We start from the raw sequence: 72,089 nt of genomic DNA, 5'->3' as shown, positions 1-72,089 counted from the left end.
ATTTATAATACCCCCCCATACACCACTATAACTCACCCATACACCACTCTGGCTCCTCCCACTCCCATACACCACTCTGGCTCCTCCCCCTCCCATACACCACTCTGGCTCCTCCCCCCTCCCATACACCACTCTGGCTCCTCCCCTCCCATACACCACTCTGGCTCCTCCCCCCTCCCATACACCACTCTGCCTCCTCCCCCTCCCATACTCCACTCTGCCTCCTCCCCCCTCCCATACTCCACTCTGCCTCCTCCCCCCTCCCATACTCCACTCTGCCTCCTCCCCCTCCCATACTCCACTCTGCCTCCTCCCCCTCCCATACTCCACTCTGCCTCCTCCCCCCTCCCATACTCCACTCTGCCTCCTCCCATACATCACTTTGCCTCCTCCCCCTCCCATATACCACTTTGCCTCCTCCCATACTCCACTCTGGCTCCTCCCCTTCCCATACACCACTCTGCCTCCTCCCCCTCCCATACATCACTCTGCCTCCTCCCCCTCCCATACATCACTTTGGCTCCTCCCCCTCCCATACATCACTTTGCCTCCTCCCCCCTCCCATACTCCACTCTGCCTCCTCCCCCCTCCCATACTCCACTCTGCCTCCTCTCCCCTCCCATACTCCACTCTGGCTCCTGTCAGCCACGGAGGTTCACAAGACACCAGGGAGCCGGGTAGAGAGGCAGAGTGGTGTATGGGAGGGGGAGGAGCCAGAGTGGTGTATGGGAGGGTGACTCCCATACACCCCTCTGACTCCTCCCCCCTCCCATACACCGCTCTGCCTCTCTACCCGGCTCCGTTACTGACAGGCACTTTCACTGCAGCTTCATAGAAGCCTCAGCGTAAGTGAAGGGCAGTAACGGAGGCTGTCTGTGTGATGCAGACCCCCACCGGCTGACAGAGAGGGGGGAGAGAGGGGGAGAGAGACGGAAGTGAGAGACCGGCCGACAGTGAGGGGAATCCAGGTCCCCTGCAGTGTTGCGGGGGATCTGGATTCTAGTGTTATAATCCGATCTCTGTTTGAGGTAGGATTATAATTTTTATAATCGATAAAAATCGATTCGATTAATCGATAATGAAAATCGTTGACAACGATTTTCATTATCGATTATTAGCGATTTTATCGATTAGTTGTTTCAGCCCTAGTTTGATTTCAGTCAAGTGAGTCTCCGATGTCTAGACCTTGATGGTCACTGGAAAATCTTACTCCCCTGAAGCAGTGTGCTTTAAAATTGCACCAAACTGATACCAAGGATCCCTTATCCATGCTTCCCTCTCAATTCCAAATTTTGTGTGCTACAATGTCTCAAGAACAATGAAACATGAACGGCAGGGCTGAGATCTAAAAATCCTACACATCTCTTAGTCTCCTTTAGGAAACCTCATCTGTTTCCTCGACAACTTTGGCCGATGGATTTGTTGGTTCATGCAACTTGTTAGCAGTTTTCAGGGCCCACTCTTCCAGAGGAGCTATGGCAACTATGGGGTTCCTAGCAGGAGGCCACCTTTCCAACAAATCCACCTTTAAAACCTTCTATTTCTGTCCATCGCCTCACATCGCTTTGACTGTGCTTTAGATACCCTTTTCACCGATAAGTGGTGTCACAGGCTAGGAAAATTTCACAATTAATGTCTCTAATTATAATTCATTGTCATTTTAAATGTTAAGATTAAGAATTTTTACAATGCTGGTTTATTTCTTAAATCCCATTATGAAAATATATATTATCAAAAGACCCTAAACAAGTTCTACAATATTTTATAACACACCTTTCGAATTGCATTCGGTATAATGAAATCTGTTATATCCAATAATGTAATATAGTCCCAGATGAATGATGGGGATCAGTTATTGTAAAACAAGCAAAATAAATGTATCACAAATAAAGTGTAAACAAGGTTGGGGGTGTCGGGCACCTACCCTGACACTGCAGCGGGTCTCCTGGGGTGCCCGTCGTGGGGAGCAGGGAGGCATGGCGGCACTGATGTCGCAGAGGGGGGCGGGGCCTTCCACCGGGCAGTCTTTTGACCTCCTGCTCACAGCAGGGTGGAGGGTGTGCTTAGAGGAGGGGGTTTACATTTTTTGAGCCTATGATCATGTCTAACCATTGTTTGCCATACTTCAGCCCCCTTTCTTGACTAAGGGAGGGCCGAAATCTGAACCTCAACTAAACAGAACCTGTCTTGCAAAGTGAAGTAGGCTAAAAGGTCAAAAAAGCAGCACATGCCACAATTTAAAGAAATTCAAGAACAGATGAGAAACAAAGTCATTGACACTTATCAATGGCACAAAGCCATTTTTTAGAGCCTGGGACTCCCGCAAACTAGGATGAGAGCCATTATCTACAAATGGAGAAAACAGTGGTGGCTGGCCAACCAAAATTCCTCTAAGAGCACATTGACAACTTATATAAGAAGTCACAAAAGAAACCAGCCTAACATGCAAAGAACTACAGGCCTTGTTTGCCTCAATTAAGGACAGCGTTTATGATTCCAGAATAAGAAAGGACTGTGCAAAAATGGAATCCATGGGAGAGTTTCAAGGTGAAAACCACTGTTGACTGGTGAACACCAAGGCTTGTCTCACATTTGCTATAAAACATCTTGATGACCCCAAGACATTTGAGATAATTTTCTGTGGACTGGTGAGTCAAAAGTGTAAGTTTTTGGAAGACAAGGTCTTGTTACATCTGGTGTAAAGCTAACACAACATTCCACAATAAGAATACCACAGTCAAACACAGTGGTGGTAGTGTGATGGTCGGGCTGCTTTGCTGCTTCAGAACTGGGCAACTTGCTATAATTGATGGAAACATGAATTCTGCTCTCTATCATCGCTTTGTGATGTATAACTCATGGGAAGTTGGGCTTTAAAGCAGGACAATGATCCCAAGCACACAAGAAAGTCTACATCTGAATAGCACAAAATAAAGGTATTAAAGTAACCTAGTCAAAGTCCTGTCTTGAATCTGATATAGATGCTGTGGCCACACCTTAAAAAGGTCTGGCCATAGCATCTATAAAAATGAGGCTGAATTAAAACAATTCTCCCAATAAGGGCTGCATTGTGTGTCATTGTCTTTGCTGACATTAAATTAGCTTGGTGATCTGAAAGATTTAAGTGTGACAAATACACCAAAGTAGATTAAATTGAGAAGGGGCAAATACAAATACACAATTATACAAAAAATGGCATCTGAAGAAAAGTCTGATATAGGTGTTCCATGGCACCAAGCTCAATGTCTTCATGAAACCATTGATCACTGGTTAAGCATATTGTCCCATTTGTTGCTTTAATATTAATATGTGGTAAGCTTGGATAAAAATCAATTAAATACAATTATTAATAAATTTACCACTAGAAATCTACAAAACAATTAATTTCCCATTCACACATAACATGTTGTGGGGCCCTATTGCCCATACTCTCTTGTGTTGTAGGGTTGTTAAGTTACCACCTCTTGTCCTTGATTTTTAATGTTCTATTCCTATACATTTTGACTTTTAATAAACAATTAAATTAATAATTAATTTGGCATTTATAATAGACTTAGTTAATGTATATATTGTGTATTACATAAACTACATTTAATTGACTGGTATAATAATTTGGTTTATAAATTTTTATTCATCTTAATTTATTTATGTAATTGATTTAATAATTTAATCTATTAAATGATTAATATAAAGGATATTATTCCAGTATATTTCTCTAATATCTACATTATATAAATATGTCATCTACTTAGTTGTCATTTGCTATAGCATGTTGTCCATTTACAGTAACATTGTTGATTACTAATATAATGCCGTCTGAACTTGGAAAGAGTCTAATAATTGTTTTTATTATATATAGAAACTATTTGTGTCTTAATTGTGCCAGCAATTGGTTTAGCGTCCAACTACCACACCTTTGTATGATTCTTTTGATAATTTATGTGGTTATTGGATACTATCAGAATTGGTTGAAGAGGTTTTGATTGGTCTATTTTGGTTTTAAAATGATGGTAGAGGCTGTGGGTGATTGTCTATGATTAAGGCGTTCAGGCACAGTGCATGAGACCTTTACCTCTATTTATGCTGTATTTTATGGATTTTTACGAAGACCAGCAAAGATTGTATTTTTACACTTAACAGGACTTTGAATATTTTCGACATGACTGTCAAGTGAATGCTCTATTCTTTCTGCTCGCTTTTTATGTTATATTCAAGTCCTATGGATGCAATCTGGGTGCTGGGCAAGTCCTGTGGGTGCAATCTAGGTAATGAGCAATTTCTATGTGTGCAATCTAGGTGCCAGGGCTGGCCTTTGAGATGTGTAACCTGTGATTGATGCAATCAGTTAAGGGTTTCCTTAGTCTATACCTTCAATTTTTAATGTATACCTTTAATGCTGAGTTTACATGTAATCTTCAGTTGATTCACACCAGCAAGGCTGGGTTTGTGTGTCATTCAGTTGATCTATACCTGCAATGCTATAAATGTGTTCCATTTATCCATTTCCTTTTATTTACTCTGCAGGGTTTATATGTGTTATTTGGTTGATCTGTACCTGCAAACCCGTGTTTCCACATGCTGTTTATTTGATCTATACCTGAATTACATGGGGGAGAAAAAGAGATGTGTAGCACAATGAAGGAGGGGATGAAGGGACTCTGGGGGTCCATCAGAGAGAGGTTGTGTCAAAGTTCTCTTGAAACAATTTCAGGTTTACATTTGCACAAGTATTCAGTGCACACATGCTATTGTAACAGGAGAAATAGCTGTACAACATAAGATCTCTGTGGACGCCAACTACTAGAAATATTGCTTCTGTTTTCACCAAATACCACAAGCTTACTTGCCATGTCAAGGGAGGTGAGAAAAAACAGTGTTACTTAGCTAACATAAATCGGCCAAACCTCAAGACTAAGTAAACTTATGTAATAATAAAGACATAGCGACTATAAACATCTCAAAAACCTCTCTACAGAACATTGTTATTATGTAGCTGTTACAGGGTCACCGTACCCAAGGCTGGGTCCCCCTGTTTGAGGTCTGAGGAATCACCAGTCAGTCCCTCATACGGATAGCACTCAGCTATCCACGGATCATCCAGACCACCATTCGTAGCAAACCAAGAAGAACTCTCTTTATTACAAACACACAGAACTTTATACAATCTCCATGCAATGTGTACCGAACCCAACCCCCAATCCCATCAGCCACATCCCATCACAAATCCCATCAGTATACAGGGGATGTATCAGGTGAGGGGATTACAGAATACAATGGGTTCCCCCACCTGTGTTATCCCCCCTGTAGTGCGGGGGCCGTCTGGGCAGACAGGGCTGTGCTGGCTGATTAAGAGCCCCAGCCAGATTATAGGATCGTCTCTTTGAAGGCTGGGGCTGAATCCACATCAGTCTCTGGGCCGGTTACACAATAAACACAATATAATATATTACCGGGTCACAGTATACAGAACCGGACACAAAAGTGCTCCGTGACCCGGCTAAACTTCATATGACGCATGAGCCAGCTAGCCTGGCCCTGTCACAGATCTCCCCCTTGACCAACGGTCCGGCAGACCAGGCAGATCCACACGGGTCTGCTGCAGGCTGTCCGAGTGGACAAAGTTCAAAAGTGCAGGCCTTAGTTCATGGCCCCCTTTGTCAGAATCATCCATTGAAGGTGGGCCAGGGCCCTGGTTGCCCAAAAGGATAGTCAGTAGTCCTCTGTGAATTGGAGGACGGTCCCAGCTCAGCCGGGGGCACATGGCTATCCCCCTCACCGGGGTAACAGGGGCACGTGGGGACTCTTGCTCCCTAGTCTTGGGAACTGAGTCTGGGGCAGCTGCCAGGCCAGGGTGGTTGCATGGAAGGAAAACCCTGCTGATCGGGCCGGGGGCACTCGGGGAACCAGGGAAACACGTAGAGGTAGTAAGCGAGGCCTCTACCGGGACACTGGAGTGACCTAGGGGACACTCTGGGACAGGAACAGGTGCCCTTACAGGGTTATTGGGCGAGCTAAGCAGCTCTGCGGGGTACTCAGGGGACCCAGGGGAATACTCCGGGGCAGGGACAGGTGCCAATACTGGACCACCGGGAGGGTTAAGCAGACCCTCGATCTTCCTCTCTGGGACAGGTGCCTCTGCCTGGGCACGGAGAGAGTCAGAGGAACACTCTGGGACAGTGACCTGGGCTTCTAGGAGGACACTTGGGGAACCAGGGATCACTTCGGAGAACACAGGGATAGGAACCAGGGCCTGCGCCAGGCTACTGAGAGGACCCAGGGAACTCGGCAGCCCCTCTGGCGTCCTCGCTAGGTTAGGGAACGGTGCCTCTACTGGGTCACCGGGGACTTCATAGGGAACCTCTGGGGCAGTGACCCGGGCTTCTTCCAGGACACTCAGGAAATCAGGGGGACAATCTGGGGCACTGGCTTCTACGGGCGTAGCTAGGGGTTTGGTGAGGGGGATTGTGCCACTTACTCGGGAGGTGGGGACAGTCATCTCTTCTGCCGGGGTAGAGCAGCCAGGGTTGTTGGTGAGGACTTGGGTCGGAGCTTTTGGCTTCCTCCTCCGCTTCTTCTTGCTGGCGAGGACCTCGGTTCTTCTCGCCAGGGCAGGGGCAGCGGCTACTCCGCTGAAGTGAAGAGGACCTCGGTCCCACTCCTGCAAGTTGTAGTACCATGCTCCCAGTCTCCTTGTAACTCCTGAAGCTCCACTCTCCGCAGCAATTCTTTATAGTCCCTCTCGAGCTGCCATTCCTCTTGGACCAGGCAATCCATAACAGCCTCCAGCTCGGGGGGAATAGCATAAACCAGGACTTCTGCACGGTTGTCCCAGATTGTATCCCTGCGGTACTGGCAGGGGCTTCCGAAGGACGAGTCAAATTGGAAGGCATCATATATCAGTCCTGGGTCGACGGGGCAATACAGCATCAGAGGGTCGCTGTGGTCTTCACCTGCTAACTGCTGGGAGAATCCCTGGTAGCGGCTCTGGAGGTCGAGCTCTGCATATATGAGACCCCTCAATTCTTCTTCCCACTCCGGCAACGGGTTCTCCCCCAGGAGTGGAACTCGTAGATCCCACATTGTCCAGTACTGTGCCCAGTATGATTCGAAGTGGGGATGGAAGAAATCATCCCTCCAGTCTGCAGGCGCAGACTCTAACTGCCATTGCTGGTGTTCCAGCTCACACACCTCGGCTGTAACCCGGTCTGTCTCATCCTCTGGTTCTCGGAAGGGTTGGATATCCTGATATGATATTTTGGGGGTTTGTTCCCCTAGTCTGGGAGATATAGACCCACTCTGGCTCAGTTCCTGGTGACACATTTTAATCACCGCCGTCACTTGCTCCGATGTAGCCCCTCCTGGGTACAGGGATAAGTGCCATAGAATGTTCTTTTGTAGAGCACTCAGTCCGAGGCTCTCCTCTGGGGCATCCTGGTGCCGGTCCATCTCTCTGCAGTCCGCAATCAGAGTAGCCTTTCCTTTGCTACAAACCTCCAGGAGCTCTCTTGGTGTCTCTCGTCTGCAATCCCAGTTGGTGGTTTGGATTTCACCCAAGTCGTGGGATTCATCCCACCGCTGCCACCAATGTTACAGGGTCACCGTACCCAAGGCTGGGTCCCCCTGTTTGAGGTCTGAGGAATCACCAGTCAGTCCCTCATACGGATAGCACTCAGCTATCCACGGATCATCCAGACCACCATTCGTAGCAAACCAAGAAGAACTCTCTTTATTACAAACACACAGAACTTTATACAATCTCCATGCAATGTGTACCGAACCCAACCCCCAATCCCATCAGCCACATCCCATCACAAATCCCATCAGTATACAGGTGATGTATCAGGTGAGGGGATTACAGAATACAATGGGTTCCCCCACCTGTGTTATCCCCCCTGTAGTGCGGGGGCCGTCTGGGCAGACAGGGCTGTGCTGGCTGATTAAGAGCCCCAGCCAGATTATAGGATCGTCTCTTTGAAGGCTGGGGCTGAATCCACATCAGTCTCTGGGCCGGTTACACAATAAACACAATATAATATATTACCGGGTCACAGTATACAGAACCGGACACAAAAGTGCTCCGTGACCCGGCTAAACTTCATATGACGCATGAGCCAGCTAGCCTGGCCCTGTCACAGTAGCGCAAGAAGTTTTGGCAGCACTGTATGTCAGATTAACATGACATAACAAGTAGTAACTCACATAACAATAATAAGACTAATAAAAACAAAATGGGAGGAGGGCCTTCCTGAAAGAAGCTTACAATCAAGAAGAAGGTTGGGGGCGTATTGCACATTAGGTGAAAGTGCAAACCTTGGAGGCAGATTAGCCACAAAATTGAATTCCAGTGTAAACATTGTTTAAATAACCGATATTACTAGATTTATCTACAGACTGACAACAGCAGGCAGGTATAGAGGAGGACACTCAACAGCAAAATGAGACTAGGATAGATAAGGCAGTGTAAAGTGGTAGGTGGCGGGGGAACTGATTAGTTGGTAGGCTTCTTGGAAGAAGTGGGCCTTAAGAGATTAACAGAAGAGGGGAGAGTCTGACAAGCTAGGGTAAAGCCAGGGGGGGTGGGCAATTGACCCCCAGGCCTGTCCAAAATTGCTTACAAAGGTCTGGTCCGACCTGGAATGTGAGTTATGGATATGGTTGAGTTTAGAGCAGATAACAGTAGGTGTGTACTTAGAGGTAACTTATTCAATGTAGGGGAACCAGAATAAACATCTTTGTAAGTGAGAGTCAGCATATTCAAATTTTAGATTAAATACTGTAGTGCACAGACAGCCTGTGAAGAGATTGATAGAGGGAAGAGGTGTAGTAGATAAATGTTTTTTTAAAAGTTAAGCCTGGCTTGGTCACGTCGCGCCTTCCTGATAAACCATATTATTTTCGTTTGTGGGAACATGATTTAAACCAAGTCTTCTCTCTGGAGGAATGGGATTCTATGGTCCTTCTGACGCAGAGGGGCTCTATTTCCAGTAAGACGCAGGAAACTGCTTTCAAATTATTCTCCAGGTGGTACAAGCTGCCTGTGGACCTGCACCGCTTTTTCCCTCAAGCCTCACCCATGTGCTGGAGGTGTGACCTGGCCCCGGGCACATACCTCCACATATGGTGGGAATGTTCGCTGATCCGGCCTTTCTGGGACAGGGTGGAGGAAGTCACCAGGGAAGTGTGCGATCCTGACATTCGACTCACCCCTGCGCTGGTTCTGCTTCAACACACTGCGCAATCTTTTGGTTCATACAAACGTTCGCTCTCCTTTCACCTCATTAATGCGGCCAGATCCGTTATTCCCAGATATTGGCGCTCGGCTCGCCCACCTCCTATAGAGGCTTGGGTTCGACAAGTTGTGTACACTTGCAACATGGAGGATCTGGTGTCCACAGCCAAGGGCCGGGGTTACAACAATGAATTAAAGTGGCTCCTCTGGAACCAATTTCTCTTGTCCCCCCGTTTCACCACTATCCTACGTTGCCAACCCCCATCTCTTCCCTGATCTGTGATCTGGGAGTCGTCCACATGCTCCAGGTCACGTGTCCTCCATGGTCCTCTTCGTCCCCTTTCTCAACTCATACCTGTCTTGGTACTTTTGTTCTATTCGCCCTACCAGGACTTACCTTGGTGTCATTTCCCTGTATCGCCGAGCCGCCCGCCGGGGGGGAGGGCGTCCTGCCATGATCCTTGCATGTTTCTTTTTCTCCTGTACCGCCTTCCCTCCTCCCCTCCCCTCCCCTTATTTTGTTCTCCCTCTCCCTCCTTTTGTTACTCTGGTTCTCATGCCCCCGCTTCCAGGGCACTTACTTTGGATTACATTGTGGGGTTACCTTCCCTTGCTCACTATGCATTCCGATCTGAATATTGTAGTTGTTTGAGGGACCTTACTCCACCTCGAACGGTTTTTAGCCTGGGGGTATTGTTCTATTACCGTGATGTTCTATGGTTATCTGCTCAGCTCTCATTTAGACCCTCTGGTCCGCTACAATGGCTGATATCCATTTACTGTACTGTTGTGTATTCTGCTCTCACCAATGTTCTGCACTTACTTTGCCACTTTTGTGGCTCATATGCCATGTACCGAGGTCCTTATGTGCGTTTTCATTGTACCTTTGTCTAATATCTTGCTGTATCATTGCGGATGTATGTCATTGTACTGTTATAAATAAATGAGACTTGAAAAAAAAAAAAGAAAATATTATACAGTAAATTGCCAAATAAACTATATAAAGAAAAAAAAAAAAAAGTTAAGCCTGGCAATAACATACTTGATTGACTTGAAGCAAGAGTGGTATGTCAAGGACAAGCTAATTTGGATATGATATAGTCAGGAAAGGAGATGATAAGGGCATGAGCAAGTGCTTTCTTTAAAGGTTTGGAATCAATTAAATTAGCCTGGCAAAAATAAAACGTGAGATTAGGGATGGATGGTAGGTTAGAGTAGAGTCCAGAAGGGTTTATGATGGCATGCTTGAAAAAGGGTTCAGTGGAGAGACTGAATGTGTCAGTTTGGGTTTGTACAAGAGTGGATGAGAGTGACCGGGTATGATTATTTATTTATAAAGTTTCACCAGGAAGAATATGTTGCGAGTTGGGAAGAATATAAACTTCCTCTGAAGTAACTAGAGAGGACTGGGTTACGGTAAAGGTGGCGGGAAAGATGTGGGTATGTGAAAAACCAGAGTCACTGTAAGGGTGAGTGAAGAATGCAAAGATTTAATAGTTAATTGCGCAATGCAAAAAAAATGTTACTCCTAGCACTCAAAGGCACTGCAGTGGGTGCTATTGGACAAATCTGTCCCCTTAAACAAATAATCTAAAAATACAAAAATGAGCCAACAGCACTGGCAAGGGCCTCCGAAGGATTGCGGATGCCATCGTGCAGCCCGTGGAGGTTGCTTCTGCACCGGAACCTGTTATCTTACACCGGCATTCACAAATGCTCCATTATCTGACCCAGGATTATGGTATGAATGTTTGGAGGTATAGAAGTGTTAAGAAGGATTGTGATTTATCTGATGACTTAGAAATATTTATTTTCTACAAGTATTGAAGAAGGATTTCTGTGAGGCTGAGGTGTAGATCCTTCTGATTTTCCTATATTCACATTAAGAGGCTGATATATTTATATTTTTGGGCACGTTTTATGTGTTTCTTTTGTTGCTAAATACCTTGCAACTGTTACTATAGTTACTATACCATCACTGACAGTGTACTTGTGCATACTCTATACTATTTTTTTTCATTATTTTGCTGTTTTCTTTGTGTCTGGGTATTTTGTATTTATATATGGAGATGGATGTAGGATGAACTATCTTGATGTTTATATAACGGATCTATTATTATACTATACTTGCATTTCACTAAAAAAGACAACCACTTCCTAGTATTTTGGCGAGTGCTCTTAACCGCATACGTTTTTTTGATGTAAACTGTCAATTTTTGTCTTTACTATTGCGCTATCGAGGGCTTTTATAGCTTAGTAAAGTATTTAATATTAAATTACTTAAAAAGGCACTTAAGTAAACGTGCCAGCAGTAGGCTCGTAGCCATATAGTATGGGAATATTCCATTGGATAGAAAATCATATTGACGAAAGAATAATGTGACAGAATAACGACGTAATTCTCTCAGCCCGAGGCTTTGACGTTCAGCACAAAAACTTTGCTAGAACAGAGCACAACACCAACAGACATTAAGGATCAGGTGACCGTAACACGCCGTCCACTCGCGCATGCGCATTGCCTAGCTTCGCATGCCCGTGATGTATTTTTTTTTCTTCCTGTAGACAGGAACCCTGGAGCATGCGCACTGTCCCGGCAGGAACTCACGCTTGGTCCCCTTAGTGCTACGCACCCCCCAACCCGTGGATAGGTTGTGACACCGGCTTCCATGTCCCCGGCTGCGAGCTCGGGTTCTCCAGTGTGGTTCGGCCGGTGATGGTGAGAAACCGAGTGCAGCGGCTGCTGACTGCAATCAATAGGAAGACGATGAAGCTGTTTATTGCACTCGCTCTGATCGCCTATGTAGCCTGTGAGTGCCAACTTGCCCATTCATTCCCTTTTGCGAGGTTTCTGGCGTGTGGTGTTGGGGCGGGTGTCTGTGTGGTGCCTGTCGCTACAAGACTGGTAGTTTGTTGCTATCGCAGTACCACACGCTGTGCTTCCTGCTAACCACAGCTTGGTTGCTGTTTATGTCTCCATCGCCACATCCTAGCATGGCACACTCCTTGGTACTTGTAAGCAGCACAGTCACCGTCGCACTTTACGGCGATGTGGTGTGTTTTTGCCATGTTGTTACCACAGGTGCCATACATAACGTGCATAAGCTAAGAGCCGGGAGCACAGCGGGTTAAATTATATATTGGGACCCTTCATTAATCTGTAATAACGGGTTGCGTTGCAGTGCATGGCAGCAAGGCCTGCATTGTTGGTAGGTGCCATGAAGGCATCACGTAAGTGTGTAAGCAGTTTCCAAGTCGTGCGTAAGGAGCTGAGACTGTGCCTGGATTTACGCACAGAAGGAGTGTATCCCTTTAACTGTATAGGGCCCGCGCGCTCTCCTGCTCTACGCAAACTTATGACGTGCTGGAGCGGTGCACAAAGCATCCCTTTTCTTCACAGAGCCCGCAAGCATAACCTCCCCGTGTAACCTGAGTTTAAAGCACTGCTCTTGTTCAAACTGTAGGACTCTATAGAAACCTTACATTAACTTCCAACATGTTTAGTGCAAAACAGGGACATGTTATTGGAACTTTTTTTTTTTTTACTTAAAAAAAAAAAACAACTGTCATTACTTCTCTCTCTCTCCCTCTCCCCTCTCACTCTCTCTCTCCCCTCTCACTCTCCCCTCTCACCCCTCTCTTTTCCAAATATTTAAAATTGTGGGAACAGAGCATGTCTTGTGAAGGACATTAAACACAGGCTGCTATATGCAGTAATACTGATAGTGTGATCTCTTTTTTTGTGTGTGTTTGGTGCGTAATCTACCAGATATGCTGTATACATAGGTGAAAAACATTTATAGGGAACCAGTCATTCTGAAACTAATTGTGATGCCCTCCAGGACCTGAGTGGTCCTTTCTACAGATATAGTAAGAGCGTTTGTTACTTGGACACTCATCTTACTCAATGGATCCAATCAATACTTTAATGGCTATTTAGCAGCTGGGAATACACGTGAAGGAACAGCTCTGATCGTGATTGTAACTATATAGCTTTGACCAAGATTAGTGATACTGTGATTAAACCATATTGGTAAAGTCATTTAACTTTTATATCAGGGGATCGGTTTGGAAAGTTGATAGATCCTTGAGTAGCCACCTCTCATCTTTTCATTTGCAGGCATTAAAAGATAAATTGTCTATTTTTTTATGTTGCCTTAATTAAGGATGGTAGATTGTCAGTTCCTGTTGAACATAATATCCTATAGCAAGATCCCTACTAGCTAATAATAATAATAATTTAAAAAAAGTTTACTTTTTGTTTGAATCCATAAAACAAGCTTGCACGCCTATAAAGTATATATTAAATGTAATGTAGTAAAAAAAAAAAAAAAAAGCGTGGTACATACTATCAAAATCAAGACATGATGATAATCATCAAAGCATGGATGTGCAATAAGCTAGAGACCAACGTGCTTTGTGATAAAATCCTTTTATGAGGGGAATTTGTGGTCCAGCTTTATTTTACTGATATTGACTAGTATTCGGCTTAATTGGAACCCCCCTTCCCCTGCTTGTTTTGTTTGCAACCATGTCTTCTGTGTGTTTGGTTGTTTTTTGGGGCTGGGTTCTGAAGTGGCATGTAAACATTTGTGATAATAATAATAAATGAAACCCAGCTATGCTCTGTATAGATAAAAAAAAAAAATCCTTATAAAGCCTTGGAAATGCTGACATGCTATCTAGTTTTCCCCTATTTAAATGGTTTCAGACACATCGGGGCATGTTGCAATGCTCTTGGTAATAGAAGTGTATTTGCCGCTAATAAACCCAAAGTTGGAGCTGCGTCAATGTGTCACTTTTCCATTTCGGCTATCAGAATGTTCTCTAAATGAAACATCAGACTCCTCAGAATGACTTGGGCTGTCTGCTTTCTAAACCGGAGTGGACTACTTATATCTAGAATATGTGCTTTCTCTTGTCCTTAACTTATGTTAAGAAATTAAGCATCATTGTTGCATGGCAACAGACACGTGAAACACGAAGCTGTGGGTTTGTGACTTAACCTTGTTTCTGTCGCTTTACTTTGTTAAAGGGAGGGGCTTCACATTCAGTCTTCAGAATTAGATAAAAACCTATTAAATTATTTTTATTTTTTAAAAAATTTTGCCATTAGTGACTTTGGCTGCGATAGTTGTCTAACACTACCAAATTTTTTGGTTCGCTGAAAGTGCAAAAACAAAGGCTTAAAAAAACAATTATATCTTCAATTGCTTGGATGAAATTATTTGTAAACCTGATCCCCCCCCCCCAAAAAAATGTAGAAACTAAATGTTTCCAGTGGGAACTGGTTTGGAAATACTGCCCACTGTTTAGAGTAAGCAAACATTAATAGCGGTGGACGCTGAATCTGTATAGTGTGTGTGTGTAGTGTGCATAAAACCACAGGCGTGATGGATTCCAGCCATATGATTGGTTTGTTATTTGGTAAAAATCTTTTGAACGTTTTGCTATCCTGTGCTCCCTTTCCTGGTTAAAACAACTTAAAAAATAGTTTGAAAACTTTTAGGAAGCTATTTCTGCCTCATGATTACCCATTCTAGGAAATCATCTTTTTGACAGGGTGCGTCTGCACCTATAGAAAGGTTTGTTGGGTTCTATTTGCATCAAAGTGGCTTTATAAGGAACTCTAAATTGTTGCACCTTCTCATGATGTTTGTACCACGCTTACTATGAGAAATGTTCTTTACGCGTAACTGAAATCACGGTGGTCATTCAAATCCTTCCGTCTTGAGTATATTTTCTATTAATAATTTTATAAAATGTGAAGTAGTTATATTGAAAGATGTATGTACGTATGTTTCAAAAATATATATACAAGCAGGCAAAACTTAATTAGTCCCTTGACATCTGAACCATGTTTAACAAAGCAGTCTATTGCATTTATTTTAAAAATAAATTAAACAAAAAGAAAAATGTAACTATTCTATTTATAAACTTATACAAATGAAAAATACACTTTCTTAACCCCATCAGAAGGTAATATTTTTGTAGAGTTCTCCCTTTAATGAGACATGATACTATTTTATCTCCTACTCTTAAATGCTCAAAACATAATATATGTCTTTAGGTTGTGCTTTAATGTATTTTTTTTTTCTTCTCAGCTGTTTGGGGGAACTTTGTTAATATGAGGTAAGCATTTTTTGATGTATATTACCAGTTTATCCGTATCTAGTAAAATGTTTTGTGTACATTAGCACACTTCAAAAAAACACACACACACACACACATAGTGTGTGTGAATTGCTATAAACATATGTAATAGTTGCTCCTGGGGCTTCAATGGACAGTCATGTCCCATGTTTTGGAGTTGCTAAGACATATACAGTGTTGTGAAAAGGCATATGCCTCTCCCTGATTTCTTCTAATTGTACATATTTGTAACATTTTAATGTTTCAGATCATCCAACTAATTTGAATATACATAAAACAGAAGAAACACAAAATGCAGTTTTTAAATGATCATTTAATTTATTGAAGGTAAAGAGTTTTAATCAAAATCTATATCACTCATGTGAAAAAGTAATTGTCCCTCTATACCTAATAACTGGCTATGATTGTTTTACATTGCTGCGTAGGGATTTTGGTCCATTCTACTTGGCAGAATTGTTTTAATTCAGCCTCATTGGAGGACTTCCGAAAACTGCCTTTTTAAGATCATTCTATTGGATTCAAAACAGGGCTTTGATTAGGCCACCTTAAAACCTTCATTATGTTTCTTTTAAGTCATTCGAAGATGGACTTCTTTGTGTGCTTTGGATCATTGTCTTGCTGCATAACCTGACCGCGCTTGAGCTTTAGGTTGCAAACCGATGGCCGGACATTCTCCTTCAGGATTTTCTGGTAGAGAGCAGCATTCATGGTTGCATGGATTATGGCAAGTTGCCCAGGTCCTGAAGCAGCAAGACAGCCCCAGAACATCACACTACCTCCAGCGTGTTTCACTGTTGGTATGATCTTATTGTGGAATGCTGTTAGTTTTTATGCCAGGTGTAAAAAGAGCCATGTCTTCCAAAAAGTCCACTTTTTACTTATCGGTTCACAGAATATTATCCCTTAAAGTCTTGGGGGTCATCAAGATGTTTTTTGACTAGTTTCAGTGGTCTTCGCCTTGCAACACTCCCTTGGATGCTATTTTTGCACAGTCTCTTTCTTATTATGTTTTCATGAACACTGACCTTAACTGAGGCAAGCGAGGCCTGCTGTTCTTTACATGGGTTTTTTGTGACCATTTGGAGGAATTTTGGTAGGACGGACACTTCTGGGAAGGTTTATCGCTTTCCCAGGTTTTCTTCATTTGTAGATAATGGCTCTCAATATGATTTGCCGTCCCAGAGCCTTAGAAATGGGTAATATTAAAATAAATTTGGTTGGCAACATTTTAGTGTGACAAATATGCAAAAATAGAAGACTTTCACAGCACTGTATACATTGGATCTGTATAATGCATCCTACCTATAATGTTGTACATCTGACATGTAGTGATATAGGAAATGTGCTTTTACTTACATTACTTTTCCAGATCAAGGCTTACTCAGCATATTAGTGACAATCTTATTTAGTAATTTCTCTTTCTAATTTATACTGACCTGTAGAGATTATGCATATCTTTATATTATCTGGATGTCTTTTATATGTCTACAGAAATTTGAGGTCTGGCCATTTAATAGTATGTTAAAAATAAAAAAAAAAGGGTTTCTAAAAGAAATTCAGGTTTTTATTAATAAGTTTAATAAGGATGACATCTATACTATACTCAAAAAAATTATAAAAACAAAACACTAAATCCACATTTTAAAATACTCTGGATAGTTTCAACATATGGCATGTAATTCAATAATTCTGCTTCTTGTTCATAATGTAGGGACATCACCTTGCAATTAGCTACTTTCTATTCCTAGATGGTGTACATGCACAGTTAATCCTCGCTTACATGGCTACAAATTGTACACTATGAATATGACACATACAGCTGTATCAGAATTGCTGAACATTTACAGTTGGGAGCATGTAAGAAGTAGTTCAAATAAATCATTCAAATGCTTTGTGATACCAAAATAAGAGAAACATTATTTCTTTGTAATTATGAGAGCTGGGCAAATAAAATTAATCTCATCTCCAAAAATTGACTGCAAGTGTCATACTTGTTACCGCATTTAAATCAGCTAACATAAGTCACGAGACTTTGTGTTGTGATGTTAGTGGAAAGAGACTGGCGGTTCGTGCTCATCATCACTTCTGCAGGAATTAACTTGAAAGCTGGCAAAAGTTTTTGGGTAACTATGTGAGTAACGCAGTATGTCATTGCATTTTGAAACACCAAATTAACTGCAAAACACTCGCTTACCTTCAAAGTAAAATACACTGTTCAATATAATTACCGTATTTGCTCGATTATAAGACGACCCTGATTATAAGACGACGCCCCAAAATCTGAATATTAATTTATGAAAAAAAGCCTGAATATAAGACGACCCTATAGGAAAAAAGTTTTACCAGTAAATGTTAATTCATGTAAACTATGTGAACTATTGTTTGTTAATAAAAGCTATGATTGAGAAAAATATTTTATTTCCTTTTTTTCAACCTGCCCCCCCCAGTTATGCACATCTGCCCCCTGGCTTGCCACTCTGCCCCAGAAATGCCTTATACCCCCTTTATGCCACTGTGCCCCATGAGATGCCTTTTAACCCTCTAAATGCCACTGTGCCCCATGATATGCCTTTTGACCCATTATGTGCCACTCTGCCTCCAGAATTGCCTTATACCCCTATATGCCACTCTGGCATTTAGGGGGTTAAAAGGCATATTATGGGGCAGGGTGGCATATAGGGAGGTATAAGGCATTTCAGGAGGCAGAGTGGCGTATAGAGGGTTAAAAGGCATTTCTGGAGGCAGAGTGGCATTAAGGGGGTTAAAAGGCATTTCACAGAGCACTCTGCCTCCAGAAATGCCTTATGCCCCCTATTTAAGACTCCCTCCCCCTCCCTCCACCAAACTTACTGGTGCTTCAGAGTCCACAGTGATTAGTCCGGGCAGCGTGTAGAACTCTACGCGATTTGCGTACACAAATTCTGCTTGAGCGGAAGTTGCCTACGCAAATCGCGTGCAGCTCTACACGCTGCCTGGACTAAGCACCTGGGACTCAGAAGCACCGGTAAGTTGAGGGGGGGCATAAGACAGGAGGATCCAGGTCCCCTGCATCTGAGTCCCCAGTGCTTCGTCCTGGCAGCGTTTAGAGCTGTCCGCTGCAGCGGAAGTTGTCGACGCGAATCGCGTAGAGCTCTACTCGCTGCCCGGACTAAGCACCGGGGACTCAGAAGCGCCGGTAAGTTGGGGGAAGGGGGGGAGACGGGAGGATCCAGGTCCCCTGCATCGCTGCGGGGGATCTGGATCTTAGTCTCATAGTCAGACCTATTTGAGGCCTGTTTATAAGACGACCCTGATTTTAAGACGAAGGGTATTTTTCAGAACATTTGCTCTGGAAAAAACCTTGTCTTATAATCGAGCAAATACGGTACTAGTGTCACGCCATAGAGGCGATTTTACTAATGTTTTGCCCTTATGTCCTTAAGCCGATTTGTCTTGCATTATACTGCAATTAGTCCTTTAGGTTTTAAGTATATACCATGCATTGTTGCAAATGGCAGGTTAAGTAAGGTTGTAATATATTTGTCCCAACCCGTATTTAGTCTGGGACAATTTTTATGTTAGTTTTTCTTGAACTGCAGCTGAATAGTCAGTCAAGGTGAAAAGTCTTAAGTTGCTTCATTATCGATTAGTTGAATTGATTTTTATCGATTATAAAATGAGGGTTTTTTCAAAGCAAACGCTCTGAAAACTACCCCTCATTATATAATCCGTTTAGTCTGACTCACAGCAGCAGCTCCTACTTACCAGTCCCTCCCTGTAATCACTGTGACAACTGGCCCCGCCCCTTCCTTCTCCCAGAAGGCCAGAACCACATGGCTGTGACACTCATCTAACTAAGTATAAAATTAATATTTGGGGAGGTGGGGGTTAATTTAGGGGCAGTTATGGTTAATGGGATGTTTTGGGGCATCTGTGGTTAATGGGGTGTTTGGGGTTAATTTGAGGCAGTTGTGGTTAATGGGGTGTTGAGGGTTAATTTAGGGGATGCTGTGGTTAATGTGGTGTTTAGGGTTAATTTAGGGTAGTTGTGTTTGATGGGGTATTTAGAGTTAATTTAGGGGTAGTTATGGTTAATGGGGTGTTTAGGGTTAATTTAATGATGAGGACTGTGGGTTAATCTAATTAATTTAATAAAGTTAACTTAAGGCGCAGTTAGAGGTAAAGGGGGGGGGCAGACTAAGGGGAATCTAAATCCTGGGGGCAGTGAAGATTAACCCAGTACTTATTTATAAAAGTATGGTGTCAGTGTGCTGTGAACAGGTCTGTGACTCTATGAGGGGACTATGAGGTATCTGGGGGGGTATAAGGCATATCTGGGGAGGATGGAGTGACATATCTGGGGGTATAAGGCATATACGGTATATAAGGCAGAGGCGTATCTACTGAAAATAGCGCCTATGGCAAGCACTGAAATTGCGCCCCTGTCCAAATATCTAAAACCCATTTACTAGCCCCTGCTGCCCATATATATATATATATATATATATAATATTAGTCCCTGCTGCCGATAGCAGGTATAGATCAACACACAAACCCAGATCAATTGAAATTCACTTGTGATCTCAGCACTGAAGGTCTATATCAAATAAACAGAATCAGACATACAAGTCCTGTATTTGCAGGTATACAATAATAATATATGAAACGTAGCATCGCAGGTGTAGATCAACTGAATAAGACATATTAACCCTGTATTTGCAGGTACACATAAATAATGTATGGAAACATAGCATAGCAGATATGGATCTACAGAATAACACAAAAACCCAGCTTTGCAGGTAAAAATCAATTGGAATTCACATAAAAACACGGCATTAAAGGTATATTTAAACCCCCCTAAATTACAGGCATAGATCACAGGTTGCACCCCAAAGCCAGCCCTGGCGTCCACACTGCCCACATAGAACCTGGCCAGCACCCAGATTACACACATAAGATTTGCAATCTTTGTCCCCAAATAGCCCAGCACAAGTCAACTTTGTCCCCAAACAGTCCGGCCAGTGCCATCTTTGTGCCATATACACCCTGCCTGTGCCATCTTGGTCCCCAAGGCTCAAACCTCCTGCTAGTGCCATCTTTGCCCTTCCACAATTATACATCTATGATACACAAACACTTTTACAGTCACTCACTAATTCACACTTTAATTCAGACAACTCATCCACACATTAACTCATGCTCTCCCTCATTCACTCAATGCATCCACACATTAACTCATGCTCTCCCTCATTCAGACAATTCATCCACACATTAACTCATGCTCTCCCTCATTCAGACAATTCATCCACACATTAACTCATGCTCTCCCTCATTCAGACAATACATTCACATATTAACTCATGCTCTCTCCCATTCACTCAATGCATCCACACATTAATGCACACTCTTTACTTATATCTACCCCTCTCCCTCCCCTATCACTTTCTACCCCCCATCTTCCTCCCTTATCACTTTCTACCCCCATCTCCCTCCCTTATCACTTTCTACCCCCATCTCCCTCCCTTATCACTTTCTACCCCCCCATCTCCCTCCCTTATCACTTTTTACCCCCCCTCTCCCTCCCTTATCACTTTCTACCCCCCCATCTCCCTCCCTTATCACTTTTTACCCCCCCTCTCCCTCCCCTATCACTTTTTACCCCCCCTCTCCCTCCCCTATCACTTTCTACCCCCCCATCTCCCTCCCTTATCACTTTCTACCCCCCCATCTCCCTCCCTTATCACTTTCTACCCCCCCATCTCCCTCCCTTATCACTTTTTACCCCCCTCTCCCTCCCTTATCACTTTCTAACCCCCTCTCCCTCCCTTATCACTTTCTAACCCCCTCTCCCTCCCTCATCACTTTCTAACCCCCTCTCCCTCCCTTATCACTTTCTAACCCCCTCTCCCCCCCTTACCCACTATATACCCCCCCTCTCTCACCTTGAAGTCCAGCGACGGGAGCACGATGCTGCTGTCTTCCTGCACCGCTCGCTGGCATATATGCCAGCATATTGCGGCGCTCTGCATGAAATGCCGGCACCGGGACGGGGGTAGAGGGCTCGTGGAGGAGAATGAGGGGAGCCGAGCGGTTGCTAGGCGCCCCTCTCTCTCCTCCGCATAAAAAAAAAAAAAAAAACGGCATTTAAAAGCCGCTCACCGGCTCCCCCCTTGAGATGGCGCCCATGGCATGTGCCATGGCTGCCATACCCTATATACGCCTCTGATATAAGGCATATGTGGGGAGGGCAGTGTGGCATGTCTGGGAGGCAGTGTGGCATGTCTGGGGAGGATGGAGTGGTGTATCAGGGGGTGTAAGGCGTATCAGGCACAGTGGCATATGTGGGGGTAGAGTGGAGTGGCATATGTGGGGAGGCAGTGTGGAGTGGAATATGTGGGAGGCAGCGTGGCATGTCTGGGCTCAAATGTGCATAAATTGGGGGGGCTGGTTGGGAAATAAAGACAAGAAATGCATTTTATCAAAGTTTTTTTTTATTCTGCTGTTTGTATTTAACATAATTAGTTTTTTCATTTATTTAAAATAATTTAATAATGTACATTTTTTTTTTTTATTCGATTAATCGAAAAAATAATCGGCCAACTAATCGATTATGAAAATAATCGTTAGTTGCAGCCCTATACCCTAGTTTCTTTCATTTTAGTGAATAAACCCCAATTAGTTGGAACCACAATTCAACCAAAGCCTTCCTGACGACTCTCCCTTTAATAAGTAAAACCTTTTCAACACATTGATGTAAATCCCTAAACAAAATCTGTGATTACAGCTCAGAAACTGGTGCACCCAGTGATTATTTTGAATTTATTATGTTCTACATTGACTGGCATGTTCTCAATCAGCAGGTCGATTCAGGATAATGGGGAACAGAAAATGGAGAAGAAAATAGAAGAGGTTGGTGGCTCTTTGTTTTTTTTATGCCTTATTTATACTGGTAGTGGAACATTTTATCTGCTGGGATGACTAGGAACTAAATAAATAACAGGTGTTACTTTTTCTGTATCCTACAATTTATGGACTAAAAATATATAACAGCCGTCGGACTTAACGTTATCTGATAAACATACTGTTAGTGATTTCATTATGTATGTATATTTAAAACTAAGCTAAGGAAAGTATAAATTTCAGTGTTTCTACTAAATGTATCACTGAAAGGATTAAAACATATTGTTTAACCTACATGCATTCAGAGACTGAAAGTGTAATACACTGAAGTGTAATAGTTTTTTCTTTGTTTGTTAAATGTTGGGCAGGGCGATGTTTCTGATATTTGCATTTTTTTTTATTGTGGATAAGTCACCACAGGATCAGTACTCTTATAAAAATAACGTTAGCATTATATATCTCTGAGTTGGTTTTAAAGACCTTTAGTAACGTATGTTTTCCATTTTAAACTAATAATCTACTAGATTGCTACAGAGGCACTATGATGTAACTTTGTAACATTGTAACTCAGGAGATGAAGCAGCTATAAAGAAACAAAACTTTGGTACTGCAGTAGTCTATGGTATCAAGAACACTGAGGCAAACTTTTCTATAGTTCCGTTGTGATCACTCTTTACTTAGTGTAACAATCTCAAACTGAGCTACTTTTAAAATGAACTCCTTAATTCTTCGATCATGTCATAAAATTAAATACATTTTCTATCATGTGTTTAGGTCATTGCTCCTTTGAGAGAGAAGATACGGGATCTAGAAAAGAGGTATGTTGATCAGGAATCAAACTGAAGTGGACCTGTAAATTTAGAAAATGTAGTGGATTGGGATGTTTGGCAGTGATACATACAGGGAGCTGTAAACCTATACCTGAAGTACAATGTGCATGAGAGAGAAAAAAACCCACAAAGTTTTTGGCATGGGCTGGTGGTAGAATTAGTGTATGGAAAGTGTTAAAATACCAGCATCTGAAATGCTTTGGGGTGTCTAGTTTTCAAAAATTGATTGGTGTAAATTGAAATGGCCAGTTTGAAGATGTCCTTAATAGGACATGGGCACAGGATGACCAGATATGGGAAAAATGGTTTTGAAATTGCAATATGCTACTTGTTCTTTTTGCCCTATAATCTGCATAAAAACATTGAATATTTATAAACTCAGGACAAATATTAGAATCTAGCAGGTTTTTGCATTAGCTTTTGTACATGAATGAAATATTTTTCAAATAAAGGTCAGAAAAGGTTTTTGTGTTCAACAAATTTTCATCATATTTTATTTTTATATAGTAAATTAGATGATATGATCATATAAGTGTGTCTAAAAAAAATTACATTTGCTGTACGTGATGCTATTTAAATTTAGTTTTTTAAAGGAATCTGGGGAAAATGAAGGAACTATTTAATCAAGGAGCAAAATACTCTTAACTTTGTCTTCCTTTGTAGAATGTGAGATGTATTTTGTGAGGGATATAGGTAATATACCTCCAGAAGCAAGTGTTTATATAGCTTTTGAAGGTTGAATCTCCTCCATAAAAAAAAAAATCTGTTTTTGATTAGTCCTGTGCTGCATAAAGCCTACTGAGGTATACTGTATGATCCATTTATGAATGGGTCACAGAATATATTGTGCCATTGCAAGACCCATATGAAATGACTATAAATCAAATTGCCTTGCACAACCTGCGTGTGACACCCACACCATCAACAAATTGCGTGATTATATTAAAAAGGACATAAAACACTCTCACGTACTGCACCACAAGTTTTTTATGTTTATACTTAAATGGAAGCAACACAAACATACTTGACTAGGTTGAGAAGAGGGTAAGAACTGGAGTCTGGTGTAATCTGGAATGCTATAGTTTACCCTGTTTAGTTGACAACCCCCACCTGCTGAGACATCACCCTGGTCCCAGGCATGGGCGTAGGAACCCCTAAAAATCTTGGGGGTACAGCATTTTCCCCCATCAGATCCCCACTTTCTCCCCATCTCTCACACTATCTACCCCCTCTCCCCCTTTCTTACTATCTACCCCCTCCCTACCCTCCCTTCTCACACTATCTACCCCCTCCCTACCCTCCCTTCTCACACTATCTACCCTCTCTCTTCCCCCTTCTCACTAGCTACCCTCTCCCTACCGCCCCCTTCTCACTAGCTACCCTCTCCCTACCGCCCCCTTCTCACTAGCTACCCTCTCCCTACCCCCCTTCTCACTGTCTACTCCAGAGGTGTCCAAGTTTTTTCTGCAGTGGGCCACTTCATCAGAATTGTATACGTGCGCAGGCCGTACTCATTTTTCACTGTGAGAAAATATGGCCTTTAATAAAATATGCAGATTAAAATAAAGTAAATGACACAAAACCTTTACTTTTCCTCTCACTGATTTCTGGGCCTAGAAAGTTTTGTGACTACAAATTCAGGATAATTAAAAATGAAATAGTTCTATTTATTCTAGGGATGCACCAAAATGAAAATTCTAGACCAAAACATTTACGGTTCACTTAGCTAAAACCGAAAATGACCCCCCACCTTTAAAAATAATAAAAACTCAATTTTTTTTATAAAAGTAGGTAACACACCACAATTGGACAAAAAAAAATAGCAATATGACTTGGCAATCACACTCCTATCATACGCAGACAGCCAGTACATGCTGGTACAGGGTGGCTGTAAGTGATGTGCAGACCCCATATTGCTGGCAGCATCAATACACAAGGGGGGCAGCTAGCTAGGTTTCAGCATATACTGGCTGACTTGGCATGATAGGAGTGTGTCACTTACACATCCAACCAGTAAATGCTGGAACCTAGGCATGATGGGACTGTGATTGCTGTTAGCAGATTGCTGTTAGCAATCACACTCCTATCATCCCAAGTCAGCCAGTACATGCTGGTACAGGGTGGCTGTAAGTGCGGACCCCATACTGCTGGCAGCATCAATACACAAGGGGGCAGCTAGCCAGGTTTCAGCATATAGTGGCTGACTTGGCATGATAGGAGTGTGATTGCTAACAGCAATCACAGTCCCATCATGCCTAGGTTCCAGCACTTACACATCCATGCTATCACACACACTCATTCATTCATATACTTATTCATTCACAGATTCATTCCCTCAATCATTCATACTGATTCAAACACCCTCCCAACTCCCTTACCTGCACTGCAGCTCCTCGATACCGCTCACAGACTTCAGCAGGGGGCGCGGCCTCCCTCTGCGTTCTCTGGTACTGCACAGAGGAAGCAGGATGTGATGTCCCATGAACTCTGCTGGGTTCAGTACTGTGTTCTGTGCAGTACAGAAGACCCTCCCACAGGTAAGTAGCAGGGCTTGAGGTGCGGACCGCGTAAGATCGGTTGCCCTGGCTGCCGATCTTACGAGGCCCGCACCTCGAGGTCTCGCGGGCCGCATTTGTGGCGTTTCTATTGGGACGGTTCCTATGGCCCTGGGGGGGAATTCTTCATTATCGGCCCCCCCCATGAGTTACTGGGGGGGATCTGTCCCCCCCCGGTTCCTACGCCCATGGTCCCAGGCCCACACTCTTGAAATCCAGTAGGTGATGTTCCTTAATTTACCATTTAGAGGATACAAATTTCAGCCTTGCGTCTCAAATGGACACATTTTCTTCATGTGAACAAAATTACAATTGTAAATGAACAGTCTAGTCCAAAAAAGTCCAATAACTATAGAACGGTTGCATTTGTAAACGGTAAAATGAACTTTTCTTGAGTACAAGAAAAATGGACTCCAGTATGCATTAAATGTGAAAATGAGCACCCATATTATTCAGACACTGTATTAGCCAAAAAAAACGCATTGATGTTACTACCCGAAGACATATACTGGTCTAGTGTATTATACGCAGACTTATCTCCACTAAATATCATATCTTGTGTCTTGATGGCATTCCCTGCTATTTTTGGACCTCGGGTCACATGTGCCTTCTACGATTGGAAAAAAAAAAATATCTTCTAATCTGTTGCAGGACCAATAAACCAAGTTGAATTAAAATATATATAGGGCTGCAACTAACGATTATTTTAATAATCGATTAGTTGGCCGATTATTTTTTCGATTAATCGATTAATTTAAATTTAAAATAATTTAATGAACTGGATGTTAAAAAACAACTTAAAATTTACATTAACATTCTTATTTTGTAATGATCTAATAAAAAACAATATTTTCAAAGTGCAAAAACCCAAACACAATATTTATGAAACAAAATAACCCCAAACATTCTGAAAAGAGGTGGACTATTACTGTTCAAGAAACTTTGCCCCAGCCCTGGCACTTTGCACCCAGCACTCAGCACTTTGCACCCAGCACTTTGCACCCAGCCCTGGCACTTTGCACCCAGCACTTTGCCCCAGCCCTGGCACTTTGCACCCAGCACTTTGCACCCAGCCCTGGCACTTTGCACCCAGCCCTTTGCACCCAGCCCTGGCACTTTGCACCCAGCCCTGGCACTTTGCACCCAGCCCTGGCACTTTGCACCCAGCACTTTGCACCCAGCCCTGGCACTTTGCACCCAGCCCTGGCACTTTGCACCCAGCACTTTGCACTGTGCCCCTGCACCCAGTATCCAACTCTGCCCTGCACCCAGCCCTGCCCCCACACTCACACCCTGCACCCACACTCACACCCTGCCCTGCATCCCCACCCCCACTCTGCCCTGCACCCAGTCTCCCACTCTGCCCTGCACCCCCACCCCCACTCTGCCCTGCACCCAGTCTCCTGCCCTGCCCCCACACTCACACCCTGCCCTGCATCCCCACCCCCACTCTGCCCTGCACTCAGTCTCCTACCCTGCCCTGCCCTGCCCTGCATCCCCTGAAACCCCACCCCCACCCCCGCGAATCGCTCTGTGCGAATGGAGCCACTCGCACAGAGCGGTTCGCTCTGTGCAAACGGAGCCACTCGCACAGAGCGGTTCGCTCTGTGCAAACGGAGCCACTCGCACAGAGCGGTTCGCTCTGTGCAAACGGAGCCACTCGCACAGAGCGAACCGCTCTGTGCGAACGGAGCCACTCGCACAGAGCGAACCGCTCTGTGCGAACGGAGCCACTCGCACAGAGCGAACCGCTCTGTGCGAACGGAGCCACTCGCACAGAGCGATTCGCACAGACATGAAGAATACTTACCTCCGGAATGCGTCACATCCGTCACGCAACTAAAAGAAGGCAGAGCGTGTAGCGGAAGAGGGGAACGCTCGCGGAGGTAAGTAAAAGGAGCCGAGTGCTCCAACAACGAATCGATCACTCGATTAATCGATAACGGAAATCGTCGACAACGATTTCCGTTATCGATTATTATCGATTTTATCGATTCGTTGTTTCAGCCCTAAATATATATATTTCTAAACAAATTTAAATCTAATTCTTGATATTTTTTGTGTCTAGTGTTATTAGGTACCTTTCCTTCCTTTCTGCATTTTAGCCTGACGTGATGCTTTAGATTATTTTCAGGGTATTTTGTATTGGTTAATGTAGACCTGAGCATGTACGTATCAAAAACGTTATACGTTTCTTATCTCCGGAGTGGTGCGCTGTTCAAGGTAAGGTAATTTCACCCTCTGTAAAGTGAAGCCTTGTAATGTCTGTGATGACAGGTAGACTTTAACTCTCATCTGTGCATTTTCTGCTCCGTGACATTTAAGTTTCACCCGTGTCCTTAGAGGCAGAACGTACCAAACATTTAATCACAATTCAGCTTTGATTTCCAATGTCAGATTTTATTTTCCTTCTGTGCTTTTCTGCGGTTTTTCTCTTTCCAGCAATAAAAGCAAGATTTGTGAAGTCTCTATTTTTAATGTCTTAGTGTGGTGTTTTGTATGGATCTGTATATTTCAAGGCGTTACTGACCCTGAGAGTCCATAATCCTTTTGTAGAAGCCATTTTTATTATGGGTATGTTTAATGTGAGTATCCGAGGTCCAGTTAGAACCTGATATCAAGCTGATCTTTGAAGGGGCCTCCTCTGGTTAATTGGTGTTTAGGTGAGAAGTTTGTGTCAAACTTAAACAATGTGTGATTAATAACCAGGTTTTGTGTAAGGCTATAAATATTAATACCTGTTTACCAGGATTTTCCTAGTGAGGGTTTTCATATAGGCTTATTTGTTGTCTTCACCTTTTTTTATGAGGAGCTTAATTTATCATTTTTTAGTGCACCTTTCCAATTTAATTAAAAGAATAATTAAAAACTGAATACTAAAGTTTTACAAAGAGCAAGGTTCTATATGTGATATCATACATTGGTATATACAATAACATATTATACTGATGTTTTTTTTGAGAATGACAGTGGCTGTTTTTTTGTGGCTGTCTTGAGACAGATGATACATTGGGATGATGATCCATGCACTTGGGGGAGATCTTGGCCGGCTGATGTTTAAGCAATCTGTGCATAAATGTATCAAGCGTGAACTTCTTATTGCTCTGGTTTTGTGTCATAAAGACAATTTATGCCACTGAAAAATGCCGGATTTTCTTTGGTATCGGAACCTTCTTCAGGCCAGAGACCCTTTTGGTGGGGCTTGTAGTGCACAGGTGGCGGCGGCTGTATATGTGATGTGTATGGAGATACAGTTGGCGATGTATATAACCCATTGTGCAGCGCTACGGAATTTGATGGTGCTATATAAAACAATAAAGTTATGTTCATTTTCAGATGTTTTTGCTTGTCAGGCTTTTTTGTACATGTAATTCTACACTTACAAAATTAATTTATTTTCCCCCCAGTTTTACTCAGAAATATCCACCTGTGAAATTTTTGTCTGAAAAGGATAGAAAACGGATTCTGGTAAGTCATTTATTTTTAATGTAATATTTTTAATAGAGTATAACATGACTGAGCCTATTCGTTGTGGATGTGCTTTACCTTCCTTGACATCTTCCAATATACTATCTGTGTCTATTGTTTCTTGTATTTGTTTAAAAGATTTGCAATCTTCCAGTGGTTGGGATATGTTTACTTAGACTGTAGTTTGCACATTAACTAAGATAAAAAAAATAGGGCAAATATAAGAATAAAGCCATTTTACTCCCACATCAAATTCACCGTGGGAAAAGTAATTGTGATTTACACATAAGAGATCACCCAGTATAACAACTAGATTATTGGTAGGAAAAAAATTTATATGGAATACCAATGGACGCATAGACAGCCCAAAATGGAAAAAAGCTACTTTTATTTATTTTTTCTTCAAGGAACACAACATTTTTTTTAAAAAAGGAATACAATTGAATTGAAAAAAACAAAACACAAGTCCTGTTCTCTTCCTTGACTTCCTGGGATAAGTGGCGTTGGGTTTCTAGATCCTTGTTATTGCTTGTTACCTAGCCTTTTCTTGTTTAGTTGAGGTTTTTCTTTTTCATGTTTCACCCTTGGCTTTTGCTGAATCCACAGCACTACTTTCCGGCTCTGAGATGTAACCACTAATGCTAGTGCCCTAGGCGGTGTCTTCCCTGCATTAAAAGATGGGCCACATCTTTAAGACATGGAAAGCCTCCATAGTGTAAATGATTGGGAAGATCAATGATCTCCCCCGTAACCTTAACGCTGAAAGACAGTAGGACCCCTGCTGCAGGCCTAGGCCAGGTTGCGTCACTGAGTGTGTTGTACGTTGATGTTGCTTGTGTTCACAGTACACAATGCGTGCGTGCCGTATGACTGGAGGCTGAAGCACAGTTATTTTTACTTATTAGAACCTCTATTGTTGATGGTGTCTCAGAAGTGGTGTCACATCTCATAAAGCACTGTAGAACACAGTGTCAGCGAGGTTGTTACAGCTGCTCTGGGACTTAAATGTAAAGCAGTTTTTCTTCCTATTATCCAATATTAAGTCTAAATTTTCTCAATACTTTCATAAATGACATCCACTGACTTTCAGTATGCATAACTATGTCAATGCGGTAGTTTCAACACACCGAACACTGTCTTATTCTGCTGATTTAAATGTTTTAGAAGAGAACAAGAGCATGATATTACCGGTATGTGCCTTCACTTCTATAACATTGCAGTTTTGGGAAAGGTTTACAAATCACGGTTTGGGAATTCTCATGATTTTAGCCTTAGGACTGAAAACACGTTCAACAACTTAAATTCTTTCATGATGGCATTATATTGCAGTGGTATATTCTTTACAACAGTTTTGCATAAATACCATACATCTTAATACGCTATAGTTAAGAGTAGGCTGGGGAATTCCACCTAGGAGTAAATGGTATCCATACACAGAATGTCAGCTTTCTATGCATACTGTATATATTAGCAATGATTACTAGAAAAAAAAGTCCTTGATGTAGGGTGAAGGTTTATTTTTCTTAGTAACAAAAAAAAAAAATACAACTTTAGAAGATAGAGGCCCTTGAAATGTAATTAGATGACCTCACCTTTGCAACTTCGGCCAGATTCTCCAGGATACTGTATCTTCTCTGTGTCCTATTCGAATTACATTTGGATGTCAGAATTGACGTTGTAATTTGGTGTATGCTGCTTTTTTTTTTTTTTTTTAGTGGCAAGTGCTTTTTTAAAATACTGCCTTCCTTTTCCAGTCCCATATTTCGCTGACCTTTTTCTGGTTTCTATGGTAATTGTAAAATGTTGGGTACAAATTGTTGGGTACCTTCTGGTAATTTATTTTCCAAGCATAATATAAGATAAAGAGGCATATTTGTTTACATTTAGGTCTTGGCAACAAATTAGTTTGGATGTGGATAGTGATGCACCCAGTGCTGCATTCCCCATAAATCTTTGTAATAGAGGAACAATTATTGGGTTTTTGTCTGGTTCCCCACATATCCCCCTCCCCCACATACAGGTAAGGAAATACAACCTATAGGTTTAAGCTAAATTTTATCTGGGCTGAGAAATAATTAAATTATTTCTCTAGACATTTCCTAAAAAGTGTTACAGAGACCTTTTAAGGAGTAGTTCCTCTTGTAGACAATAAGGAAATGCATATGTGACCTTAAGGTATCGTGACACAAGTAGTGTTCTGTCGAAAGTTTCCCATGTTGCCTTTCTTAATGCAGATAACCGGAGGAGCCGGGTTTGTTGGCTCTCATCTTACGGATAAACTTATGATGGACGGGCATGAAGTCACTGTTGTGGACAACTTCTTTACTGGCCGGAAAAGAAATGTGGAGCACTGGATTGGTCATGAGAACTTTGAGCTTATTAACCATGATGTTGTTGAGCCTCTTTATATTGAAGGTAAGTTTGCAACAATTTCGCTTTTGTTCATTCTAAGGAAGAGAAAAAGAAACCAGATCTAAAAATGAATTAACTTACTGTCTGATATGTCCTGTCTGTAACTCAATTTCCTCAACATCTCATTGCATAGCCTATGCAGGTTTTCATATGCACTCTTTTAGATTATTATAATTGACTTCAACTGTATATTTGCCAGTGTGGCTATATACCCTTTGAGAGATGCAAGTTTTAATAGAGAGTTCTAAAATGTGTGTGTATATATATAAATATATGCCATTCCTGGAGTATGCCTACTCCTGAGTTACAATTCATAGAACAAGTAGCTCCGTTGTCTTCAAAAAAATAAATAAAATAATCTGAAAGGTTTGAAATATTCCCTTTGCTTAGTTCTGGCCAGTTCTTCTTGCCCAGGAGACAGCAGCTTAGCCTGAGGGGCTTTAGACACGAACTGCATTGTATATTTAAAAGGCAAAGCTGTGTTTGCTATCTCAAGTGGAAGCCGTTCCATGGGGCTTGCAGTCAGGTCTATGGTACCACATATTCTATGTGGTTTGAAACCATTAAACATAAAGATAAACAAGAGGATCATTTTTTTTTTCCAGCCATTGCCTTATAAAATACCATTCCGCAACACATCTGTTTTTTAAATGACCATTTTTTTTATGTGGAATGCATTAGTTTTGTATTCATACTACAAGGTTCAGCTTTATATTTTTCCATATACCTTATAAGTGCCTTAAATACGTCTCATACAAAAGTGCAATATAAAAGAATACTGACTTGTATAGATGTTTATTCGTATACAACACCGGTTTTTTTTTTTATTATACAATTCGTTTAACCTTCCCTTTTTATATGTGTGTATATATATATATATATATATATATATATATATATGTGCCTCCTCCCTCCATCTTCATGTTCTTCCTTTTCTGTTTCCCTGCCAATGTGTGTGTGTTTGTGTGGGTGTATGTAGAATCTCACTAGACTAATGTAATACAACTTATTCAGTTTAATTAAGGCAAGTTTGCCGTGTGAATGAGTGGCCAAGGTTGGTGTACCATGTTGCTTAATCGATAGTAAGCCACCACCAGGTTTAGAGGGCCTGATGAAAAGGCTTTGGAAGTTAAAATGGCCTGCAAGCTTCATGACGGGACACCCTTGCACAACACTGTCATAAATGTTTATCAATGTTTGTGTTACAGAACTGCTCAGATAGGTGTTTCTATTGAGCTTAGATATGTCTGTTTTACTGAAGGTTCCTGCTGGGTGCTCTGAAATTGCTACAAGGTCACATTAAGTGAGAAGCCAAGTTGATAAATAACAGACTATCTACCATGTTTGTGCTCCAGTGTTTGTGTTTGAGCAGGGAAAGTCATCGCGTGATAAATAATGCCTGCATATAATAGCAGCCTTACAGTCTACAGAATGAAATAAAATTATTTTCTTTAACACTAACCTTCATTATTGTAAACAGCACTGTACAGTTATGGTGAATATTATTGGCACCTTTGAATATATTGTACATCATTAAAAAAAGTGTGTGGTGAAACAGCTTAGGTCTAATGCACTCATACATTTGATACAGAACAGCACTGGATACATCAATAACAATAATAAAAGAAACAGGAGGAAAAAGTATAAACATGGAAACCTTACCACAGCATTATAATTGGCACAATTTTTAAGAATTCAGATAAATTTGTAAAAAAAAAATAAAAAAAAAATGACTAGAATGTCATTAGAATGAAATTAGACTTGCCTGTGATAAATAGTGCTCACGTGGCTTGAATTAACCAATTACTGATGGCTGTATGGTTTAAAAAGATCACATCTATTCTCTTGGGGGTTTTTTTCTTCTCTCTACAATGATGAAGATGAGAGCTGTCTGAGAACTTTATAAATACCGTATTTGCTCGATTATAAGACGAGGTTTTTTTCAGAGCAAATGCCCTGAAAAATACCCCTCGTCTTCTAATCGGGGTCGTCTTATAATCAGACCTCAAATAGGTCTGACTATGAGACGACTAAGATCCAGATCCCCCGCAGCCTCAGGGGACCTAGATCCTTCTGTCTCTCCCCCCCCCCCCATTTAACACTCGTGCCGCACCGGTGCGGGGAACTCTGATCTCTGACAGCCGGGGAAGGTCTGAGCGATGGATGCAGACAACCCCCGCTGCTAGCCACACCTCCTTCCGCGTAAGTTGTCTACACGGATCGCGTGGACGTGAACCCGCTGCCCCGGTATACAGCAGGAAATTGGAAGCACCAGTAAGTGTGTGGGGTGGGGTGGAGTGTAGTGTTAAATTGGGGGGAGACAGAAGGAAGACTGCTGCCCCGGTATACAGCAGGAAATTGGAAGCCCCGGTAAGTGTGTGTGTGGGGGGGGGAGGAGTGTTAAATGGGGGCATAGGGCATTTCTGGAGGCAGAGTGCTCTATGAAATGCCTTTTAACCCCCTGAACGCCACTCTGCCTCCTGAAATGCCTTATACCTCCCTATATGCCATTTCTGGAGGCAGAGTGGCATATAGGGTTAAAAGGCATATCATGGGGCACAGTGGCATATAGGGGGTATAAGGCATTTCTGGGGCAGATGTGCGTAACTGGGGGGCAGATGTGCGTAACTGGGGGGCAGGTTGGAAAATACAAGGAAATAAAAACAAAAATATTTTTCTCAATCATAGCTTTTATTAAAAAATGTAATAGTTTACATGAATTAACATTTACTGGTAAAACTTTTTTCCTATAGGGTCATCTTATATTCAGGCTTTTTCTTTTTTTTCCTAAATTAATATTCAGATTTATGGGGGGTCGTCTTATAATCGAGCAAATACGGTACTATTATCACCAGATGCAGGCAATCTAAACAGCACAGGTCCATCTCCAAAGATCTTAGGCTCTTTTAACGATTTTCAATGTTAATAATTTTCCTGCTCATGGAAATGTCTGGAACCTCCTGGGACATGGTAGCAAGACAAAAAATGATCAAAGCCTTCAAAGGTTAGTGTGAACTGAGGGGGAAAAACAAACGGTAACACAGCCATGCATCTTAAGGCTGATCTGGAACAATCTCCGGTGATTGTTTCAGACTGTACCATATGCCACACACTAAACTAATAAGGGCTTTATGGGCGAAGGACAAGGAGGACACCACTGCTGAAAGCAAAACATATGAAGACACAACTGATCTTTGCCAAAACCTGCCTAGTAGTGGGAAAATGTTCTATGTGGGGTCTGTTTTCAATGCAGACAGGCAATATAGTTATAGGTGACAAAATTAAGCTTATAAGGAAAAGAACACCCTACCTACCTACCTACCCTTTTAAATCTAAAAAAGTAATAGTGAAATCACAGGATTACCGAGACATTTTACAAATTGTGCTACCCAGTATCAAATAGATATGGGTCAAAGATAATGGGTCCTCTAACAGGACAGTGATTGAAAGCACACATTCAAAAGCACAAAACAACGGACTGTTTTAGACTTGTCATTGATGAATCCTGATCTCAGTCCAATTGAAAACCTTTGGAAGGAGCTTATATGTCCCACTGGGAAGCGGGATCATGTAAACTTACTTTCGAGAACTTTAGCGTATTGCAATTGAAGTGTAGAACAAACTGCCAGCAGATAGACATGTTGCCAAGGGTTGTAGAACCAAGTATTAGAGAAGGGTGCCTTTTAATGCTGTCCAGGACATATGTTGTTTTTCTTCTGTGAAATCAGTATATACCAGTTGAATAGACATCTTTTGTTGAATACCTTTGGACATCCCGTTAAAATATTCTAATATATAACTGGTACATTTCCGCTTATTTCTGATATTGTACATGATGTACAAAATATTCAAGGGTGTCAATAATATTGACCATAACTATATTTAATGCTTGATATATTCCAGTGACCTAATGCCTGTTAGAATTTAAAATGGATAGTGGAACATAGAAAAAAAAGAAAAAGCATATTCTTCTTTGTTTGTTACCAAATATTGAAACATTTTTTTTTCTCGTGCTTTCATAAAGTGGACCAGATATACCATTTGGCGTCTCCTGCTTCTCCTCCAAATTATATGTATAATCCCATCAAGACCCTGAAGACTAACACAATTGGGACATTGAACATGTTGGGTGAGTCCATGCCATAAAATGCTATTGATTATCTCCAGTTACAATGCATGTTGTAAATGTTTGCCCATGCTATCTCTGTTAAATAGTCCTCCAATTAAAGACCAAGGTTTATCAAGGTTGTAACATCACACTAAATGAAATATTGGTTTGCCAAATGGAGGTGATTAGCTCCTCCACTCACAGGCTGATCTATGATCTATGTGAGAGTAACTGCAGGAATGCGCCACAATGGATGGCGTTTCCTTAAGAACATGCTGACATGCAAAATGGAGGATTTAGAAGAAGAACTGAACCTCAGGGTGTGGATTAGATTTCTTCTGATGTAAGGAACCTTTATTCCATTCAGAGAAGAGTTATGTATGGTGACTGCTCACTGTTAACAATGTCTCATACATGTTTTAGCATAGTCACCCGATCGTAATGTTTGTGTTTTGCGAGTGCTTCTGGTTTTGTAAAATCTTTACCATATTATATACTTTAAATGTTTTTGTCGCATAGCTTCTGATTTTGCTTTTTCATCCCATTAGGCTTAGCAAAACGTGTTGGTGCTAGACTCCTCTTGGCTTCAACCTCAGAAGTATATGGAGGTGAGGGCATATTTTTATTTGATCCTTCAATGAGATTATTTATGTTCCATGTGCTTTATCACAACTATCCTGTATATTTTGAAACAGATCCTGAAGTACACCCTCAAAGCGAAGATTACTGGGGTCATGTCAATCCCATTGGTCCCAGGGCCTGCTACGATGAGGGCAAGAGAGTGGCCGAGACCATGTGCTATGCTTACATGAAACAGGTTGGTTGTGCAGTATGTGAACGCTTGGAACGTCCAAGTGCAGGCGAAGTGTTTCATCGTGTTTTTAGTTATTGATTCATTGTGCATACATACTTTAGAGGCAATATTACCGTATTACTGTGTATACAGTGGCTGTAGATTGTTTTTTTTCCCCTGCTTACCTTTGTGTTGCTCAGCAGCGTCTCTTGTTCCGTTGAGGAGACACAGGAATGCAGTGGAGTCACGTGAATGTACATCACATCACATGACTCCGCTCCGTTCCTGCTCTCCTGAGCAGGTCAAGAGAAGTTCACTCATAGTTCGAGCAACGAGAGGGAAGCAAAGTCTGCGAGCGGCACCGGAAGATCTGCAGTTCAGGTAAGGGTGGGAAGGGTGTTCCCCCATGAATGGGGGAATGAATGAGAGTGTGTGTGATAGCATGGATGTGAAAGTGGGGGGAGGCAGGGCACATGGAGGCTGAAAGTGATGTGCATGTGTTGGCTGCTTGTGCATGATAGCAGTGTGATTGCTATATTAAATATACATGATTGCTAACACCAATAACACTCCTCTCATGCCCAGGCATACCCAGATTCTAGCACAGGTAACATCACACTCATCCTGGAACCTGGGCATGATAGAAGTGTAATTTTCGGGCCCCAAAATGAAGGTGCGTCTTATACATGGGGAAATACTGTATATTTATGTTACTAATAAACTATATTAGCTACAGCAGGACAAGATGTTACATTTTACAAAGAGGCTGCAACTTTAAGACTGGTAACGCTGGTTCCAAGGCAATTGCGACATTTTGTTTTACGTTGTAGCAGAATGCTAAGAATAATCAGTAATGGAATGATGCAGCCTTGGCCTAGGTGACTGGGTGAGTCGAGGTGTTTATGAACAGCCGCTTGTACACTGATTATACCTCCTCTTACCACTTAACAGGCACCATAAGCACCTGTTACTTAACCTTTATTCTGACGCACAGCCTTACTGGTAGCGTGATGATATGACAGGTGTAAGTGCTGAATGCCAAAGAGCTAAACATTTCTCAAAGTATTTCCATGGTGTTAGGTTCCACAGAACTGAAAATATGTTGGTGGTCATGGCAGAACCCCTTTAGCTTGTTTTAGGAGAGCAACAGTTTTTGCATTTCATAGTAAAAATTTGTTGTCAGTTCCTCTATAGGGTGTAAGTGGCTTATTTTTTTTATTTTTTTTTTTGTTTTTGCCAGATTAGTCCAACTAAATTATATATATTTATTGCTTCGCATTTTGCTCTTTAGTTTCCTCGTTTAAAAATGCTCTTATGTTTCAGCACATACATAGTGATTTGGCAGCACAGTTTAATGACTTTTCTGTGGGTCAATTTGCTGCTGCTGTGATTATATTAACAAAAGGCAGAATTGTATATAATGTTCTTGTCAAAGCTTCTTGGTCATTGCATAATTTTGTGTTTTTTCTCCTCACTAATTGATTTTTTTTTTTGATTTTTTTTTTGACCCCCTGGCTATATATTTCTATCTAAAATATCAGCTATCTGTAATACCTGCTGCCTTAACCCCATTTCCTTTTCTTCTTGCAATTACATCTGAATAAATGTATGAAATACACAGATTTATTTCTTAGCTTGCTTTTCAAACCCCTCTGGCATCTGGATTTAAATAATGCAGACGTGCGTAGCATACCTCTTTGTGTCTCATCTTGGTTTAAAAGCTAATTCAACTTTTTTCACCATCGCACTTTGAGACCAGGTAGCTTTAGCAAAAAAGCATCTGTCAAATTAAATTCAAAATTTTAATGCTGACATATGTATTTATTCCTGCGGCATTGTTGTATTTTGCTGACTTTCTCTCTTACTATCATCTTTAATCTTCTGTCTTACCCGTTGTTACCTATTTAATACTTTTAATATTAACTATAGTATTAGATAAATCATCCTGTGTACTAATTGCATAAGCATAATTTTCTGGGGCTGTGTCAAATGTCACCTCACGTTTTACATGCACTGTTTAATTGTAACCTGCAGTCAGATTATATAAATAGGGCTAACGTTTTGTTGCCATGGTAGCAGAAAATGCTTCATACAGTTTCATGTTTCTATTCTGCATTCTATAAGAAATTGGAAAAATAGTGATGTGCATCGAATGGCTTTATCACTGATCAAAAAGTATCTAAAATCTGCCAATGTATTATCTTAAAAATACCTTATGATCTTTCGGTAATTTGTAATAATACATTTGTATTTAGATTTGGTATGTCAGTAGATTTTTATATATGATGAGTATATTGTTAAGGTTGCCCCGTGAAGAGAACTTGGATACGTAATTTTTCCGAGTATCAAACTATTTTTATTATTTTGTTTACGTTTTTTTTTTGTTTTGCTTGCCATGGCAGAGAAGCAGTCAGACACCCAAAAGGACAAACGCTGTTATATAACATTGCTAACTGAAGAATCCCACACTATAGCATGGAAACATTTCCTTAATTCAGTAGTGGCTCATCCAATAACTCTTGGTTTTGGCAGAATTGTCCACCTTACATGGCTACCAGACGTGTTCATAGTTAGTGTTTGAAAGTGCTAAGATCTTATGGCATAGATGTTATGTAAGGAAGTTTTACTTTACTGAGAAGGTGGTAGCTAAGTGGAACAGCCTACCAGCAGAAGTCTACCCTAGCATAAGGCTATCCTGTATTTAAGATTGAGACCAAAGACTGTATAAGATCTGAGTCTTTACAACAGGACATTTTTTTTTAGATGGTTCTTATCTACCATCAAATTCTGTGTTCCTATAAGTTCCTTGGCAAGCCTTGATATCCTTTTGTATAGCTCAGCATATGTGTTTCGCAGAACAGCAAGGAATTATAGTATTCTGTCTCATTTGCAAAATCTTGTTCCTTTTTAAATCCCCGCAGTTGGGCTCCATGTGGTTACTAACTGATCTGCTTTCAGAATATCTTTTTAGACTCGCCCTCCAATGTCCCTAGCTAAAGTATTTTAGAATTCTCTGAAATTTCCTTTAAAAAAAAAAAAAAAAGTGAACCCATAGGGGGAAAATCCTTTGTAATATAATTAAATCCATAGGGAACCTCCTTATATAGGCCTGTGGCTCCCCCTACTTTTGGTAAGGACGGGACCTCGCATCCTGCCCTTTACCATGGTATATAATCAAAGAAAGGGAACGCTAGATTTCTTTGAAGTTTCCTTTGTGATATCATACAACACTGGAGAGGGAAAATCTTTTTATATAAGCATGTAATTCTCAGTACAACCATCATCTTCTACCATAGGAAAGAATTTGTGGGAAGACAGGTGTCTCCTATTCCTGTATTCATCCTAAAGTGGTAGCGCTGCTTGTTGCAAAAGGTGTCGTTAAACGTCGACTAGGAGCAAATAAAATTAATCCAGTGCACCATTTGCAATTCATACGATTTAAACTTTGAAAGTATGGCATTTGGAAAGAACATTTTGCTGTGTTCTTTTGTATACCTGACCTACGTTCTTTCTGTTGACAGGAAGGAGTAGAGGTTAGAGTGGCTCGGATATTCAACACCTTTGGCCCACGCATGCACATGAATGATGGCAGAGTTGTTAGTAACTTTGTTCTGCAAGCTCTACAGGGAGAATCGCTAACGGTAAGTATTACACATTTCAGTGGTACCTGCTTACAAAAATCTTTGGTATCACCAACACTTAGCGCTATATGTGTTATAAATAGTCCTTCCTCTAAGATCTGCAGTAAAGCAGTGAAAACATCTGAGGCAGTATCTTGCAATATTATATCATTTAGATGATGGGACACTAAGAGCAATGTGGAACAACATTGTTGCCCACCAATTACCTACCCCACATTTTTCTTAAAAAAAAAAAAAAAAGGTGCGTTTTTATACATGGGGAAATACGGTAATCCATATGATAATCCATAGCTCCATCGGTCTACACATGAGTATTTGAATGTTCACTATTCTGGTGTTATGAGCTGATGATGGTAGTCATGGATGGATTTAATATAATTTATCATTTAATCTGGTGAAGATGTCTCAAAAGTGCAGACTTCTCCCTAGTGCATGCAATCCTTCTTACAAAGGCATCTTGCCCATTATGGGTAATTTAACATTGCAAACAGATCTCTGTGGAATTTGCATAATTAATGGGTTGAGATAAAATTTCAATAAAACTGAACTATGCATTATGCAGTGTATGTTTTGCGTCTGATACTCTTTGGGGTGCTCATTTAATAATAGTAATGTTTTTGTCATATGAATTGTTTTTTGTCCTCAACCACCAATGTCTATTTTGGGAATACATCTCATCCTTGCAGCCTCCCCCCATCCTTTATGCTTTATCTAATATAGTTTAAACCCCCTTATGTTTTATATTTTTAAAACTGCACAACCTCCGTTTTTCTTCTGTGCCTGTTCCCTAGCTCGTACGCTATTCACACTCCTGCATTCAACGGACAGCAAGCCAATATGCTTTTTAAAGCAGCTTCCAGATGTCATCTATAAGTAATTACATAGCTAAGAAAGCTTCAAAGCCTCAGGATCTGAGTGACTTTGACAAGGGTCAAATTGCGATAGCTAGATGGGTCAGAGCATCTCAAAAACCGCAGCTCTTGTGGGATGTTCCTGGTCTGCAGTGGTCATGGACAGCCAAGGCTTGCTGATGCACATGGGGGGCAATGGCTGGCCCGTGTAATCAAATCCAACAGATGAGCTACTGTAGCTCAAATTGCTGAAAAAGTTAATGCTGGTTCTGATAGAAAGGTGTCAGAACACACAGTGCATTGCAGTTTATGTATGGGGCTGCGTAGCCTCGGACCAGTCAGGGTGCCCACGGTGACCCCTGTCTATTGCCGAAAGCAACTACAATGGGCACGTGAGGGTAAGAACTGGACCACAGAGCAATGGAAGAAGGTGGCCTGAGCTGATGGATCACATTTTCTTTCACATCAAGTGGGTGGTCTGTGTGCATTGCTTACCTGGAGAACACATGGCATGGGAAGAAGGCAAGACGGTGGATGCAGTGTGATGCTCTTCTGCTGGGAAACCTTGGGTCCTTCCATTCATGTGGATGTTACCTTGACATGTACCACCTACCTAAGCATTGTTGCAGACCATGTACACCTTTTCATGGGCACTGTATTCCCTTATGGCAGGACAAAGAGGACACTTAAGTGGTTGAAGCTTTTGACAACCCCACACACACACATTTAATTCAGTGCGTTTGATTGTAGAACTCCAGGTGTCTCATAGTTTTACTTTAATTGAGTTGCCTGTGCTCAAGCTGTAAAAACCAAAAAATAGCCTGTTTGCTGACCTTGAGAACTGAAGCTGTACAAACCTAGGGCACCAGAACATTTTTTCTTACAGTTTCACATGTAGCCACCAGAGTGTCCGAAGAAACGATGTCTCTAGGCAGCATTTGCTGACCCTTTTTATACTTTTACATGGGATTACCACACAGACCTTATGGCGAATGTACTTTTGACTGGACTGGGTAGTGTGCTAGAGCTGATTAATTACTGGGCTTTTTGTTCCTGGGCTTGTTCCTCACAAATGCCAGCCATGTCCACCCTGTCACTGACAGGTGTATGTTTTCTCATTGTCTGACTTGGGTCAGTTAAGTCCAACCTTTTGTGTGGCCTTTCAAAAACTTCAAAAGAATATGTCCTAACAGATGTGATTATGTGTGGTCATGTAGATATGTACATCACTACATTACTTTCTAAGTTCTCCAAACTGTGGATTTATTTCTCTAATTTCAAATTCTTTTGCAGGTATATGGTTCAGGCTCACAAACCAGGGCTTTCCAATATGTTAGGTAGGTTGTATTTATGTTTTTGCTTTTTCTCCTCTATTCCTCTTGCGTATATAATTTCTGCATGCACCGTTAGGTGATCTCTTCTTGTAATTACATTACATTCTCAGATGTGAATGACATGTTGATATGTTTAATCACTTCAGAGAAATTATCTCAAAACTCGGTTTGTTAAAGATTGATAAAAAAAAATGTAAAATCTCAATATTTGTCCTTGTACATATATAGTTTTATTTTGGGATCCTCCAATTTGGGCTGACAAAGTTTTTGGGTTTGAGCTTTTAAATTTACTACATTATAATCCTTGTGTCACTCCAGCAGGGAATTCATTAGCTAATACCTATAGTCTGAATTTTCAAGTATCACTTGAAAACAGGGATGTCAAAGTATCCTGCAAAAGTAGTGATTGTGTTGCCCTCTAGTGGCTTATTTTGGGAAGTGCTGTCTACAATGTGAACTAAATCATATATATATAGCATGTATGTGTGTGTGATATATATATATATATATATATATATATATATATATATATATATAATGTATATATATACACACACACACACACACACACACATATATATGTATGTATAATTTGGGTAATGGGGGTTTATAATTTATTCATAAGGTGACCATGCACTTTATGAAATTTTTATCTCCTCACACTGGAGTCCTGAATGTTTTATTTTACAGTGACTTGGTAAATGGACTTGTGGCGTTAATGAACAGTAATGTAAGCAGCCCTGTGAACTTGGTAAGTTTATTTTGATTGTTTTCCTTATTCGTGTGTTTTTGTTTAGAAAGGGTTACTTTAATAAACATATAGTTTGTAAGCTTGTTTGAGCCTCCCCTTAACCTTTTGTTTCTCTTATGTGATACTGTAGACTACTTGCTATAATAATTGTTCAAACAAATCATATTATTGGACCCCATATTCTAATTGTACATCAGCACATCCCTCCCATCTGCTGTGGCAGAGTGGTTATGGCTAAGTGTGCTTGAAGTGTGATGTTCAAAAGAAACATTGTTTCTGGCTTTACATTCAAGGCAACTATAACTCTGCAGGTATTAAACAAAATTTAATAATAAATCACGTTTAAGACCTGGTTTACTTTGTTGGGAAATATGGTCCTGCCTTCCACTGTTTCCAGCTTCCAATTGAAGCAGAGGCTATTAGCACTTTTTTCTTTTTTTTGCTACACGTAAAAGAAAATTCCAAGAACTTTGCTTGAGTTTCATGGAGTTCGTGGCTTTGTCCCACTCGATTGAGTCCCCCTTCCCTTATCTCTTGCTGTTGTATCAATGGCCATATCAAGTAGAAAGATCCTAGGCTTAGTCCTTGAAGCTTTTTTAGTCCAGGCCCCAGCGTACAGAATAAAATAAGTTGTATCATATAATGAGCATTGATGAAATCTGCATGTTGTATTTTAGAATTGGTTGTGATACTTGTCTGGAAAAGCAACTGTAATCTACTTTTCTCATTTCTCAGGGGAACCCTGAAGAACACACCATCCTGGAGTTTGCCCGTTTAATTAAACACCTTGTTGGTGAGTGTTCAGTGCTCTTGCAGGGTGCTGCCAATGTTCATTTAATGTCTAATTAAAAAGTGGTTAATTGAATTGGGATCTCAGGACTCTAAACGAGTTTCTCTGCTTGTGGAGATAACTTTTTTTTGTGGTGGTAACATTTCAAGTTATCATCTAAAAAGCATGTTATCTGATGAACATTGTTTGCATAATTGACAAACAGGTGACAATATACCTCTTTGTTTTTCATTTTATTTGTTATCTAGATATCCTGATTTCTGTTGTAGATGGCATCTGTGTATGTGTATAGATTCCCTGAAGCCTATGTGAGGCTCTACAAATATATCTCAAGTGTAGTGCAGAAGACACACAATAAAAAAATTAAAAAAAAAGAACCAGCAATCAAAATCTGTTTGTTTTTGTTTTTTAAAGTTTCTCTCATACATGTGCTGTAGCTCATGGATTCACATTTTATCTGTACAAATGATGAAACTTATTGCTACTCACTAGTTAACTAATCCTCTATTATCCGTTTTGCATGTTGATACTTTCACCCAGTAATACATGCTGTATTGTTTTCTGCCTTGTTTCATCGTGCATGGTAAAAATTAACGTCTGCACCCCAACAGGTAGTGGCGGTGAGATCACTTTTCTATCTGAAGCACAAGATGACCCCCAAAGGCGAAAGCCAGATATAAGGAAAGCTAAACTCTTGCTTGGTTGGGAGCCTGTGGTATGTAAATCTTGAAGAGTATTACATTTTAGTATTACTAGTTGTTTTTTTGTTTTGTTTTTTTACATAGAAAGCATCACAATCATGATTTTAGATACCACCCATGAGTTCACGTAAATATAAAAAAAAGTGTTCAAATTTTTAAAATGTGCATGTGCCTTCCATTTTTTTTTTTCTCTCTCTATCTATATCTATAATCTCAGCAGCCATCTTTCTTATATAGCAGAGGAATGGGCTATTATTGCGATAGGGCGCTTTATAATATACAAGGACGTTTTTGCCAACATTTATTGCGCTCTTAAGATTCCTGCCATATCCATGGTGTGTGAACGTACATGTGAAAAGAATTACTACTTCAAAAAGCAGTCATACTATGCCTTTTTGCATATGTAGGCAATGCTGTTGGGACATTCAATGAAATAGTACCCTATAAAAATCTCTTGTGGCTGTTTCTTCTTGCATAGTGGCCTGAAGTTAATGGAAAATGTATCAACGTATAGTTTGTATTGACTTTTAAAACTGCCATGGTCCCCAACATTATTATTAATAATTATTATTACACGCAAGTTTAAGGCTTTTTTGTGGCATTGGGGAGGGAAACTACAATATAGAAGGGGAAGATAGTGTAGATAGAAAGCTGGGGCTTATAAATGTACCTGGGGGTGGAGCGGAGGGAGGGGTTAGAATAGTCAATAGGGATAGGCTTCATAGGGAAAAAAACCATACACCTCTAAATTGTATGCTTACTAATGCCAGAAGTCTGACCAATAAAACTGACGAACTGGAGTTAATAATGTCTGAAGAAAATTATGACATAGTGGGTATAACAGAGACATGGTTGGATGATAGCTATGACTGGGCGGTTAACATACAGGGTTATAGTCTATTCAGGAAGGATCGAAAAAAACGAAAAGGGGGAGGAGTTTGCCTTTATGTAAAGTCCAGCCTAAAGGCCACACTGCGGGAGAATATATGTGAGGGAAATGATAATGTGGAGTCATTATGGGTAGAAATATATGGAAAGAAAAATAATAAAATACTGATCGGTGTTTGCTATAAACCACCAAATATAATGGAAGCAGCAGAAGATCAATTATTAAAGCAAATAAACAAGGCAGCAAATCACAATGAGGTGGTTATTATGGGGGACTTTAACTATCCCGACATAAACTGGGAAACAGAGACCTGTGAATCTCATAAAGGAAACCGGTTTCTGACTATAAGTAAGGATAATTATCTGTCCCAAATGGTACAGGACCCGACCAGAGGGGGCGCCCTACTGGACTTAATATTAACCAACAGACCTGACAGAGTAACTAATGTTCAGGTCAGGGGACATCTAGGAAATAGTGATCACAATATGATGCATTATAACTTGTCCTTCAATAAGGGAACTCTTAGAGGAGCCACAAGAACCATGAACTTTAGGAAGGCAAAGTTTGATCAACTAAGAGAAGCCCTTAACACTGTAAATTGGGAAAATGTCCTCAAAAACAAGAGTACAGACACTCAATGGGAGATTTTTAAGGATATCTTAAATTCTCACTGTGAAAGGTACATACCGTATGGGAATAAAAGAGTCAGGAACAAGAGAAAACCAATGTGGATAAATAAAAATGTAAAGGGGGTAATAAATGGCAAAAAAAGGCATTTAAGCTACTAAAACAGGAAGGCAGTGAGGAAGCACTAAAAAGCTATCGGGAAAAAAAAAAAATATGTAAAAATCAGATAAAAGCAGCAAAAGTGGAGACAGAAAGACTCATTGCCAAAGAGAGTAAGACAAACCCCAAAATGTTCTTTAACTATATAAATAGTAAAAAGGTTAAAAATGAAAGCGTTGGCCCCTTAAAAAGTAATGAGGGAGAAGTTATAGACGGGGATCAGGAAAAAGCTAATCTATTAAATATATTCTTCTCTGCTGTATTCACAGAGGAAAATGAAATGCCAGGTAATATACAGCAGGATGAGATAACTGCCCCAGTACATGTCGCCTGTCTAACCCAGGAAGAAGTGCAGTGCCGCCTAAAAAAAATCAAAATAGGCAAATCACCAGGTCCAGATGGCATTCACCCCCGCGTTCTAAGGGAGTTAAGTAATGTAATAGACAGACCCCTATTTCTAATATTCAAGGACTCTATAGTGACAGGGTCTGTTCCCCAGGACTGGCGCATAGCAAATGTTGTGCCAATATTCAAAAAGGGGACAAAAAGTGACCCGGGGAATTATAGGCCTGTTAGTTTAACTTCTGTTGTGTGTAAACTGTTTGAGGGTTTCCTAAGAGATGCTATTTTGGAGTATCTCAATGAAAATAAGTGTATGACTCCATATCAGCATGGGTTTACAAGGGATCGGTCCTGTCAAACTAACCTGATCAGCTTTTATGAGGAGGTGAGCTCAAGACTGGATCGGGGTGAATCGCTGGATGTCGTATATCTTGATTTTTCCAAAGCATTTGATACGGTGCCACATAAAAGGCTGGTACATAAAATGAGAATGCTTGGGCTGGGGGAGAATGTGTGTATGTGGGTAAGTAACTGGCTCAGTGATAGGAAACAGAGGGTGGTTATTAATGGTACATACTCTGAGTGGGTGACTGTTACTAGTGGGGTACCACAGGGGTCAGTTTTGGGTCCTATTCTTTTTAATATATTTATTAATGACCTTGTAGAGGGATTGTATAGTAAAGTATCAATCTTTGCAGACGATACTAAGCTCTGTAACGTGGTTAACACAATAGAGGACAGTGCACGATTACAAATGGATCTGCATAGGTTGGAGGCTTGGGCTGGGATGTGGCAGATGAGGTTCAACACAGATAAATGTAAGGTTATGCACATGGGGAAGAAAAATCCAGGCTGGGAATATGTATTAAATGGGAAAACACTGGGGACGACTGACATGGAAAAGGACTTAGGAGTTTTAGTTAACAGTAAATTTACATGTAGCGACCAGTGTCAGGCAGCTGCTGCTAAGGCAAATAAAATCATGGGGTGCATCAAAAGGGGCATAGATGCCCACGACAAGGAAATAATTCTACCACTGTACAAGTCACTAGTCAGACCACACATGGAATACTGTGTACAGTACTGGGCACCAGTGTACAAGAAAGATATAGTGGAGCTGGAGAGGGTTCAAAGACGGGCAACCAGAGTAATAAGGGGAATGGGAGGACTACAGTACCCAGAAAGATTATCAGAATTAGGGTTATTTAGTTTGGAAAAAAGACGGCTTAGGGGGGATTTAATAACTATGTATAAATATATAAGGGGACAGTACAGAGATCACTCCCAGGACCTATTTATACCCAGGACTGTATCTATAACAAGGGGACATCCTCTACGGCTGGAGGAAAGAAGGTTTCTACACCAGCACAGACGGGGGTTCTTTACAGTAAGAGCGGTGAGATTATGGAACTCTCTGCCAGAGGAAGTGGTTATGGCAAACTCAATAAAAGAGTTCAAAAGGAGCCTGGACGTGTTTCTTGAAAGCAATAATATTACAAGTTATGGATATTAGATTAATAGGGACAGAACGTTGATCCAGGGATTTATTCTGATTGCCATATTTGGAGTCGGGAAGGAATTTTCCCCCTGGTATGGGGCAATTGGCATCTGCTTCATAAGGGTTTTTTTTGCCTTCCTCTGGATCAACACAGTAGGGACACAATATGTATATAGGTTGAACTTGATGGACTTTGGTCTTTTTTCAACCTTATGAACTATGTTACTATGTTACTATGTTACTTCTGGTTCAGAGGTGTTTCAGCATTTTGCTCATGCATCTTTAATCATCATTTTTCTGGAGGGTTGCTTGGAGATATGAGTTTCTAGAGAAGAAAATGTTGCCTTGACTCCCACAAGTGCTGTAGCCACTTTCACTAGGTATTTTTCAGATCTGTAGTCTTATGCATAGTAGTGGGACTAAGTTGACCACTAGCTAGGTCATGTCAGCCAGACGCTTTTCATCATGAACAAGGAAAGAACATAATGTCCTTCAGCTGCTTCTTGGCCGGCCATAACCTGGTCATTGACCTAGTGTCACTGTGCTGAGATTTAGCACACTGTTTTCTATAAATTCGTAGATTATAATAATATTGTGCAGCAACAGTGAAATGACCATTCCATCCAGAATCCTATAATTATAATTATGGCGTTATCAGTAATGTCAGGTTCTGTTGGCAGAAAGGTTACTCTGTTGTGAAGAAAGATGAATATTGAGGTACTTGAAAAACACAAGAGAAATGGAATGGAGAAATGTTTTTTTTTGTCTTTGCAGGTCCCATTAGAAGAGGGCCTAAACAAGACCATCCACTACTTTAGCAAAGAACTTGAATATCAAGCAAACAACCAGTATATTCCCAAACCGAAGCCAGCGAGAATTAAAAAAGGTAGAACACGACATAACTGAACACTCCATTAAGAGGGGCGACTATCTTGAAGGTTTACAGGATGTAATTTTTTTTGTTTCCACCCTTTTCCCTCCCCTTTCTTTGTTTTGCAAGAAGAAAGAGACTTTTAAGAGATATCGTGAAGAATACAACTGGAATTTTCCCCCTGAAGCTTGCTTTAAAGGAATGGATGTGCCTAAACAAACCATGAGAACTGCAAACCTTGCCTTGCACTTTTTTCAGTCTGTCTTTCTATGTACAGTAGTGTAGGATGTACCTGGAAGTCTCCACGTTTTATAAGCCTCTCTGCGACGTTGTTTTGCTGCGGTGTCTGGACAGTTTCCAACCCAATTGCTGAGGGCAGGGGGTTGGCAGAGCATTGGCTTTTTGAACTTTTTTTTTTTTTTTTTCCATCCCTTGCGTAGCACAAAGGGATTTAAATTACTGTTATTTTTTTCCTCAAACTGAAGATACAATTTGAAAGTGGGACAAGTAAAATGCCAATTTTATTTATATATGTTAAAAAGAAAATATGGGTACTTTTAAATAAGATGTTCTTCTATGCATACAGAGGTAGCAGTATGGTCAGGAGTGTTGCACTGACATATCAATATGTTTTAGTTTAACCCCTTAAGTGGTATTAAGGGGGTGAAAGGCCTGAAGATTTCTGTTGAAAAGCTTTATACTCCGTTTTTTTTTGTTCTTTAAATGTTTTTCTTCCTCAGAGTTTCAAGTAACTGTACATTTGAATTTTAAAGCAGCTGTTAAAAAATAAGACTATTTTGAATCACTATTGTATTGTTGTGTAATCTTGGATAAAAAAAAATAAAGTATTATCAATTTATGGTGGTTGAATATGCTATTTTAATAAAATATTGTAAAACTACCTTGCAGGTTATTTTCTTAGTTTTTTTTTTCTTTTCAGAAATCAGTGGGTGATCCTCATTTAAAAAAAAAATAAAAAAAAAATCAAACATAAAATACAAAAGCTCTGTACATTTATGTGGATTGCCACTGAAGGATACATGGCTTGTTTCAGTAACCTTCCTCTGTGTCTAAAGGCTGCCGTTGTTTTCAGTTATGACTTTCCTTGTTGATGGAAATGCTTTCCTCCATAGGCTTTCATTAATGAGTGTCAAGGTCTGGATAATGAAGACATTCACATGCCGTGTGGTAGTATGATAAGGAAGTATGGTTTTTTGGGGTTTTTTTTTTAGTATATTGGACTAAGAAAACCGAGCTAGATCTTGGACACATTGCTAGTTAGTATGCAACTGCCTGAAACATATTCAAAAACAAAATATTTTTTTTAAAAAAAGGAAACTGCACAATATTTTGTGCATACCAGTAATAAAAATGTGTTTCCCTGTAACTTGCAGCATATGAAGTCCACATGGACGCATGAGTTTTACATTGTTAAATCTTTCTACACAAGAGGGCCGGTTAAGGTATTTGGTCAATTTAATGTCAAAAACAAAACACAATTTGAATAGTAATCCTTGCTTAGGTTAATATGGATAAAAAAATAGAAACAAATAGCTCATCAACTAAGATGTAGTAAAACGGTATCACTGTTTGTATGACATTTCTGCTATTCCATTCTGTGGAAGAGTACAGTTCCATTGTTGGGACAGATTTATCTCCAGGCTGTAGAACACTGCTGACACGAAAATGTAAAAATTATAATATGATTTACCGTATTGGCTCGAATATAGGCCGCACTTCCCCCCCCACTTTAAGTCTTTAAAGTGGGGGTGTGGCCTATATTCGGGGTCTGGCGCCGGGCAGTCAGCGGGGTTAGGATACAGATCCCCCGCAGGGGACCTGCATCCTACTCTTCGATCCGCTCAGACAGCCTCCCCTGCCAGCACTTTCCACGGGGGGGGGTGCCGGCACTGGAGGTTGTCTAAGCGCATCGTGCGGACGGTCACTGGCTGCGGAGGTTGTTTACCCGCATCGCCACAGCCGGTGACCGTCCGCACGATGCGTTTTACCTCTGCCCCTAAGACTTACCAGAGCAGACTCCCGGGTGTCTTGCGGGGCCGGCGGAGGACATCTAGGCAATACGTGTATACAACTTCCGGTGCCGGCACATCAACGGAAGTTGTATACGCGTATTGCGTAGATGTCCCTCGCCGGCCCCGCAAGACACCCGGGAGTCTCCTCTGGTAAGGCGGGGGGGGGGGGCAGAGTGGCAGCATATCTCGGGGGGGGGGGCAGAGTGGCAGCATGTTTTTTTGGTGCTTTTTTAAAGAAAAAAACTTTCTTTAAAAAAGCACCAAACTTTTAGGGTGCGGCCTATATACGGGGGTGGCCTATATCCGAGCCAATACGGTATTTCCTTCCTAATACCATTACGGTAGCTTCTAAAATTAGGTGACTTATGGTTTACAAGTAGTGTAGGTTAAGAAACAGTGGCCACCTGTAGTTTTTAGATGAATTGTGTTAGTTGTGGTGTTAGGGATAACATTTCTCATTATCTGTGGATCTGTCATTAAGGAAAACGAATCCTGAATATATATACCTGTGTGTGTGTATTATATATATATATATATATATATATATATATATATATGTGTATATATATAATATAATACACACACACACTCTTTTGCTTATTTGCAGCATTCATGATAAATTACATATGCTTGTGTAAGTAAATGCATACATTCTGTTTTTAATGAAGCTTTTTTTTATTATTTTGGGGAAAAAAGTCCGTAAAAGGACTACTCCATTTCTAGTGATGAATGCTTAGTACATAGCACTATTTCACATGGCTGGGTTCAGTGATGGCGCAATGAATTATTATTTTTTTACAATAAAATCACAAAGTTAAAATAAATGTTTCAAGACACAAGTGTTCTGCGTTATACTGGCGCAAACACCTTTAGTGATAGTCAAACATCTTTTTTTATTTTTTTTTTTTTCTTTTCTTCAAGGCAGTTCTTACTGGCATTTTAGCTAAGATTCAAATCTGACCAGAAAATGCACTGTTGAAAACAAACTGCCCCTCATTAAAAACAAAAAAACCCAAGGTACTTTGTATTTACATACATTTTTTTTTAGGGTCTCTAGATGACATCCTACTTTAAACTAAAATTTATATAAGGCATTTCCATCAGTTTCTGGCAAAATATAAAAGAGCATAATAGTGTATTTATTATTTCACTAATGTATAGCAACTAATCATACTAAACGTCTGGAAGCTCAACTGCTCCTTGTAATCTAAATATGGTGTACAGCACTGAATTTATGGCTCTAATAATCATCATAGTTGACCCCAGCTCCATGTCTGAAGGTATAGGGATTGCGGGGTCCAATGGCTGAATCCTCGTCATAATGATGCTGATGGAAACCACCATAGTATTCACTCCCGCCACGGCCTTGGTTCTTCCAGTATGACATGTCATCTTCATATTTCTGGAAAAGATTTTCAGTGTTATCAGAATGCTAAAAAAGTGTTTTCATATACGTAGGAAAATATAAGTCCAAGCTGTAGGGTAGATGTTCTTATTGATGAATTTTGTCGTTAATTCTCTGTACTTACTGCTTCATCGAAGCCCATATAGAGAAATTGCTGGTACCATTGTTGGACTTCTGGACGAGTCCTGTCCCAGAGTTGTCGCTTTGGTCTCTTTAGTGTATTTAAGAACTCATTGGCTTTATTCCCTTCTACAGCCACCACCGTTTTATCAGGTGCAGAAGCTACAATACAAACGGACAAAACCAACGTATCGAATTAACAATACATGTACACATGGTAGCTTTATTTGAAGCTTTTATTAGCTCTCCATGGTTAATGCCAGACAGCGGTATATATGATGATTAAACCGGATATCTGCTGCTGTAGAACACTGCAGGCACGATTTATTTTCTTCCCAATACCATTAGCTTCTTAAATTAGGTGCGTTATGGTGTACAAGAAGTGTGGCCTTCAATAGTTTTTGGTGAATTGTGTTAGTTGTGGTGTTAAGGGTAACATTGTTTATTATTTGTGGATCTGTCATTAAGGAAAATATACAGGACTTCAGAGAAAAGTCTGGGAAGTGTCCCTCTGTATTGAAATCCCAATTGGGGTCCTCTGTCTACAGGTAGTTTAAGTTGAAAATGTTCCCAGCCAACTGCTGAATAACTCTTAAAATAACTCTTAAATCAATCTCTTTTATTAGCATTTTGCTGTCCTGTTCCCATGACCAGCTTTCTTTCTATGTGTCTGGCTATAAGAAATGTAGGTGTTTATTAAAAGGAGAGTTTGGATGACAATTGTTTTTGCCTTCACTTATACTTTATAAAGTGAGGGTGTTAAAACACAACTCTTCTGAAAACTCTCCCTTGAGTGAATAAACCCCATTGAGTAATTGATTGACTGCTGCGGCTATTTAGATTGTTAATTGAAGGAAGGGGATAATGGCCACCTCCTTATGTTTTCTTTCATGTCTTTTAACGCACATCTGCAAGGTATAAAATCCAGGGCAAATAAGGAGTTTTATTAGGACGCGCTGAACTGACCTTCTCTTTTCTGTAGCATCATACGAAGTTTATTCCCACTTGACAATTCTAGAAACAGAAAAAAATGCTCGTCAATGTAAATCATGTAATTTAGCACAATTGGGCTTATAACTGACATACATTTTGATGTACTGAGGTTACGGTATAATAAAAGGGAAGGGGGAACGTAGAATCGCCATAGCGAGTTTGTTGCTTTTTAGTAGGACACACAAATCTCTGTGTGAACATTTAAACTAAAAACCTCCAAAACAAGTACACTGCACGCAAAAGCACGAGCCAACCTTAAGACGTTAATTAAGTTACACTAAAGCGTACATCAAAATATTTCAGATGGACAAAGCGATATTTTCGTTTTTGGGGTGTAGGCAGATAGAGGCATGGCTAGAAGGCAAGGCTTTATCAAGGCGTTTAAGTGCTGTTAGGACCTATTGAGGCATTTCTAAAAGTAATAATGTATTTTAATTACGCAATTTGATATATAAACATTTTCTGTCGTTTTATGCACATTATTGTGAGTTTTCCAGCTGTAGAACGCCATGACACACTCATATGGTTAGGTGTCATTAGTAGAACTACCATGAAGATATTCTTTGTCCTGACAGTGTACTCTCCAGAATGATAGTGGAGATAGCCCAATTGTTATGTTATATATTACTTGTTATGTCCTGTCTACCCATTGTACAGCACTATGGAATATGATGGCACTAAATAGAAAAATAATATTATAGCCAACAGGGCGAGTATGTTTGGCCCCTTTATCCAGGCTCAGACTGACCATCTGGCACACCGGGCAAATGCCCTGTGGCCCCTGGACAAAAGTGCCATATACACACCCAACCTGCAGATCCGTAGGGAGATTGGGTGCTGCATTCTGCGGCCACTGGCCGGATATGCTCAGCCGCATACTACACGAGCGTAAAAACATAAAATGTGGCCATGCAAATCCAGTCGTCATCGGGCAGCCTCCAGCCTTAAATTGCCAGGGCCCCCTCATCATCACAAGTCTGGCCCTGCCTATATGTTGTTAATAACATGGACAGCATGATTAACCCAGAGTTATTACTGTACAAGGCACCGTAACAACCAAATATAACATTTTAAAATATCAGAGTTTTCGTTCAGGTTTTACTGGCTATCCCGTTATGAGTGTCATAAGCTGTTTGGGCTACACACTCCGCTCCCAGGTAACACCAAAGAAGATGATTCCTGTAAAAATAGGCATCTGAGAGACACACTTGGAATTTCCTGGACTTTCTTGAATTTCATTTTGGCAAGGAACATCTACATAATTCCATGGATTATTTTACTTTTGTGTAGTGTTTTTTTTTTCTATAGTTAATTCTTGTTTATTTTACTGTTTTGTATTTACGTTTTGTATGTCTTCTTTTACCTTTAGTTTTGTATAAGCAGTGTGACCATTTTATTCTGATTAATATAGTCAATTATTTAAATTTGTTTAATTCATATATGTATTTTATCCAAACATTAAACATAGATCTGATCTTTTTCCTCTGATGGACAAGAGAATATATTAACGGAGGCATAGCGAGCATCTAAGCAATCTTTAGCACCCAGAGCGCATGTATAACGTGTATGATGTAGTTAGTGCACAGGGAGATTGTTCCTGTTTAAAATGGCAATAGGATTCCAATGTAAGAATTACTAAATGCTCATGGGAAATGGAAAAATACACCAGCTACTTCTTTAATGCAGGAAGATATGATGTCTAAACTAGAATAATTTAAAACCAGTAATAATAATACAATCAACAATAGTTGGTTTACAGTGCCGGTTAATTTATGATTCTATCTCAAACGTGTCAGTTTTACAAGGACTGAGATAGATGTAAAAAAAATATTTGATTTCTGCTGGCTCAGTACACCTTTTTTATGCATAATGCAAGTGGTTTTGAGTAAGTATCTTTTTAATTATCAATACATATATCAGTCTGGAATTGTTTTTTTTTTGTTTTTACTATTTTCATTGAAAAAAGCATTACACTTAACAAAATAAAACATTACTCAATATTTTCCCATAAACACTGTATATCATTTGTATTTTTATTTATTTTTTTACTTAAAGGTCAGCATATCCATGTGCACGTTGAAGGTTTTTGGTGATAATGATATGCGATTCTGTGTATTTGTTTAGATATGCAATCTTGGTGCATGGAAAAGAGTAATTTTGACATCATACAGTAAATCAATACAATACTTGTTACTCACCTGGACTTATAAATATAACTAGTAGAAATACCAGAACTACTGAAGTAAGTCCAAAACGTCTTATAGTATACTGTGGCAAGAGCCCTCTTTTCTCCCTGGATGTTGACATCTTCTTTGCACAGATCCTGTTCCCCCGATACCTAAAACATGAGCAGTGTGCAGAGAGAATGTCGTAAAGATGTTCTCACACCAACAAAAATGTATAAAGTAGGTGGGAATGGAGAGGGGACAGAGCATTGAATAGTCTTTTCAGCAGCTTCCTCTAGTAGAGGGTTACTCTAGGTCATTCCAATGAATACTGGCAGTAATTACCACGCAAAGCTCAGTTTATAAACAGGCTACCATCTTGGATGTGTTGCTTTTGGAAAAGCAGTGGGTTGAGTACATATTGACCAAGTTTCCGTCAGTCTTTAAATGCTTGAACTGTGCCACTGGATGTGGTAGCTTAACCTAGAGGATTCAGAAAAATAGGGAATAGGGATAGTTGTATTTTGTACTTTTTTGTCTTTTAAAGCCAAAAAAAGGGGAACAAAGGACGCTTTTCTATAGTCTTGTGTAGCCTAGGCTACAACTTCCTTGTATTTGGAATACGTTCACTGCTTTTCACTAATATTTTCAAAGACATTTTATTTGGACATTTGCAAGACATCAAGAACTCAAAAGATGGGGACCTGCACTGTTTACTGTTTTGACACAGTCTAGGAGCAAGCAAATGTGTATGGGTAAAGTGTCCATACAATGATACTAATGTATGGGACATGACTTGTGTATGTCATTGGCTACCTCCCTGGGTCTCCAGGTCACTCTCATTTTTCTCTGGATAGGGGAGCAGCGTTTGACCATGCCCACTCCCTGTTTACCTCCCCTCCTACTCTTTAAATTCTCACGAAGTCACTCCTTCAGAGCAAGGAGAGATCCAGGTAGCTTAGCCATGGTGGTTTCCAGGTATGGTCATTGTTTTCAATAGGGTTTATTCACAAAGTGTTAACTTGCTGGAGAGTACACTCTCTGATTTCACTATCCAATATAAATTTAATTAGCGAAAAAAGAGAGATGGTCCACGAGTAATTTTAAGAAGAAGACATGGTTGAGCCAGGGTCACATTGTGGCGTGTCTGGGTATGTTATTGTATTTATGTGAGTGGGTCTGGATATGGTAATGTTTCCATTTAGTGATTGTCTCCCTCTGCATGTGTATTAGTGTGTACAGTTATGTTAATGTGAGTGTATGGCAGTGTTGGTGTGGTAGTATTGCATGTCTAGTTGTGTTACTATGAGTGTTTGGGTGTGTAGCTGAGTATGTTAGTATGTGTGTGTCTGAGTTTGTGTATTAGTGTGTTTGCATTGTGTTAGTGTTGAGTGTCTTGGTGTGTAAGTGTTAGCGTGAGTGTCTGGATGTGTTAATGTGAGGTTCTGGATCCACCCCTGATTTAACATATCTTTTATGTGACGGCACCATTGTGGACACTAAATTATTAAACTTTAGAAATTATTAGCATACAGAAAACGTATACAAAACATTCTGAGTAATAAATGTTTAAACACATTGAAATATATTAACGAACCAGAACCTAATAGCTTAATAACCTAGATTTTTTATTACTTCTCTTTGGCATTTAAAAAGTAGTATTCACCATCATGCACCTGACCTCCCTTGACTGCTCGCTTTAACTTTTTGGGTTTTTTTTACATTGTTATAACTTACAACTTACAATTTGCTATTTTCACCCTGAGTACTTTCAGTCAGTCATGATCTTTATGAGACATTTCTGCTCTGCATTCCAAAGTGATGTTAGCCAACAGCCTTAGGACTTTTTGAGTCCTTTGCTTATGTGGCAGTTACCTCAGTGAACTCCAATTCCATAGTACAATGAGACACAATAAGACGTTGGGTATAATCATAGTTCATATATAATTCTGAGAACTCAAGTGAATATTACAAATTAAAAAAGCATCACATTTTTATGAAACTAAATGTTGCTCTGTAATTTACAGGTCAAGGGATATTGGTAATTTTGAAAATATTTATTTTGGAAATTTGTCCGTTGTGCATTATTCTTACTTCCGGTAAACACATTTTTAAAGTTATTCTAAACTGAGTAAAAGCAAATTATATATATTAGATGAGAAAATTGCTTTTCTGAAGACTATGATCATATATAGTAACAAGATTTTAAAGGTTTTTTTAAAGTTAGTGTGACATTCTGCTGATTGTAGGAAAATTCATCTAAATACAATATTGAACTAAATGGGGACTATTTCTAACATCTTTTGAGGGGTAAACATAAAAATTAGTAATATATAAAAATTATAAACCGTTCCTCAATGAAAAAGTAAAACTGAAAATGTATTTTTTTTGCAGAAAGTATCTTAACACTAAGTAAAAAAAAAAAAACAATAACTAAATACCATAAAAAAACACAACATAAAACAACAGATGAATAAAACTGAGCTGTTAGCTTAAATGTAATTATAACGTTCGTTATAAGATGCTGATCACTTCCAAACTCTCTCAGGCGATTCGAACGATGGTGTTCCTGTCCTGAGCCAAGAGCAAATATTTACACCTCAAGAGCTCAAAAGTAATTAAAAGGAAATGCTAGGCAAACCTTCCTGGAACAAGCAGTGATTTGTTATAAATCCAATGCGCCTTGCATTCCTGTATTATAAAAACAAAACATAAATTTAGTGTTACTTTACCTCAGAAACAAAAAGTTACTTATGTCCTTTCCAAGCGGTCCTTCAAAAATGTCCTAAGGTGAGCCTTATTTATGCGTATCCTGTAAGCAGCACACATGAAGGAAGGGGATTTGGTGGAATAGGCACTTTCATAAGAAAAAAACACCCATGAATTCCAAATTCTTCTAAAAAAAAAAAAAAACTGGCTAAGAATCCTAAGGGTAAGGAATCAAGTTTCTTCATAGTCGCAGATACCAGATGCCAATGTACTGCTGCATGCAGATGTTGCATGGAGAAATGATTTATCTCCTAGTTAAATCATAAAATACATTTACCTTTTTTTATTTTGGCATCACTTTTTAATTCATGATTCATTAAACATACTTAGAATTAAACTTTACTGTGGGATGTGTTTAAGTATATTGTCCTTCATTGTAATCATCAGTTGAAATAATAAGTATAAGAGCAATTTAGCTTTCTGCAGATGTGACCTTCACAAATACAACAAACATTCTAACATTACTTCTGGGCACAGGGAAATCAGACATTTAGTAATATTGACAAGAATATGTAACGTTTTCATGTCTTGACAGCGGGATAAAAGGATTAATGGGCCTGGAGCCCCATGAGTTGCGATCAGAACGGCTCTGTGGCATTTCCCTCTCTTTCGTTTGTGACCGTGATCACATCACAGACCTGATTAAGAGAAAAATCCTAACATATCTCTTATCTATGTGCCAGACAAAGTTGTAATTTAAAGTAATTAGAATGGGTTAAAATGCTTGTCTTGTTGTCATATAATACTACAATGGTAATTTAGGTAACATCATATTGTTTTGCAGTGGTCCTTGTGGACTCCTAGCAGCAGCTCCCCCCAGACTTACAGCTATGCACCTGCAGGCCCCTAGCACTTGCTCCCCCCAGACTTAGCGCTCAGCTGGTGCTGCCGTCCGCACTTCCTCAGGCACAGCACGTTGAGTCTGAGCACCAGAATATGATGTATTTTCCTGCTTGAAGTTCGATGGCTGATAGCAGCTTTAGGGTAGTTTACAGAAGCTTAAATGCGTCGGGTTTTCATCTATGTGTTGTGTGGTAATATTATGTTGGGTCCACAATTGCTCCAGGGACCCAAAGCTTCTTAATATGGCCTTGCCAACCTATCGGATTCAGGGGATCTTAATTCTTTATATAAGAAAATGAGTGGTTCAGCACAACCACAAGATCAAACCAGTTTAAACCAGAACATGTGTATTTAAAGAATGTTGAGTACCTGACAAGAAAGGTCGTGCACAAAATGGCCTGTCTAGAATGAGACGATATTACCGTATTTGCTCGATTATATGACGACCCTGATTATAAGACGACCCCCCCAAATCTGAATATTAATTTAGGGGGGGAAAAAAAAGCCTGAATATAAGATGACCCTATAGGAAAAAAGTTTTACCAGTAAATGTTAATTCATCTAAACTATTTTTTTTTAATAAAAGCTATGATTGAGAAAAATATTTTGGTTTTATTTCCTTCTATTTTCCAACCTTCCCCCCAGTTATGCACATCTGCCCCAGAATTGCCTTATACCCCCTATATGCCACTGTGCCCCATGATATGCCTTTTGACCCCCTATGTGCCACTCTGCCTCCAGAAATGCCTTATACCCCTATATGCCACTCTGGCATTTAGAGGGTTAAAAGGCATATTATGGGGAAGAGTGGCATATAGGGAGGTTTAAGGCATTCAGGAGGCAGAGTGGTGTATAGAGGGTTAAAAAGGCATTTCTGGAGGCAGATGTGCATAACTGGGGGGAAGGTTGGAAAATAGAAGCAGCGGGGGTTGTCTGCGTCCATCGCGCAGACCTTCCCCGACTGTCAGAGATTAGAACTCTGATCTCTGACAGCCGGGGAAGGTCTGCGCGATGGACGCAGACAACCCCCGCTGCTAGCCACGCCTCCTTCCTGCTGCAGCGGAAGTTGTCTACGCTAATCGCGTAGACATCTACACGCTGCCCCAGCTACACACCGGGGACTCAAAAGTACCGGTATCGTCTTATAATCGAGCAAATACGGTACTTTTAACTAGGCATTTAGGCGGCTAATTGCTATCATGTTCTTTTTTTCTAGTTGACCATTTTGAGCATCCCTCTGTAAGCAGAGTATGTTCCTCTTATCATTAGTAGTTTCTTGATCCTTTTCAGGTTTTTGGTTTTTTTCTGGCAAACAAACCCAAAATAATATGCAACTTTTGTATCATATACCTTTATATTCACTGGAAATAACTGGTTTGCCAAATTGTGCTTCAGTAGGAGGCTCATTGGAACAAAAGTTTAAAGTGATGTAAGAGTACTTTAAGAAAATATTTCCCCCCTCCAAAATATGTAGGCTAATGCTTTTTGACATGTAATCATGCCGTTTTCCAGGTATATTACACTTTTTCTTTCTTTATAGTACAGGAATTCTAATTTCAACTTTATCCATACACTACCCTAAAAAGTTCTTAGTAATTTCTGATTACTAACTGTTAGTAATGGTGACAGTCCAACGTCCAGCTCTTAGATCTTTCTATTCATGCTTTTTATTAGCATATCCCTAAATCTCGCCACTAAATGCGAATCCAGATGATTTCATAGATTAAAATAATTATAGCTTTTTTTCTGACATTTGGTGAATTAAACTGTACTGCCAGCTATGGTTTAAAAACTGACACATTTAATTATAAACATATTTGAGGTTAAATATCCCTTTGGTGCAGTAGATATTTTTTTTACAGCTTGCACAATTTAACTGCTCTTAGAAAAGCTGAGAAAATGGAATCTTATTTGGCAGCTGACATTTTAACAGAACTTGAAATGTCAGCAAAAAAGGTTGGCATCATCAGACTGAGGTCATACGCAGTGAATAATGTACTGGAAGTGGGTCAGCTGAGCAGCCTCCTTGCTGGCAGATTAAAAAATCTGATGTGTTGACAAAAAAAAGGGCCTCTGGTAAAAAAATTGGAGATAGTTAGTTGAATGGTTGATTGTTTTCCCATATGGCACTGAAAAGTTAACCATTACACTGTTCAGTATGGTAGGAAAGATTTACATGCAAATAACTAAATAATGGAATGTTACCTTAATCAATTTCATTTAATTAAGTTGTCTAGCTTGTAGCATTCTGACATTGATTTGTAAAAATGTAACAATAATAAAACAAAGCATATATTCTCAGACAAGCGAAATTATTTTTTTTTCTGGCAGGCAGCTAAATAATTTGCATGGAAGTGGTTTGTAACTTAAAGGGGCACTGCAGCCATTATATGCCTTTTAATGCATATGAGAAGTATGTGGCCCCCTTTAATGTTACATGGTTCTGTTTTTGTCAGGACCCGGGCAAGCAGGTCAGGTAGGAGCCCAGTTGCAGTGGATACTATGAGCTCTGTCTGTACCCCACGATGCATCATGACTGGTAGGTAGGTACAGGCAAATAAAGATACAAGATGCTGTAGGTATGTATATCCAAATAACAGTCTATATTGGAGCTGGCAGAACAGGAGAAACAGGACTGGTCAATAAGCGTGACAAAGCCACAAAAGCAGATGCACCACTGCAGGACACAGACTTCGGATAGTGGACTTCGGATAAGGGAACTGCGGAATGGAACCCCTCAGACAAGGAACACGGCTGGCACGCGGCAGGCAGCCCTCAGGCAGGGCACGCGGCAGGCAGCCCTCAGGCAGGGCACGCGGCAGGCAGCCCTCAGGCAGGGCACGCGGCAGGCAGCCCTCAGGCAGGGCATGCGGCAGGCAGCCCTCAGGCAGGCCACGCGGCCCTCAGGGCACATGTATTCAGGCAAGCCAGGTCAATACCAGGAGATCACAGAAGCAAAAGCCAAATCGGAAGCCAACAGCAAGGTCAGGACAAGCCAGGTCAGCACCAGGAGATCACAAGAGCCAAATCAGAAGCCAAGATCAAGGTCAGGACAAGTCAAGTCAAAACAGGCAGAATCCAACAGAGAATTGCACAAACAGCATAGGACCAGGCAGCAGAAAACCAGCAACACTGAAAACACTTCAATGCCAAGCCCCAGACTGAACGCCAGAGCAGGTATATAAGGGCAGGACTACACTCAGGTAACGTGGCTCAGCTGCCACAAGTAATTCCCTGAGAGGGAAGGTTGGCCACTAGCGGCTGCAGGTAGACACAACTATGTATTGTTCTCGCATAGTCCAGGCTTGTAGGGTGGAACCCTGACAGTTTTGCCGTTGAAAGGGGGATTCTGCAGCTTGTGATGAGTTTATTTATGAGTTATGTATGAGTTTGACTTGGTCAGCCAGTTCTAGCTTTGTCATTCTTTTGAAATGTATAGATTGGAAGAAGTGTCAGTATGCATATGTCCCTTTCCACACCCACCAGCTAAATACCTTGTAGGAGATGTGTCTCTGCACGCGATATACTCACCTCCAGTCAACTGCATCGCTGGCAGGTGAACTCTGCATCCAGGAACGTGTTCTGACTTACCTGCCACTGATTGACAGATTCAAGTTGCCAATCAGTGGCAAGAACAGTCAGATCATGGAGGGAGAGGGCTGTTGCAGTACATAGTCTTCTGTGTCAGGTAAGAGCTTTAATTGTTTTTATTTATTTAGAGTAATAGACAGGGCCGGCCCTATAATGGGGCAGACTGGGGCAATTGCCCCAGGCGGCACTTTAGAAGGGGCGGCACTTTGCCGCCCCAAGCGCTTTTTTTTTTTTTGAAGCGGAGGAGAGAGAGAGGGGCACCGAGTGGTTTTCGCTTACCCGCTCGGCGCCCCTCTCTCTCTCTCCTCTGCGGCGAGTCTCCCTGTTCGGTCCCGGTGCCGGCTTGTAATGCAGAGCGCCGGAAGTGACGTCAATTTCCGGCGCTCAGCATTACAAGCCGGCACCGTGGCAGAGCAGGGAGACTCGCCGCAGGACTGTTTAAAGGTAAGTACCGGGGGGGGGGTCGTAGATTATGGCGTCGGCGAAGTTTAAAATGCCGCCCCCCCCCCGGCGTCGGCGGGGGGGCGGCGTTTTAAACTTCGCCCCAGGCGGCGTTAAGTCTTCGGCCGGCCCTGGTAATAGAGTATAATTAATAGTCATTCTTCTTTATAGGAGGCTCACTATACTTTAAAAAAGAACTTTGTCTTCCATGATAATGTCAGTGTTAAGTCTCAGCCGATCAGATGAGACTGGACCCTGTATCTTAGTGTTCTGTGTGATATAAAACAACAATTGATTCAGCTACCAAACAAAAAAAGTGGTCAAGTTATGACCCCAATTATTATTGGTATCAGTGAGGTCGTCTAACTTGACATCATGTGACCCTGTTATAGCAGCATGGCAGCTTGCACCAAGTGTAAGTAGAAGGGAAGCTATGCACAAGTTTTTATTGCATTGTCGGGGGTAAGCTCATATAGAGGAAGATGGGCCACTTTGCTAGACCAAAAGGTACCAGCGTTTCTCTTTTTATTTGTCAGTGGGGACTAGAGTTATACCCCATAAATGTGGACTTGGATGACATCTTCTGACAGGCATCATACCTCAGAACTTCACAAAGTCCCTGATCTTGTGTTTCTTCAAATACTAAGCCTTTAACTGTCCATCACAATGTTTCTGTTGTGACTTGCTGATTGTGCTATCTAAATAGGTTTGTCAATGGTCCATATGAAAACCATGACTTGTCAGACTTTAAATGAAGGCATCTATATTTAAGCATAGATTTTAACTGTGATATACCAGTGAGAAAGCCGCACATCGGGATGCTCATACACCATGGAGCAGACTATAAAAGCGTAAACTCCAGATTGCCCAACAAGGAGAAAAGGTGCAATGCATTTCTTATGCAGTACTTTGCACATGTACCACCTAATAACTTTTTTATATTATATTAATTTTTCAGAAATTCCATCACAAAGGCTTTGCAAGGAAGGGTTACATACACTGCCACTTTTAATTAACCTAATGTGTAAAATGAACAAAGCTTTTTATACTAAAACGGTGCTGTTCAATGAGAAGTACCGTATTTGTTAAGATGAATTCTCCACTGCGTGGGTTGGGAAGAAGGAATTATCTGCACAGTCCTGACATTGGCCCATTTTCATACACTGGAATACGTTTGAAGCTTTTTAATTAGGCGAATATCCTGGCTGTCATCTGGTTCTACTTCCTAACTGCGCTTTTATCTTTGCAAAATTTCAAATCAGGAAGATACGTTGCTGAGAAATACAGATGTAGCCCTTTCATATTGTCTTTGGCCAAACATGCTTCACTCAAAATGAAAAAGAGCAATGACATAGTTACATAGTTATATAGTTATATAGGCTGAAAAAAGACATGCGTCCATCAAGTTCAGCCTTTCCTATATCTGTTAATTTGTTGCTGTTGATCCAAAAGAAGGCAAAACACCCAAGTTTGGCTCTTTCCAATTTTGCACTAAGCAGGGAAAAAATTCCTTCTTGCCAGAACTGTATCATATTGTAAAGGGTTTGATTGTATGTACCGATCAGCCTTTTTTCCAGCCTTGGCTTTCAGTCTTTCAAGATCTTGCATGCTATGAATATTTTGGCAAAGTCAAAGAGAACAAACCAGGATAATGTATGGTCAAAGGTATTCCGATGCCCGGGACACGCAGAGTCTGCATTGGTAAGTCTAGGGGGGGGGGCACATCTTGGGGGCAGAGTGGCAGCATATCTCGGCGGAGGGCAGAGTGGCAGCATATCTCAGGGGAGGGCACAGTGGCAGCATATCTCGGGGGAGGGCAGAGTGGCAGCATATCTCAGGGGGGACGGAGTGGCAGCATATCTATTCCACTAAGTTGGTTTTTTTTCTAAGAATCAAAATTTTTCTTTAAAAAAGCACCTAACCTTTAGGGTGCGGCCTATAATCGGGTGCGGCCTATAATCGAGCCAATACGATATATATATATATATATATATATATATATATATGTATATAAATCCTCTAGTTATGCATTCTGGAAACTGTAGTTCTTTTGTATCATATTGTAAAGGGTTTGATTGTATGTACCTATCAGCCTTTTTTCCAGCCTTGGCTTTCAGTCTTTCAAGATCTTGCATGCTATGAATATTATGGCAAAGTCAGAAAGAACAAACGAGGATAATGTATTAGATGCTAAGATTGTCTTTTCATGCTCAGTAGGCTCCAGGCTTAACACGTTGTTCAGTGTCGAGATTCAGCAATGACCATATTGCAAATAAATTCTCTGAAGTGAAATAAATATATTTATAAATATCTGTGCATAACAGATGTCGTTCTTTTATTGCAGGGCAACATTGCCAAATAATTTACCATTTTGATTTAAATACATTGCTTTTTGGCTTATAACTGGATGCCTCTTTCCAAGTCTTGTATTTTACTAGTTATTACATTCAGATGAATTCTTTCAAGCATTGCAGTTCTTGCAAAGACTAACCTAATGAATAATAATGAATCAAATGAATCAGTCTTTTATATTAGTCTACAAAATCATAAGACAACACAGACCTTCGGGGTAGCAATTTATTTTCAAGGTGGGAGGTAGATATGTTTGGCCTGCTTACCAACAGGTTTGTCCACTCACCACTCCTATGTTATGTAGCAAACATAAAGGCCTAGCAAAGCTACACTGTATGGACAAAGGTATTGGGACAGCTGACCATTAAACCAACAGGGACTTTTATAGCATTGCATTCTAAATACATAGACATATATATATACATAGACAATATGTAGTTGGCCCCTCGTTTGCAGTTAACAGCTTCCACTCGTCTAGGAAGGATTTCCACAAGATTTTGGAGAGTTTCTGTGGAAATTTTTGCCCATTCATGCAGAAGAGCATTTGTGAGGTCAGGCACTGATGTTGGATGAGAAGGCCTGGCTCGCAATCTCCGTTCCAGTTCATCCCAAAGGTGTCCTATGGGGTCAAGTTCTTCCACACTAAACTCATCCAACAATGTCTTTATGGACCTTGTTGGAATAGAAAAAGGCCTTCCCCAAACTGTTCCCACATAGCATTATACAAAATATCTTGGTATGCTGAAGGAGGAAAAGAAACCCTCAGAAACTATTGTGGAAAGCCTTCCCAGAAGGGTGGAATTTGTTATACCTGCAAAGGGGGGACACATGTGAATGTCTATGTATTTAGAATGCAAATGTCATAAAAGTACCTGTTGGTGTAACGGTCAGGTGTCCATATAGTGTATCTCACTCTGCTTACACCTCCTCCCAGATCCCATAAGGTGAAGGAATGGAAGAGCCCAGGTGTGCTCATAATCTATCAGCTAGAATGCTCAGGCACATAGTAAATGTTATCAGTGAAGATCCAGTTAGGCCACAAAAAAACACTTTAATAATTACAATTAAACTAGATGAATAAAGTTAACGTTGTGGCGTCCTAGCCTACTGGTAATTTTATGGTACAGGCTAATGCACATTTTAAGATTAATATTTGATCACTGAAGCAATATGCCATGATCTCACCGAGACAATCACTGCTTAAAAAGTATAGGAATGGATGGTTTTTTATATATAACGGTCCCTTAGAAAGAGCTTGTATCATTAATATGAGCCAGGGCCGGCCGAAGACTTAACGCCGCCTGGGGCGAAGTTTAAAATGCCGCCCCCCGCCGAGGGGGGGGCGGCATTATCTACCCGCCCCCCACCGGTACTTACCCTTAAACAGTCCTGCGGCGAGTCTCCCTGTGCTGCCACGGTGCCGGCTTGTAATGCTGAGCGCCGGAAATTCGCGTCACTTCCGGCGCTCTGCATTACAAGCCGGCACCGAGACCGAACAGGTAAACTCGCCGCAGAGGAGAGAGAGAGGGGCGCCGAGCGGGTAAGCGAAAATCACTCGGTGCCCCTCTCTCTCTCCTCCGCTTCAAAAAAACAAAAAAAAAAACGCTTGGGGCGGCAAAGTGCCGCCCCTTCTGAAGTGCCGCCTGGGGCAATTGCCATTGTAGGGCCGGCCCTGATATGAGCATACCTAAGAACTAGGGCTGAAACAACTAATCGATATAATCGATAATTAAAATCGTTGACAACGATTTTCATTATCGATTAGTCGAATCGATTTTTATCGATTATAAAAAAAGGGGGTTTTTTTTAGAGCAAATGCTCTTTAAAACTCCTCTCCTTATATAATCCGACCTCAAACAGAGATCAGATTATAACACTAGATTCCAGATCCCCCGCAACGCTGCAGGGGACCTGGATTCCCCTTCACTGTCAGCCGTTGGGTGTCCGTGCGATGCGCACAAACAACTTCCGCCTCTCCCCTCCACTTCCATACACCCCTCTGACTCCTCCCCCCTCCCATACACCACTCTGCCTCTCTCCCGACTCCCTGGTGTTTTGTGAACCTCCGTTGCTGACAGGCACTTTCACTGCAGCTTCATAGAAGCCTCAGCGTAAGTGAAGGTGAGGAACGGAGGCTGTCTGTGCGCATCGTGCAGACCCCCACCGGCTGACAGAGAATCGAGGTCTCCTGCAGAGGATCATTCTCTCTGTCAGCTGGTGGGGGTCTGCATCGCACAGACAGCCTCCGTTACTGCCCTTCACTTACGCTGAGGCTTCTATGAAGCTGCAGTGAAAGTGCCTGTCAGCAACGGAGGTTCACAAAACACCAGGGAGTCGGGAGAGAGGCAGAGTGGTGTATGGGAGGGGGGAGGAGTCAGAGGGGTGTATGGGAGCCACCCTCCCATACACCACTCTGCCTCTCTACCCGGCTCCCTGGTGTCTTGTGAACCTCCGTTGCTGACAGGAGGCAGAGTGGTGTATGGGAGGGGGAGGAGGCAGAGTGGTGTATGGGAGGGGGGAGGAGGCAGAGTGGTGTATGCGAGGGTGGAGGAGGCAGAGTGGTGTATGGGTGAGTTATAGTGGTGTATGGGGGGTATAATGAATTTCAGGGTAGCAGAGTGGTGTATGGGTATGTGATGAATTTCAGGGAGGCAGAGTGGTGTATAGGGGGAGGTAGATTGGTGTATGGGGGGGTATAATGAATTTCAGAGTGGCATATCTGGGGGAGTGGTGAATCAGGGAGTGTAATGAATTTCAGGATGGTGCAGGGCATTTATGGGGGGCGGAGTGGCATATCAGGGTGCACAGTGGCATATAGGGAGCTATAAGGCATAAATGGGGGCGAGTGGCATATTGGAAGTTATAAGGCATATTGGGGGTATAAGGCATATCGATATTAGGCATATCAGGGGGCATAAGACATATCTGGCGGTAAAAGGTATATCAGGGGGCTCAGTTGCATATCACTGGCCAGGCCGGGCGGCCCAAGGCTGGATTGACGTAGGGGCTGATGGAGCTGAAGCTCCAAGCCCCTACCTTAAAATAGGCCGAGTCAGGACCGGACTGACTGGGCCTATGCGGCCTCTACGGCCGCATTAACGCAGGGCATAAGGGGCACCTGCCCCTTAATCCCGCAGAAACTGCGACCGGGTCCGCCACTCTAGGGAGCCGGGCAGCCCCCACCAGGGCTGGCCTTAGGGGTGCGCGGCCGCACAGGGCTTAAATTAAAACATCTGGTTTTTTTTTTTTGTTTACTTTATTTAACATCCTTCATGTTAAATAAAGTTTGTTTAACTTTATTTAACATGGAGGATGTTAAATAAAGTAAAAAAAAAAACAAAAAAACCCCGATTTTTTTATTTAAGCACTGTGCGGCCGCACACCCCTAAGGCCAGCCCTGGTGAGGGCTGCCCGGCCTCCTAGAGTGGCGGACCCGGTCGCAGTTGCTGCTTACTCCGGCAACAAGGTAAGTAGGGTAAGGGAGGGGGGTTCAGTGAGAGGGGATACATAGTGAGAGGGGGTACATATTGAGAAAGGGGGAACATAGTTAGAAGGGGCAGATAAGAAGGGGTAGGGGAGAGGGGTAGTGTGAATGCGTATGAGAATGAATGAATAAATGTGTGGATGAATTGTGTGAATGCGTATGAGAACGAATGAATAAATGTGTGGATGAATTGTGTGAATGCGTATGAGAATGAATGAATAAATGTGTGGATGAATTGCTTGAATGATTTGTGAGACTGCATTAATGAGTATGTGTAAATGATTTGTGTGAATGAGTGAGTAAGTGTTTGTGTCTATCATGAATGTTTAAGTGATTTGGGGAAATTCAAAGATGGTACTTGAAGGGTGGGCTTTAACAATAAATAAATCAAAATGGGCTGCTCAGTCTAAAATGCCCGGGCCTGTCACTGGCATATAAGGAGTATAAGGCATATCAGGGGGCACAGTGGAATCTCTGGCATATAGGAGGTATAAGGCATATATGGGGGCAGAGTGGCAAGCTGGGGGTCAGATGTGCATAACTGGGGGAAGTTTGGTAAATAAAACAAAATATAAGCAAGGCTTTTTTCTCATAGTTTGTATTAAATATGAAAAATAGTTAACATATGAATTAATATTTACTAATAACTTTGTATTAAAACCTAGTTTGAGAAACACTGTTTGGGTTCTTGTAGCTTTTATTATTATGTCAGTAAAATAAGAAGGTGAATAGACAGAGAGAGGCCATTGCGATAAAGAGATGAAAGTGTAAATTGTATGTTTTTTATTACATTATTTTAAATTTTAAAAATTTGCATTTTTTTATCCGATTAATCGATTAATCGAAAAAATAATTGGCCAACTAATAGATTATTAAAATAATCGTTAGTTGCAGCCCTACTTAGAACATTCTATCCCTAACCCTATTAACCTATTTAATAACCCACTGTGAAGAGTATACGTAGTAATTCTCCAAATGTGTTAAGCAAACAGTGATAGTGATCATGATGGAAATCTTGACTTGTCAAAGACGCACTTAATTGAGTCACCTGCATCCAAATAGGTATAAGAACCATTACGCACTGGCAGTAAAGGCACTAATTGCGAGGCTCCTGTATCATCAGCAGATGGGCTGCCGTTCCCTTGGACTTGTCACCCTAGGTCTAGTCAGCGTAGCTGAGTAGTATGGATAAAAATGTAGAAGTAGGCAGGGGAAGGTTGGACTGTGGGAAGAGAGGCAATTGCCCCCACCCTCCCGGGCGAGTCCAAAACACAGGGTCAGTTAGACTTTGACTGGCCCAATCGCGAAACAACAACATTATTTTCTATGAATAAAATTTGTTCACGGTTTTACATGTAGATAATCTATATGCAGCTAGTGCAAATGAGAAAAAAAATCCAAACATATATTTGTTAACATGTGTTGATTTGGAAACCTCAAATGCCTATATCATTTTTATACATTGTAGTTTTATAGTTTTTTTTTCCAAATTAAAAACAATACATTTTTTAAGCACTATTTTCTACAGCTCTCAGTCTCTGAAACTCAGGATCACAGTACGGATGAAAGAGGCAGAAAACTGAGACAAGAGCACTGCCTTTGTCATATTAAATTAACTATAAAAGCAGTCACATGAACACACATCCGGGGGGGGGGGGGCGGCTGTAGACTACTCGGCTCATGATATGGATAGGTCATCAACATTAGTGTCAAAGTAATATAAAAAATCTTCTTTACAGAAAGTGTAGTAGATGCCTAGAATAAACGGCATGTATGTCATGGAAAAGATGGCTGAATTTAGTCACCCTGAATAAATTCCAGAGATTGTTCATTAAAAAGCGAAAGATTGTATGGAAATATCTATTATATTCCTGGACTCAAAATGCAAGCCTTAGCCAATGTTTCCAGAAGAGCATGTCCAATAGGAATATCAAAGTATGGATTAATGTGTTTTACTTTTAGGCATTATTAAGTTTTACATTGTTTTACATTGTTGGGCAACGCTTCAGTTAAATGAGTCTCCATGTATGTTTTACAATAAATGAATTTAATATCTTTTCCACTATTTCTTAATGTGTAAAATAAAAAGTTATAAATGTATATATTTAAAAATGGATGGGGTTTTTTTGTCCAAATATATGCATTATAAATTTACGAAAAGCAACAATTAAAGACATAATTTATACACAGTAAAACTTATTTTCAAGTTGTTTTCCTTTGGCTGAGATGCAAGGGCGTATCTAGAGTATTTGGCACCTGGGGCGGATCCTGTATGTGGCACTCCCCCCCCCACACACACACTTTAAAACTGCATAGCTTCTATCATTATATACTGGCACAGACATTGAAGGTGGTACAGCATAACACCTATCACTATATACTGAGGCAGAAGTTGACGGGGGTACAGCATTACACCTATCATTATCTACTGAGGCAGACATTCACGGGGTAGAGCATAACACCTATCACTATATACTGAGGCAAACATTGACAGTGGTACAGCGTAATCCCTATCACTATACACTGAGCCAGACATTGACAATAGAGCAGCATATCCCCTATCACCATATACTAAGCCAAACATTGATGTGGTATAGGCCTACCACTTCAGTGTCTGGCTTAGTAGGGATGCACCAAAATGAAAATTCTGGACCGAAACCAAAAATTCGGCATTTAGTTGGCCAAACCGAAAATGACCCCCCCACACCATTAAAAAAACTCACACTTTATTAAAAGTAAGTAACACATCAAAATTGGACAAAAAATAAAATAGTAATATTTATTTATATATGTATATATATATATATATAATTGTTAACAGCAATCACACTCCTATCACGCCCAGGCATACCCAGGTTCTAGCATGTACTGGTTGTCTGGGCGTGATAGGAGTGTGACTGCTGTAAGCAATCATATATATATATATATATTAATATTGTTATTATTTTTGTTCACATGTGAACTCAGCACTGGAGGCATAGAATCGGACATACAAATCCTGCATTTGCAGGTATA

At 40.8% G+C, this 72,089-nt stretch overlaps 2 protein-coding genes across 2 annotated transcripts; one reads left to right on the top strand and one right to left on the bottom strand.

Annotated features, from left to right (window-relative positions):
- The first annotated feature begins 11,942 nt into the window (after positions 1-11,942).
- On the top strand, positions 11,943-48,913 carry LOC149289263 (UDP-glucuronic acid decarboxylase 1). Its single transcript, XM_089490852.1, has 15 exons — positions 11,943-12,036; positions 15,331-15,358; positions 22,216-22,267; positions 23,033-23,076; positions 29,051-29,111; positions 31,346-31,526; positions 35,548-35,652; positions 36,180-36,239; positions 36,327-36,448; positions 39,946-40,065; positions 42,210-42,253; positions 42,941-43,001; positions 43,737-43,794; positions 44,403-44,506; positions 48,782-48,913. The coding sequence occupies exons 1-15, from the start codon at positions 11,943-11,945 to the stop codon at positions 48,911-48,913; spliced, it is 1,266 nt and encodes a 421-aa protein (XP_089346978.1).
- Positions 48,914-52,151: 3,238 nt separating this feature from the next.
- LOC149289262 (augurin-like) lies at positions 52,152-66,566 on the bottom strand. The gene is made up of 5 exons (XM_089490906.1): positions 66,463-66,566; positions 55,628-55,767; positions 53,403-53,450; positions 52,441-52,598; positions 52,152-52,313 (listed from the first exon to the last, which is right to left on the bottom strand). Exons 1-5 carry the CDS (start codon positions 66,564-66,566, stop codon positions 52,152-52,154), a joined length of 612 nt encoding a protein of 203 aa, XP_089347032.1.
- Positions 66,567-72,089: the final 5,523 nt, after the last annotated feature.

Source organism: Sceloporus occidentalis, unplaced genomic scaffold, assembly GCF_023333645.1.
Source record: "Sceloporus occidentalis isolate IW3139 unplaced genomic scaffold, rSceOcc1.0.p SCAF_47, whole genome shotgun sequence".
In the NCBI taxonomy this organism is placed as follows: Eukaryota; Metazoa; Chordata; class Lepidosauria; order Squamata; family Phrynosomatidae; genus Sceloporus; species Sceloporus occidentalis.
This window is presented reverse-complemented; position numbering and strand designations above follow the sequence as displayed.

What these genes read in the sequence shown, in the direction of transcription:
- LOC149289262 (XM_089490906.1), bottom strand. Translation starts at nt 66,566, where the DNA reads ATGAGCACACCTGGGCTCTTCCATTCCTTCACCTTATGGGATCTGGGA. An exon ending in CCTGACCGTTACACCAACAG is followed by an intron (nt 55,768 to 66,462) that starts GTACTTTTATGA and finishes CTCATGTTTTAG; the next exon opens with GTATCGGGGGAACAGGATCT. An exon ending in ATATGGGCTTCGATGAAGCA is followed by an intron (nt 52,314 to 52,440) that starts GTAAGTACAGAG and finishes AATCTTTTCCAG; the next exon opens with AAATATGAAGATGACATGTC.
- LOC149289263 (XM_089490852.1), top strand. Translation starts at nt 11,943, where the DNA reads ATGGTGAGAAACCGAGTGCAGCGGCTGCTGACTGCAATCAATAGGAAG. An exon ending in TGGAGAAGAAAATAGAAGAG is followed by an intron (nt 22,268 to 23,032) that starts GTTGGTGGCTCT and finishes TCATGTGTTTAG; the next exon opens with GTCATTGCTCCTTTGAGAGA. An exon ending in ATACGGGATCTAGAAAAGAG is followed by an intron (nt 23,077 to 29,050) that starts GTATGTTGATCA and finishes TTTTCCCCCCAG; the next exon opens with TTTTACTCAGAAATATCCAC.